General features: G+C 37.7%; 1 protein-coding gene and 1 pseudogene across 4 annotated transcripts; one reads left to right on the top strand and one right to left on the bottom strand.

The window, feature by feature from the left end:
* Positions 1 to 129, top strand: part of LOC122230081 — a 669-nt pseudogene extending 540 nt beyond the window's left edge.
* Positions 130 to 28,194: 28,065 nt separating this feature from the next.
* On the bottom strand, positions 28,195 to 60,289 carry CC2H21orf91 (chromosome C2 C21orf91 homolog). Of its 4 annotated transcripts, none has more exons than XM_042955743.1 (5): positions 60,164 to 60,270; positions 59,126 to 59,259; positions 35,048 to 35,584; positions 33,964 to 34,026; positions 28,195 to 32,784 (listed from the first exon to the last, which is right to left on the bottom strand). In XM_042955743.1, exons 2-5 carry the CDS (start codon positions 59,250 to 59,252, stop codon positions 32,618 to 32,620), a joined length of 894 nt encoding a protein of 297 aa, XP_042811677.1. In that variant the 5' UTR covers positions 59,253 to 59,259; positions 60,164 to 60,270; the 3' UTR covers positions 28,195 to 32,617. The 4 variants fall into 4 exon arrangements, with proteins under 4 accessions (XP_042811677.1, XP_042811679.1, XP_042811678.1 ...); XM_042955745.1 differs by lacking the exon at positions 60,164 to 60,270 and adding an exon at positions 59,899 to 60,157; XM_042955744.1 differs by lacking the exon at positions 60,164 to 60,270 and adding an exon at positions 59,610 to 59,892.
* Positions 60,290 to 72,089: the final 11,800 nt, after the last annotated feature.

Below are 72,089 nucleotides of genomic sequence, written 5' to 3'. Positions count from 1 at the left end.
CCCTGACCTTTGGAAACAGACTGTGTTCACTAACTCTCCTTATCAGGAATTCACTGACCATCTTATAAAGACCCACACCTGAGTCTTGTGCAGAGGACCCAAGCAGATTTAGAAGTATATATCGCTTCTCGGCCTTTTGGCTAAGATCAAGTGTAGATTTAGAAGTATACTGTGTTTTATTAGGTTATTTATAAAAATGTATTTTTGTATTTTATTAATTTTAAAAAAATTTTAATTCCAATTCATTAATATAGAGTGTTATATTAGTTTCAGGTGTACAATAATTCTAGGTTATTTATGTTTTTTAGAAATTCTTCCTAAAGGAAATGTTGTCTATTGAACCTTATTCACTGCTGTCCTTTGGGGGTTAGTGAGAAATAAATGGGTGACAAAGAAAATAAGTTGTTGTGTTGTTGAAATTGAATGTACAGGTTAGAAAAGTTCTGTGGCTTCAAGACTGGCGATGGATTTCATTAATTACAATTAAAAACTTGCAGTGGAAACCATCCAGGAAATAAATCTTTAGAGTAAAGTGCGAACAGCTTTTCAGAAAGGAATTAAGTGATTAAGTGGCCCCAAATGGTCTATCACATAATTGTATAATCATATGGATATTTTCTTTGATGAAAGAAAGACAGATAATTTGAGGACTATAAATAGGGAAGCAGACTGGGACAAATAAGCCAGATATAGGAAGGTCTTTTTTTCTGCAGCCAAAATCTTCCTATTGATGCATTACCGGTTTTAATGGATGGTGGAAATTAAGTTTTCTCAAAAAATGAAGTCTCTAGTGTATGAGTTACATCTTTTACTATTCTATTTTTGCAATCTAAATTTTTGCCTTTCTAAAGGCAACTTTATAGAAAGATACTTTCAAAAGTATCAGGCAAATTATGAATAAAAAGCGGTTGGGACAAGCTGAGAAGAACCAGGATGAACACCCAGCTCCTTGGAACTCCCTATCTGCTAAAATGTGACACCACCCCATTCAAGAATCATTTGATAACATTAATTTGATCTTTAAATGTACTCAGTTGAGTTTTGTTTTTTAACACTACAGAGAAGGCAGGGTTCAGAGTCCAGGAGACTAGGTATGGGTTTAATGGGTTTGATATCCAAAGATTCAGGTCCATTTTAAGAGATTCACAAAGAAAAAGATCCAAGAACATTAGCCAGAGTTCCAGGCCCGCAGAGATCAGTTGAAATCTGGGTTTGTGGGTGTCCAGGGGCTTAGAGACAGGAAGACAAAAGGGGTAGGATGTGTGTAGGCAAGAGCAGGCAATGATATGAATGGGTTTCTAATATTTTACAATACAAGAAATGAGTCCTATAAATATACACAAAAACCTGGCTTTAAAAAAGGTAAAATTAGGTTTATCCAATGATGTTACAGAGAAGTATTCCTGATGATTGGAGGAGACAGGAAACTGAACAAATGGTGTTCACAATACCAACCTGTGGGAGTTCCTTGAGGAATGGACTTGCCTTTGTCACCTCTGGGTCTTTAGGACCTAGAACTTGGAGCTGAATTGTGGCTTAATGTATAGGACTCTTTAAAAGTCTTCTAAAGTGACCTTAGGGGAGCAGAAAGAGATTTGAGTAAATTAAAATGGGCTCTAGGTATAGTGAATTGTAGAGTATCAAAGTATTAGTTGAGATGCTGAATTCAGCCTATAGGCTTATGATATATATAATCTTTTCCTTTGGTTTAATTAGCTCAGATTTTTTTTTAAAAAATTTTTTTTTTAACGTTTATTTATTTTTGAGATGAGAGAGACAGAGCATGAACGGGGGAGGGTCAGAGAGAGGGAGACACAGAATCCGAAACAGGCTCCAGGCTCTGAGCTGTCAGCACAGAGCCCGACGCGGGGCTCGAACTCACAGACCGCGAGATCATGACCTGAGCCAAAGTGGGCCGCTTAACTGACTGAGCCACCCAGGCGCCCCAATTAGCTCAGATTTTTAAAAAGCAATGAATTTTGATTTCCTGGCAGGGAGATGCACCCTCCAGTTTGCCTTGTTTATTCTATGACACAATTGTTTTACCAGGCTCATACCTGAAGCCCTTTGAGTTTGACCCTTTGTCACTACCTGGGAAACAAAGAAAGCACAGTGAGCTGAGTGAGCTGATGTTAGTGAGCTGATGTGATAAACAAAATTTCACAAGTTCAACTAGGATGTTTCCAAACTCACATCACTACCTCAAAACTAGAAGCAGATGGCTACATCCTCTTATTCAATTAGTGTCTTCAGCACCCACTTGCCTATCAATAGAAGCCTAGAACCTCTTTTTTAAGGACCCACCCAATTGGTTGAAGGACTGCAGCCAGGTTGACCATATTTGCAAACAAGAGACTTTGCAAATAGCATCTGATACTGATGATACAGTTGGTTGGCATGGTTTTCTTGGTGGTACTCACAGGCTTAAGTGCTTGTTAACTGCTGAGGCTGGGTTTGCTAGTTGCACACTGTGCTCAAACTAGCACTTCCTCCTCTAACAAACTTCCGGTGCTTCACCTCAGGTCCTCAGTTAGACTGACTCTCCTTTCCAGGTAACAGTCTCCAAGGCCACCCTGGTTCACCCAGTTTTTCCACTTTCAGGGCTCTGTGAGCAGAGTTCGACAATGGATACCTTCTCTCCTAGAAGACTCTGGATTTTTTTTTTAAGTTTATTTATTTATTTTGAGAGAGACAGAGACAGCACGAGTAGGAGAGGGGCGGGGGGGGGGGGGACACAGAGAATCCCAAGCAGGCTCCGCACTGTCAGCACAGAGCCCAATGTGGGGCTTGAACTCATGAAACCATGAGATGTTGACCTAAGCAAACCGAGAGTCAGCCGCTCAATCTACTGAGCCACCCGGGCATCCTGACTCTGGATTCTTTATGTAAAAAGATTCATCCTTCCCCACCCTACCCCACCAAGTGACAGCTTTGCTATCTGCCTTTTCCTCAAACAATAAAATCTTGTTTGGAAAAGAAAAACTACTTTTTCATTCTGTGGAGTCCTTCACTCACCCTATGTGGGTCTGTAGCCCTTGAGGGATTTACTAACTAAGGAAGACCAAAACTTCCTAAAACAGAGATAATTTCCTTTTTCATAACTTTCTCTAATTTATTTTCAAACCACATCAACCTGTTTGTCCCAGGCATAGGCATCCTACTACATTCATATTTTTCATATAAAGCTTTGCATTGATTCAGAAAACAAAAACTCAGGTATAAAAACATTAATGTGGAAAGACGATTAGATTTAGTAATCTGAACAAATTCGGTGAAATACTTACCTGAATTACAAATTATGTGAGTGAGGCTGTGCAAATTCAATTCTTAGAAGGCTCTCTTTAACCAAATATAATAATTAGGTCAATTGCCATAACTTTGTAGATGTTGAGGGCTTTCCAACAGGGTCTCATATATGCTCCCTTCTATTTTATACATAATTTAAAAATCTCAAAGAAATTACCCTAGGAAGACTATAAATGGTAGCTATCAAATCCTAGCCAATTAATTTTTTTTTTCTTCTTTAAATCAGTTTTACCAATGTGATTCCATCTGGCTGAATTGAGAAAGTAATTTATTGCATTTGGTAAAAGGGCAGCCCTTTTACTAAATTATAAATATGTTAACTAAATGGAAATATCATCTAAATTACATGCCTGTTCCCTTCCTGATGAACTGCAAGTCTGAGCTTCCCAGAGAAGCATTCAATAAATAGGCTTTAGACATAAGGCTTCTACTACTGGCCATCAAAATAATTAGGTATAGAAATGTTTTAGAAAAATACATTTATGATTTTAATTTACTTTTTTTTAGCTTTGACTCTAAAAGCAGACTTAATTATGGCCTAATTTACATGTGCTTAATAGAGATCATGTTTAAAAATTTATTAATTTTTTTTAAAAGTTCATTTATTTAGAGAGAGAGAGAGAGAGAGAGACAGAAACAGAGAGGGAGGGACAGAGTGAGAGGGAGAGAGAGAATTTATTAATTTTTTTTAAAAGTTCATTTATTTTGAGAGAGAGAGAGAGAGAGAGAGAGAAACAGAGAGGGAGGGACAGAGTGAGAGGGAGAGAGAGAATCCCAAGCAGGCTTTCCATTATCAGAACCGAGCTCAATGCAGGGCTAGAACCCATGAACCATGAGATCATGACCTGAGACAAAATTAAGAGCTGGATGCTTAACTGACTGAGCCACCCAAGTGCCCCATTAATTGTTATTTTATTTATTTATTTATTTATTTATTTAATTTTAACGTTTATTTGTTATTGAGAGACAGAGAGAGACAGAGCATGAGCAGGGGAAGGGCAGAGAGAGAGGGACACACAGAATTCGAAGCAGGCTCCAGGCTCCGAGCTGCCAGTGCAGAGCCTGATGCGGGCCTCGAACTCACAAACCGTGAGATCATGACCCAAGACAAAGTCGGACTCTTAACCGACTGAGCCATCCAGGTGCCCCAATTGTTATTTTAAAAATAATAACAGATCTGTTGATTAAAAATACCTATGAAATTCTGTACACTGAGAAGGTTGCTTCCCACCCAATCCTCCCTTGGTTTCCCTTTCCTGATTTTCCTTCTCTTGTTTACCCTCCTTCCATAAAGATAACCACATTTATTTCATTAATCCTGAAATTTTCTTTTTTTTTTTTTTATCCTGAAATTTTCATTGCATTTTAATGGGGGAGATTGGGAAGGAGACAAATGAGAATTAACTTTATAATACATAAATAAATACAAATGTTATTCTCTGCCCCTTTTTACATAAATGGCAGGCAGCATACTGTACAAATTGTTCTACATCTTTTTATTCATATTTATTAATATATTTGGCAGATAATTATATAAGAGTACATGAGTGGCTTCCTCTTTCTTTTTATAGCTGCATTATATTATGTTGGATTGTTTTCAGTTTTATGCTGTTACAAAAAATACATCTGTGAGTAACTGTGTACATCTACCACTTTACATATGTGCAAGTATTTCTGTAGAATAAAATGTTAGAATTGGCGTTGTTGATTCCAAGAGTATATTATGAATTTGGTGTTCTTGGAGATGTTGTCCAATTACATCCATGAGGGGTTGTACCAAGTTATAGCCCCACCAATTTATGAGAGTGCCAATTTTTCCACAGTGTATTTTCAACACTGTGTATTATCAAACTTTTAGTTTGTTAAATCCATCCAACAGATAACACGGACAGTTTTAATCTGTATTCCTTATATTACGAGGGATATTACACATCATTTTCATATATTTGAGGCCCACTTATGTTTCCTTTTTGGTGAATTATCTATTTATATCCTTTATCCATTTATATTGCTTTTTTTCTTGTTTGCTGAAACACACTTTATATTTTAGGAATATTAGGTCTTTGTCCACAGTACATTGCAAATATACTTACCAATCTGTCATTTGTCTTAACTTCGCTTATGGGCTTTTTGTTTTTGATTCTCTGGTTTGTTTTATCACACAGAACTTTTGATTATGTGCTTGAATTTATCAATCTTTTTTCTTTTAAGACTTCTGGAGGTTGGAGTCATTGTCAGAAAGATCTTTCCTTGTTTTCTTCTAGTACATTTATAGCTTTATTTTTTTACTTCATTTTTTGATTCGTTAAGAATTTTTTCTGATGTTCACTGTGAAATTTGAGTTCTATGTTAATTTTCCCCCTAGATGCCTACCCACTTGTCCCAACAGCACATATTAAATAGCTTGTCTTTTCCTCTACTGATCTAAATTGCTATCCTTAATCCTATTATGTATTTTTATCTGTTTTTTAGACATTTTATTCTGTGACTTGGTCTGTTTATTCATGGGCCAGATAACAGTATTCTAACTGTTAAAGCTTTGTATTTCAATATCTAGAAGTTCCAGTCCTCCTACATTGCTCTTCATTGTCAGTTTTCCGGCTGTTTTTGCCTATTTTTAAAAATGTACTTTGGCATTATCTTATCTAGTTTTAAAAAAGGTCATTATTTATTGTATTAAAAGAATAAAAAAACTTACAGATAAATGTTATTTATATGATGTTGAGTTTTTCTCATATTAAAAGTATGCCTTTCCTTTTGATCAGTTCTTTTGTGTTCTTCAGAGGGTTTTACATTTTTCTACTTTTAGTTTTTATTTCTTAAGATAATTCCTAGGTGTTCTGCAGTTTTTGTTGGTATTGTAAATGAGATCATCCCTTCAAAGTTATTGACACGTGTAAGGACAAATACAGATTAAAAGTAAGAGGTTTAATTCTTCCCGTTGAAAATAAGGGAAGAGGTTTTCCTCCCCTTCTTTTTCTTAAAGCATTTCCTTTAGAAACTTCTAATTGGAAATGCTTTCTTTTCTCTTTGAACTGTATATAAATTCTTATGAAAACTGGATAGGCCTGTTGTCAGCTTTTCAACTCGGGGAATGCCTTTCTCAAGAACTCAGGAACCATCTCTTTTCCACGTAAACATCCAAGGAAGATAGCACCCTATTTCCAAGTTTCAGCAGAAGGGTAGGAGCCTAACTGGAGCTGACCTGGCTCCCAGTTGTAAAACTACCTCCTATCACAAAAATATGAGAAGTTTGTTTTTCCTTTGTCAGTTAACTAACACAGATTAGCACTTCAGTTGCCAGGTAAATGTAGGATGAACTATGTGAAATAGAACGTTGCTGTCAAGTCTGATGGCTTAGGGACTAGTTATTGTTTATCTTGAGAATGTGTGCATAATGAGTTGTATCTGCCTATGTGGCTGAAGGGTGGAATTTCTCTCTGCCTCTGCAGTCTCCTATCAGGTTCCCTGTAATGTGTATCACATTCCAGTTTAATGCTTATTCAATAATAAAATTGTTTTCTTTTTCTACTGCCTTCGTGGAGAGGATTTCTGGACTGGAAGAAGATTTTGTTTTTCATTCTCTTTCCTCACATGCAGTGGAGTTGTGTCCTTGTCCTTCTCCCTCTTCATATTTGGGCATGTTGGCAGAAGCTGTGGCTATCTTGGATTCTGCAGGTGCACTTGAAGATGGAAGCCTCCCTAAGATGGCTAAGATGTTGAGGAAAGAGGAGAATTTTGGAGCCTGATGATGATGGAGCTTCTGTACCAGCCCCAAATTGTTTAGCTTTAGATTTCTCTCATGTGAGAGAGAAATAAAATTTTCTTGTTTCAGCCACTGTTATTTTGGTTGTTCTGTTAAGTGAGGCTGAATCAGTTATTCTAACTGATCCACTGCCAGAAAGAATAACTTCAGATAAAATAAAGCCAAATCAGCTTTCTTATTTAAGCATCCTTTAACATTTAACTGGTTTTTTTTTGTTGTTGTTGTTGTTGTTTGGTTTTTGGTTTTTTTGCTTACACCCATGTACTGCAAGTCAACTGACTTAGTTATCAAGACATGCATTTTGCAACCAGTTTATTTTTGGTCTTTACCATGAAGCCATTTGGTCAAATTTCAATGTCCTCTGGGTGCTTTTCTGGCTTTAAAAAATGACTAAGACGGACTTTTGATAATACATAACTTTATCTCTTACAGATAAAAATACTAAACTTTGGTCACATTTTGAGCCTCCATCCACCATTAATGCATATGTTGAAATGGGCCTAAAATGTTCTTTAAGGGGAATCTTAACCCTCTTATAGGCTCACTTCTGTGGATAGTAGCTAAATCTTCTGTTTCCACATGGGGCTGGAAGTGCCTTCAGCTTCTGTTAAAGGATGTTAATTCAGTTCTGGTGTTGCTGATGATTAAAACCCATCATTCTGTCCTACAGCAGCACCAGAGAATATCTCCAGGCACTTGTCAGGAAGTATAACATTAAATTCACAGCCACTCAGTATGAAGCAAAAGCCCTCTGAGAAGAGTAATATTTATGGAGGACAGCTTGAAGAATATGCAGTCCTTCCCTTCTTCAGATGATCTGAAATCCATCCTTAACTTAAACAGATCCTCTCAGGGCTGTTTGTCTGGATTCCATTGTTTTGGTCCCTTGTACAATGACTTTTATATGATTATGTTTTGTTGTTATGACTTCTGCGTACATCTGAAGACATAAATAATAGCTACGTGAACTTATTTTAACTACGATAAGGCTATAGTTGACTCAGTTACTCATTTCATGGCGTGGTGGTTTCTTTATGAGGTCACATGCAATAACTTTCTCTGTGGTTTCATTACAAAACTGTATTCATTAAGTGACTGGTTACTTTTTATTGGTTTGTCTTGTGGATCATGTATTATTTTGTGTATTTTTGTGTGGTATATAGGGTACTAAGTCTGATGACATCTTTTTCTGTAACAGGGGCATTAAAATAAACCCTTGACTTAACGTAGCTTCTTGTTTCACATTTCCACAAATTGTCCTCCTTTTTCATGATCCCTATTCCTGTGACTTTTCCTCCTTGGCTCATCTCTTTGGTTTTGTGTCTGTGGATTAAGGATAAAGAAGGCTAGTTGGATTCATTCTGTTTTTCTTAGCAGTATAAAAAACAAACAAACAAACAAAAACACTTTTTATTTTTTTAGAGTGGAGTTTCATTGAGTTTTTTTTTTTTTTAATGTTTGTTTATTTTTTAGAAGAGTGCATGCAGGGGAGGGCAGAGAGGGAGACACAGAATCCAAAGCAGGCTCCAGGCTCTGAGCTGTCAGTACAGAGCCCGATATGGGGCTCAAACCTACAAACCATGAGATCATGACCAGAGCCAAAGTCAGATGCTTAACAGACTGAACCACCCAGGCACCCTGGAGTTTCATTGAGCTTTTAAGAAAAAGAGCTTCAAAGTTGACAGTCTTTTAGAATGACTATTTTAAGAAAAATTGGAATTTTGGCTTTATTTTTCAGGCTAATAATTTAGTTATTTATTTTTTAAACCTGTTTAGAATTCTTATTTTACTTAACTTTTTGAAAGTTGGTAATATAAGGGCACCCGGGTGGCTCAGTTAACTAAGCATCCAATTCTTGATTTCAGCTCAGCTCATGATCTCACGGTTTGTGAGATCGAGCCCACATCAGGCTCTGTGCTGACAATGTGGAGCCTACTTGAGATTCTCTTTCTCCCTCTCTCTCTGCCCCTCCCCCATTCATGCTATCTCTCTCAAAATGAATAAATAAACTTTAAAAATTTATAATAAATGGGGTGCCTGAGTGGCTAAGTCAGTTGAGCATTCAACTCTTGATTTTGGCTCAGGTCATGATCCTAGCTAGGGTCATGGGATTGAGCCCTGTGTAGGGATCTGCACTGGGTGTGGAGCCTGCTTAAGATTCTTTCTCTCTCTCCACCTCTCTTCCTTTGCTCCTCTCCACTGCTCATGCTCTCTCTCTCTCTAAAACAAAATTTTAAAAAATTAAAAAAAAATAAAAATTGATAATACATCCATACAGTTCTAAATGTAAAAGGAACAAAAAGTATAGAATGAAAACTCTTCTAGTCCCCAGTTCCTTTCCCTTAGAAGTTGCCAATACTATGATTCTTTTGTGTTATATTTTTGGGTATTTTTTTTTTTTTTTTTGTATAAGCAAACAAGTATATATAAACTCTTTCTTCTGATTTTTTATGGTAACATACCCATCACATTGTGCTGCCTCCCCTTTTGTCAGAAATGGCATATATTAGAGCTTTCTCCATATCAGTACTAGAGTGCTTCCCTATTCTTTGTTCCAGTTGCCAAGTATTTTAGGGCTATACTTTATTTAACCACTTCTTTCTTCATGGTCCTTTTGGTTGTTTCTAATCTTTTAAAATATTATTAGTATGAACAGTATAACCTTGTACAGAACCAGTTTGCCTATTTGAGTTTATCTGTAAGATAGAGCCCTTAGAAGTATAACTTTCAGCTCACTTTGTACATGTATTTTAGGTTTTGATGGGCATTGCCAACTTGCTGTCCATAGAAGTAGCAGTAATTTACATTCCCTAGCTATTTTTGTATTACTTCTTAAATGAGGATCTCAAAGCATCAAATTACTTTATATCATTTAAGTGCTATATAGAATTAACCATAGATGGTCTTGGCCCTTAGGAACTAGCATTCAATAGAGATGTATTTTTTCCAAGTACATACATATTTTTTAATTGACTGTTCAGCTTTTTGTAATTTACTTGCCCCCATTTCTTTGTCTCGCTTTAGGAAAGTTGGGAAGAGTGAGCATGTGAAACTGGCAGAAACAGCTAGAAAGGTGGTTAACAAATGGTAGTCCTCCCTTGCCCCAGGGCCCATCATGTTGTCTTGGATGTCTCTTGCTCCTGGATTTAAAAAGGCCTGTGGCTGCAGGACAGGAGGGTGGGGAGAGATGAGCTGGAAGTCTGGTATCTAAAAGCGGAAGCTTAAACATAGCCTCGCTCAGGAAACTGTCCAAACTACAAATTACTCTTAACTTAAAAAAAAAAGAAAGAAAGAAAGAAAGAAAGAGCCCCAAACCATTCTCACGAACGATTCTGACGTGAAAGAATAAAAAAGCAATTTTCAAACAATGTCCTGTGCACTGGCTGACTACAGCCATGAAGAAATCTAGTTTCCCAGGGGTGGTCCTGGCAAAACAGGTCTGTCTCCAAATGGTTCTAGACCTGTTTCTGCCCATCTCATTATACCTGTGAAATAAAAGGACAAATATGTTTTTCTCTTCAGTAAAATAGAGTCTCAGAGAGCTTATTACAGCAAATACTCAGAGCCCAGGAAGAGACAAGCCACATGCAATTGGGGAATCAGGAAAAGACTGTTTATTGCACACCGGTGCTGGCCCAGCAGAGTCACCTCCAAAGGCTGAGCCCCGAACCCTGGCATTGGCCTCCTTTTATGGCTGGGATGGTAAGGGTTTGAGAGACAAAAGAAAAAGGGGAGAGGGCGCTTATCAGCGATGCTATCCGGGCAGTTGGTGGACAAGGGAGGCAAGCAAGATTATCAAAGCCAAAAGCATGCAAGGAGAATATCCAGCCTCGGACATCTCACTGGCCCCTTTATCTGGTTTTTGTAGCTTTTCTTCTCAAGCTTACCTGCTTTGCACTGGGATCCCACAATGGAGATGTGGCCAGAGGAGCAAGAATTTGAGAAGGTTGTGCTACCTGCCTCCCTACAGTCCTCACACCTCTGTTCGCAGTCTCATGAGAAGACAGAAGAACTCTGCCTCAAATTCAAGGCCCTCCCTCCAAAAGTAGTTCTCACACTATTCTGACTTATTCTCGGATTTATTCTTTTCATAGAAGCTGCACTCCTAACACACAGAATTATGTGCTCATCTGGTAACATACTCTGTTCTTTTCCATGTCATGCCATTATGCTTCTCCTGTGCCTGGAAGATTCTCTTCCCACTTACTACACATCAAAATTCTAGCTGCACTGTGCATTCATTAAGTGTTCTCTAACTTTGCTCTGACAAGCTCTATGTCATCTCTCCCTTGGCCAAATGCACGCTGCACTTTCTCATACTTCTCATCTGGCATCCTGGGCAGAGCATTCTGTTTATGAATTTGCCTCTTGTCTTCTCTTGCATTGGATTATAAGCCCTTTTATAGCACAAACCATTATCCTTCTATCCATTGCAGTGCCTGACTCACTTGAAGAGCTTAAACACACACACACACACACACACACGTACACACACACACACACACACACACACACACGTGAATGTATTTAGCATATGCATAAAGCAATTATGACTGAAGTGAATGAATGAATGAAGACGTGTAACTTTCTTCTTAATTGAATGGTGGAAAACATTTCTTACAATTGATGCAACCAGAAGATAATGTTTCCTCCATTTCTGATAAGCCAGTGGTTCTCAATGCCATCAGGATCATCTGCATAGATTGTTAAAACTCAGATTGCTGGGCCCCACCCCCAGACTTTGATGCAGTATATCTGAGATTGTATATTTCTAACAAATTCCCAGGTGATGCTGATGCAGCAGGTTCAGGCACCACATTTTGAGACCTACTGTAATAAGCTATTAATTGTGTAAGTATCATAATTATTCCTCAGTCACTTTTGTCCAATTAGCTCTGGTCTGTTTACTCAGGAGGGGATGTTTGATACATTCCAGAGACAGTTTGGACTGTGCCAGTGTGTCAGTAGACAGTGACCGATGAGACCAACCTTCGTGGCTGGCATTGTTTGGAAATTGTTGCTCCCTTGAACCTGTGAGGGAATCTAAAGAAATCCTTTTCCCCTGTTCTTTACCTCCCCGAGGAAGGATGGTAGACTTGAAGGTCAATCACTATTTAAACTCAATACTCTGTTGTGATAATGCCTTTGGATGGTATACACCACTATTTAAACTCAATAGTCTGCTGTGACCATGCCTTGGGATGGTATACAAAGAGCTAAGGCATTGTACTGACATGGAACCTGTGTGGTCCTAATGCCTAGATTTTTAAAAGAGTAAGTTAACAAGAATATAATCTGTGGGACCCAGCACAAAATGAAAATGAGGGGTCTTTCAATAAAGAATGATGATGAATTTCAAGGTGGCAACAGCAGAGGATAAAGGAAGTGTGAGGCCCTTCTCAGTGTAGAGCCTGTGTGACTGCTCAGGTCGCGTTTCCATGAAGTTGGTCCTGATCTTGGCCGTGGAAGGGTTTCCAGCCATTTCTGGAAGAGGAAGCAAATGCCAGGGAAAGAGACAGGGCGAGGCAGAGGAATTGTACGATGCATGTGGAAATGGTGGAGCAGGAGGCTGGAGTTAGAGCTGACTTTCTAGGCCCTTCTTTCCCTCCACTTTGTTACTGTGCTGCTTTTCCCCCCTCAGAATACAGAGCACTGAAGGGATGGCGTGTCCCTCAGGAGATACAGCCCATGATGGGTTAAGAAAGAATGCCAAAGACACCACCAACCCACCACCCCTTGCAGAGTGCGGTGAGGAGCCTGAGAAAAGCCAGGTTGGCTGGGAGCAGTAGGTCAGTCACCCCAGGAGCCTACCTGAACTTAGAGTGGATGCAGTTCTCCCCTTTTAGTGTATCTTTTTCTTCAGGTGCTTCCTTTAAAAAAAATTGTTTTAATGTTTATTTATTTATTTTGAGAGCAAGAGAGCATGAGAAGGGGAGGGGCAGAAAGAGAGGGGGAGGGAGAATCCCAAGCAGGCTCCGCACTGTCAGTGCAGAACCTAATGTGCAGCCCCATCCCACAACCCTGGGATCATGACCTGAGCAAAAATCAAGAGTCAGATGCTTAACCAACTGAGCCACCCAGGTGACCTTTAAATTTTCTTCTAAAATGACATATATTATTTTTCTGTGGAAAATTTTTTCTTGGAAAAAAACTTGTATTTATTAAAAAAAAAATAAAGGAATCCACAGGTTTTCCATTAAGCGTCTACTAGATGGCAAGCTCCTTGGAAGCCAGGATCTGCCCCACACGTCTTGGTGTCCTTGTTCCCAGCACAACACTAGGCCCACAGACAAAGCGAGGTACAATTATGTTGAAAAATTGAACAGAATTGTTTCTGACATTTGCTCTAAAACTTCAAATGTTCTCCATAGTGTCTAGCACAGTGTCATTGTTTAAATATTTTAAAAGAAGATAGCTAGTTTGAGGCACACATTTGGGTTATGAGCTAAAGTTTTGCCAGCTTTATTATGGAATTTTTCTTGTTATAATAAATTCCTTTGCTAGAATATGTGTGCAAAAATTTAAGACCATTGAGAAGATTTAATTTGGCACAAAGTAGCTGTGTCATCTGGATAGCCAATTTATAAGTCTGGGCCTTCTTTTTCACATTCATTATTTGTCATTTAACTGAGCAATCAATTAATTAACATCCATTTATCGAGTCAGGCTTTGCTAATAAGCACAAGGGATCTTAACACACACAAATAGACATAAGTAGTCATTCTTACCTTATCATCTGGTGGTCATGGACATGTAAAGAAATAACAGTATGGTTATGACACGTGCCAAAATGGTAGTGGTAGTAAAAGGGCTCTGTGAACCTAGGAGAGGAGCCCCTGCCCTCTGCCTGCAGAGTTGAGACGAATTTCACAGAAAAGGTGCACCTGAGGAGTGTCTCCAGAAGTGGTGGATGGGCTCCCTGGAAATATCCTCAGACTTCTTCTAAGTATGTCGGCCAAAATGAAGAATCCCTAACGTTCCTTGCAGAGGATTGAAGAGATGGCCTGAGAACGTTTGGGAGCAAGCGCGTATTTCCACCGACCCTATTTGTTTCTTTCAGGCACTCAGCTGTTTGCAATTCCGACACATAACTCTTTTGACCACATGGTTCTGTTTGTTGTGGTGAGAAGACTGTCCTTTAATATTTTTATTAAGGAGCATAATTTCTGTCCTCACCACCCTCATATACTGGTTTCTTCTTTGCTCCTTTTCTTTTTTCAAAGATCCTTGAAAAAGCCCTGTTTTACAGAACGCTCCTGAGAAAGAGCTAATTAGTTTTCTCAGCAAAATTAAAGGTGAATCATCTTTGAAACTCATAGACCTTTATACATTTCTTAATTCTTCAATTTCCAGTAAGAGTCCCCTATCTTCTGATGAAATTTCTTTTGCTAATGGTCATTTGTGATGCAAACAGATTCCTTAGCTCTCTCTACAGAGGGTGAAAGAGAATCTGTTTCTAAAGAAACCATATAATACTTAAGACTTTTATGGTTATATTAATTTGGGGAAACATTTTAATGGGACCCTTTTTAAAAGAAAAAGGGTATAATAAAGTTTCATCCCTCCAATTCTTCACAGTCTGAGGACTTGTTAAAAAGGGAGGTTCCTTAAGGCAGTTTTGACCTTGAACAGCAATTCTGCGTTCTCAAAATTGCTACAATGGAACTTTGGAAGTTTTGTGGGAATGAGGACAGTAACTTCTTAGAACCTGTCGCTTCAGTTTTATTCCCTCAATGTTGTTTTGAGTAATGGGAATGGGGGGCACGGATAGGTGGGGAACATACCACGTATGGGTTCTTTTTGTTTGATTTTATAGTGTAATACACACGAGTGTTTCATAAGGATATTTTGGTGATTGTGTTCATTATCGAAGGAAGCAGGGACTATTGAAGGAAGCATAGAGCTACTGAGTTTTGTGCTTCCCTATTTAGTGCAAAGATGCCTTGCTCTTCATCTCCCAAGTTCTGCTCCAACTTTGGGGGTGGAAGTGGGTTGAAAAAACTCACAGAAATAGGTTTCATGGGAGGCCAACACTCTCAGCCTTCCAGGGAGCTACCATTCTCCCTTCTGCTCCCCATGGTCTTTACGCAACTTAGGCAAAGAATGGTTTTTGTCTATTTTATGGCATTGCTCTGTCTCCTCCTTTCGTCATCACTTCCCCCTGAAAAATCTGAAATCCATGAGCAAAAGATACTGCTACCTATACTCAGCAGTTTCAGGAAAGCTGAAAATGTTGAAATATTTGGGTTTCATTCTCTTCCTCTGCATATTTATCCATGGATTTAAAAGCACAGTCCTAAGAGTTATTGAAACAGGGTTTACTTGGTAACTGTCACAACTGCTAGGGCACCAGTGTTCTCTCAGCTGACCTTCCCCCATGTAGCAACTTTCTTTTAAATACTGCTTCCGCTGCTAAACTAAAGACAAAATAAAGATGAAGTATGATGACAAATCCCTAAGAAATGTTTCACAATTTGCTCATTCAGAGTAAGGTAGAGTCCGTCGTTCACTTAAAAAACAAAAACCATCCTCCTCAGCAGAATTTGCTTTTGTTTTTCTCTCTGTAATTTACTGCCTGGTTAGGGTTTAATAACACAATATACTCTAGTTCACTGCCACCATAAAACTTGCAGGCAGAGAAGCAGCTACAGTTGAATACGTTCCCACTCTGAGTAAAGAAATGAAATCCTGAAGTTTAATCTTGGTGGCAGTGGAGCTGTGAAATGATAAGACAAATCAAGTTTACCAGACATTTTTGCTGAGATCAGGTTGCTAGATACTCAAGCACTGCAAACCTCCTGGGGGCCTATCTCATTCAGCGCACTCCACTGCTCTCACTTGGTTTAAGTTCTGAACATTTATTTGTGTTGATTGTTAGTATGAAAGTGATGTAATATTGCAAGAATTATGACCGAACCGAATAGTGCTTCCCGAGCTTTTCCAAACAGAAGACACTTTGGAGTACCAGAGGGGTGAAAGCTACAGTGATTTCAACATGGTTCTACTTTCCGGTTTTTTAAGAGAAGCATTTTTCACTGTTGGATTAAAGGGAATGCAGGATGTGATGAGGTGTAGATCACTGAATTGTAGGAGATGCCTGTGTATGTGTCTGTTACAAAATGGGAGTTTTTATGACCTAGGGATAGGTTTATGAATAGGAATGTGAATGCTGGCTGAAGAAATAGCATCTTTTATTAGTTGTCTCCTAGTATTTAAGCTAAAAGATCATCTATGATCTGGCCCATTTAATTAATATCACACAACTAATTGGATGTATACTATCTCCTTTCATACTCCTTAGTGTGAGGGTTATTTGCAAGGCAGATCTGCTGATGCTTAAAAACCCAAACAAATGGGAAGAATCACAAAAGGATATAAGATAAGGACACTTTGTACATAGATACTAGAAATTACTAAATGTTGGAGCTAACAGCTGAGCCCAGACCCTGTTAACCAGAATGTCTAGTCTCAAGTCTCAGCTTTACCACTTAGAACCTCATGATGTGGTCAACTTAGTCTTGTGCCTCAATTTCCCATCTGTAAAGTAATAGTACCCACCTCTTAGGTTTGTTAAGAGGACTAATTCATTTACTGTGTGTAAATCATTAGAGCAATTTGTGGCACATGCTGTTCGTTGCTTTGTTATTATTTGCTATGATTATTTACTCCAAGTTCCTGATGTCTAGTTTAGTGCTCTTTTATACGACTGCTGCCCAGAAAAGAACCTAATTTCTAGGTTCAAATGAGCTACATCATGCTGGTAAACACAGAAACTGGAAATATATGTGTATGTGTGTGCATGTGCATGTGTGTCTCAAATATAGCAGTCTATACTTCAAATCATGCTACAGCAGGGACCTTGAAAGAACTGTTTCTGTCTCCTTCCATTGAGGAAGGCCATCTAGAATATCGTAGGTGCCTCCTAAGTGATGTGTCCTTTAAAGGCCATCACTCTCACTGCCCTCCCCCTGAGTGGCCTTTCATACAAATGTTGAGCCTCCTCTTTTAGTGGAAGTTTTAAGGTCACCAGTGATGTTGTTAGCAGTTGACAAACCTCAAAGAAACATCTTGGCCCAAGAGCTTTTTCCAGGCTCTGTTTGCACAAGTCATCTGAGTGGGACTTTGGAATTTGCAACTCATCAGTAGTAATAATAGTCCCAAATAACCAGCTCAAGACCAGGAACATGCCTCCAAAAATTGTACATTTTTAGAAGCGGTACTAGGTTTTCATCACTGACCATAGTCAGCATTGGATTTACTGTTTTAGTTTGCAAGACTCTTGCTCTTTTCTGAAAACAAAAAAAGTGCCTTTACCTTAAGGGCAAAATGTAAATGTGTGACATGTGCTTTTCCCCAGGCAAGTGACTCACTGCAGATGTAATGACAAGCAATCCTTCAGTTTGATAGTAGATCAGTGAACTCGATGTAGAAGTGCAGGAAATGTGCAATGTTAGGAAATTGGATAAGCAAGTTTATCTCTAAAATAAGCCTCAACTTGTTAAAAGTACTACTGCAGCCAAAGTTAATGGCTATCAAAATTTAGAAAGAGTATATTCATAGATCCAATTCATTCCCTCAACATTAGTTTAATGAGCATTTACTACAAGTCTCTCTACTAGGGTCGAGGACACAAAAACAAGGAGATACTGTCCTTGCCTTTGGGGCATTTTGAGTCTTTGGCTGAAACTGGTCCTAAATAAATGCTTTCCAAAATGGATCCGTAAGTCCAGTGTTAAGGGAGCACAGAAATTCGGAGAAATATTTTCAGAAGATTAAACACTTAGAGTGGGTCTCAAAAGGGAAAAATAAATTTCTGGAGAGAATGGGGGAAGGACATTCCAGAAACAGCCAGAGAGCATGTATAGAGGCAGAGAGAAGGGGTTGCATAGGATGTGCTTGGGGACTTGGCTAGAGGGAACATTTCATTGAAAACTGTAGGGAGAAGTAAAGTTAGTAATAGTAATTGGGTCCAAAGGTACAGAGCTTTGGATACCCAGGTGGGTTTAAAACCCAACCTAAGGCAACATACCATCACACTTTTTTAAGTATGAATGTGATGTGGATAAAGGTCTTTGAAAGCTGACTTGGGAGATAGGCTGGTGTATGGATTAGGATGGGGAAAGTCTGGACAGAGTGGGGGTATGTTGCTCAACTCAGGCTCTGTAACAAAAACCATAGACTGGGTGGTTTAAACACCTTATTTCTCACAGTTCTGGAGGCTGAGGAGTTCAAGATCAAGATACTGGGTGATTTAGTTCTTGGGGAGGGCTCTTCCTGGCTTACAAATGTATGCTTTCTCACTGGCTTCATAAGGCTGAGGGGGCTGAAGGAGGAAGGAGGTGTATGTGTTGGGGGAGAGAACATTCTAGTCTCTCTACTTCTTAGGAGGACACTAATCCCATCATGACCTCATGTAAACCTAATTACCTCCCAAAGGCCTCACTACCTAACAGGAACCTAATTTGTAGGTTCAGATGAGCTACAGCATGCTCCCATACTGTCACATTGGGAGTTAAGTCTTCAATACATGAGTTCTGGAGGCACGCAAACATTGAGCACATAACAGAATTAGAAGGCTCCTTAGTGACTAAGGCATTAAATAGCAGGGTTAGAATTAAGGTACCTCAGTTTTCTGATCTGTAGAGTGGGGAAATTAAGTGTACCTACCTCACAAAGAAATTTTGAAAGTTAAATGTCACAATGTGTATAAAGCAAGAGGAACAATGCTTGCTCTTTAGGAAGACTCCATACATGTCAGTATTTTATTATCTACAATGACGAATAATAGTATTCACTAACTTTTTGAATTGCTTTTGTCACATTGGTAACATTTGAAACTCTAAGGATCAGGATTTGTATTTAGAGCCATTATATGATTTCCCCCCCTTCGTTTCAAGTGCTTTGTTATCACAGAATAGTCTTTCTTTTTTTAATTTTTAAAATTAAAAAAAGTTAGTTAACAAATAGTGTAATAATGATTTCAGGAGTAGAGTTTAGTGATTCATCACTTACGTATAAACCCAATGCTCATCCTAACAGGTGCCCTCAATGCTCAGCACCCCACAGAATAGTCTTTTTTTTTTTTTTTTTATAATTTTTTTTAACGTTTATTTATTTTTGAGACAGAGACAGAGCATGAATGGGGGAGGGTCAGAGAGAGAGAGGGAGACACAGAATCTGAGACAGGCTCCAGGCTCTGAGCTGTCAGCACAGAGCCCGACACGGGGCTTGAACTCACGAACCTCGAGATCATGACCTGAGCCGAAGTCGGACGCTTAACCGGCTGAGCCACCCAGGCGCCCCAGAATAGTCTTAATTCATAAAATTTGTTGTTTCTTTTCTAGCTTTCAGTGAATAAGCCCTAAGAATAGCAGCCAAAAATTTTTACCAAATGTTTTCCAATTTAATATTTTTATCAGTTTTACATTTATATCATTAAAAAAAAAAATCAAACTGCAATTTCTTATGGTAAATAGCAGTCCCGTGCCTCTTCCCACCCCACCTTCACCCTCCATCACTTAATCACCTGATTAAGGTGGGGCCTTAAAGTTATTCTTTTCCACTTGTTAAGTCATAATTATTTAGGGGAGGTGTTTTGAGATTATGTAACTCCTCTATCTCTCACGACAAACTCAATTTATTCACTTTTTAAAATCAGTATGGATACCTATTTTCCCATTTTATTCAAATGATTCACTAATTATTTTGATACTTAAACTGTTTCTGATTTAGCCAATGGAGTACTGTTAATGTGGCTTCTGTGTTCTTTTGACATGTCCACATCATGTTTTAAACACTTTTGTACTTTTGGGAACAAAAAGACTCATCTTGTTCTTTTCCTGCCCTAGTCCTAAAGTCAATCATTTCCCCAAGGGGCCTGATTTAGTAAAGAATGGTTTGTAGAAATTAAGGTTTGGGTTCTAGGTGATGCTTATTGCTTTTGTCCAGGGTCAGTCTCCCAGCCCCTTTCAGTGGACAAGCACGTATAAATGCGTTTACACATATGCACCTGTATTCCTCTATCTACTTAGCTATCATTTATCTATCTTAAAAATTATGAGTCGACTCTATTATCTTCAGTTCCAGTCAAGCCCACAGAGTTCATTCTAGTATTCTCCCTTTCCAATTTGTAACTCTTTCAGGAATGAGAAACCAGGCTCCCATTATCCTTAATATATTTATTTGATTAACCTCTGTGTATGTAACCAACTCTCCATCGCCACTCTTTCCCCCTTCTTCCTGCAGCCCACTGAGGCTCTAACACCCCACAGCCAGGCCTTCATCTCTCCTGATGCCCCCATGGATGCCCTCCTTATCTCTCTGGCGGTCTGTCAGACTGCATCAGCTGCCTCCACCCCCCCAGCTCTAACACCTCACACCAGCAGCACCCCCCACCCTCTGGACAGCTGGCTTATTTGTCTCACCTAGTAGTTCCTATGCTGAATTGGTCTAGAAGGAAAGGGGAAGAGGCAACACAAACTTCCTGAATTTTCTTAGGGCATTTTGCTGGTGCTATTTCTGGCATCTCCAGTAATGAGATTTCAGTGAAGTTGACTGCTCAGAACAATTTAGCACAGCCAGACATGTGGTCAAGCTGCAGGCTTCTTTCAGACACGAGTTCTTTCTTTATAGCAGTCTCTCATTCTCTTCCTGTCCATTAGCATGACAGGAAACCAAGCAGTGGGTAATTGGATAGGTCCTCCTTTTACTTCTAATGAGCATTAAGTTAGTGGTAATGACTAAGAAGAGGGTTACTTAACTAACAGTCTCAGATCTTGTTCTAAAGTTTCTTTGTATCTGGCTACACATCTGTATCAAATTCACTTAGGTATGGGATTGGAATTTGGCTTACTGAGTTTTGCTGGTCCACCTACCTTAGCTTTCTTCTCACTGGTTCTAGAGTGTGGTACAGAAATATGTCATTTCTGCAAAAGAATAATATAATATATTATAATATAATATAATATAATATAATATAATATAATATAATATAGAGTGGGACATTTGGGACTTTATACATGCTGTTGTCATTTTCTGTTGTCAAGGAAATCCCACCCACATTGTGCATAGCCCTTTGAACATACAGCTACAATAATATAGGACTTTACACCTCTGTTTTGAAGAACCAGTTAGGAGCAATGGGCATATGTTTTCCTTTTTTTCTAGGTAATTGCAGTGGATATTTAGAAGCTTCCATGTTTCCTAGGAATGAATTTTGCTGAAACTGGCTTTTTGATGTAAGGAAGGCACTTGCTGTCTTCAGGTTCTGATAGGAACTGTTCTTATAGCCTATCCTGGTTGCCCTCCCAGTGAGGACATCTAAGATACTCTCTGGATTCACTAGCAGTTGTCCTGGTTCCAACAAAGCCTTGCTTTAACTTAGCAGGGAAAACTTACCCTGTTTTTTTCTTTTCCCTGTGTTTTTCTCTTCTGGCTGTTTCTGTGGTCCATCAGAGTGTGAAGAAATATCCTACAATTCCATTAGATGGAACATCTTATATGATAGAGATAAAAACTAGAAGCCTGGATAGAGGTGGTATATCACAGGAATGCTGGAAATGGAATGGGGAGATTTGGGATTTGGTCCTTGCCTCTGTGGCTACTAAGAGCTGTAGAATGTTTGGAAGTTTCTTAAGCGATTTAAGCCACTTAAGGGGATGAGACTAGTTAAGCAGTTTCTTATAGGGCTTCGTAGATACCCAGGGCTATAGATCACTCAGAGCTGACCTACAGCTTTGGTGTAGGTGACAGTTTGGGGGACCTGGGGGTGGGGGGCAGTCACTAAGAAGGATGTGAAGGCAGTTTGTTCCAAGAATCTCCACTGTCTTTCATGCAGAGCAGTAACTCTACTTTCATACGTTACAATTTATGTTCTTAGAGGACTTTTTGTTTTGAAAGGCTCTTCTAAAATAAAACAAAATCAAGTCAAATAAAGGCTAAAGGACTCTTGAAGTCCCCTTTAGCACTACATAGTTAGTGGTTTCCTATGATATTTATGTATCTCACATGCTGGTTCACTTTGTTCTCTGAGATGAGACCAGTCTGTGTCAATCTGGGACAGAAATTCCCTCCACACTTTGATGAAAAGCAGGGTAGCCCTGCAGGATGTGAACTTTCTATTTGCTAGTGCTTTGTTCACACAGGTATGAAGATGAAAAGAAATGGAAGAAGCAAAGGAAATGTGGTTTTACATGTCACTAGCTCAATTTCGCCTGCATTTTCTTTTCTGTTAAGGGAAACTCCCCGATCTTTCTTTCGGAAGGGCTTCAGCAGTGCACAAGGGCCCCACATTTTTTCTGGTGCTTTTCTGAGAGGCAGTGTGGCAGCAACTTAGCAGGGGGCCCAGATGCTGGATTTTCTAGTTTCAGAGCTATCTGATGAGGACAGAAAGGAACAAGTTCCCCACAGTGAGATAGCCAGAAACTTATTTACCCAGTTAATTGTGGGGAGCACCCAGGACTAAGCAAATTTGTTTCAAGGATGTTGGATTTGGGGTGATGGTGGTTAAGATTTAGCGGTATCTCTCTGGAGAATTATTTGTGTGGTAGAGGTAGGAGAGAGCAAAGATAATACGAGATGTACAAACAATCAATATTCTAAAACCTTCAATAATTTATCTAAAATTATTGGGTAGTGATTTTACTAGGGTTAATCATCTACATAAGATTGTGGTTTTAATTTTTACCAAATAAGGACTCAAAATTTAAGAAATAAACACAAATAAAAACCTACCGTCTACTATTACTATCACTTTATGAAAGAAAGAACAATTTTCCACTCCCATAATAGGAAAGATATAATCTCAGAATAAAGGTGAGATGTATTGATGGAATTATGTTCTACTACACAGATTACCATACTGCTTTACATTTTCATTTTCCATGCCCAGGTGGAAATGTCCAAGGCAGTTATTAGGGGCTGAGCTGTAGATGACCCAACTTCTGACTGTGTGGCAGAATCATCCCATTGTTACTCCTAAGAGAAATACTTTTCCTTGATAAAAAAAAAATGTGGGACAGTAATAAGGTGTCAAGACTTAGTCTTTTTTTTCTTTCTACAGACAATACATAGAGAACTGTATAGCTGTTTATGAGCCAGGTTGATTCTGCTGTCTTTTCTCTTCTGTCACAGATGATCATACAACTGTCTTGCTGTAAAAGCACCTCACAGTTTCTTCTTAAATGAAACCACACTTCCTTTATATTCTTTTCAGCTCAGTTCTGCTGTTCATGCCGGGGCTAGGGAGATTTTCCATTGCAGGCTTCTTAAAATTCATGATCCTTTTAGGTTATGAGCTGGCAGTTCGCCTGAAGATCACCGAGTTCAATGCCACCCTTTACAGATGAGAACACAGAGCCTAAGAGAGTTAGAGTGGTGCCCAGCAGTGACAGAATAGGGTCAGAACCTAAGTTCTCGAATGTCAGTTTAGCAATGCCTTCCTCATTACAACTTCCTCTTCTGCCTTTACCGCTTTCCATTCAGTTGCCTCTTTTTCCCTAGAAGAGCCCTTCTCCTTCACTTTGCCTTTTCTTGGCTTTGAAGTTGCAGATCTGAAACCGTGTTTAGCTAGGCCTTGGCTTTCCTCCACACTCTGTATCCCTACTAGCTTCTTCTAAACTGCTTTTTATCTAGGGTAGATACTTCCCACTTCTATGCTGAAGCTTGACACCAACCGACCTAGACAACAGAGTCTTAATCCACTCTTCAAACAAAAATAATTGCTTGAAAATGATTGCTTAAGTCAAAGCTACAGAGTTCATTTTTTCTGCTACACACTATTTGCAGTAACTTTTCAAATTTCTCATTTCCCCCCATGTTTGGAATTTTATCTAGTGGGTAGGGTTTTTGTGAATTTTGTTTTTGAGTCACAATGTTATCTGAGTTTCAGATTCTATTTTCAGCAGTGCTTTCAGCTGAGTTTATAATTGCAAAAATATTCCTACTCTGTATGTATTTACAGCAACAAAATCTGAATGCAAATTGAGAAATTCAATCAATGGCGAGTCATAGACCCCAGTTTCCACCTTTTATAAACAGTCTGGCAACCCTGCCTCCGGTAGCCAGGATCTCTCTCACGCCTGAGAAAGCAGCTATTTAGCACTTCACCATTTCTCCTGAGCCTCTGACCCCATCATCTTTTCCTTTTCTCTCAGAGAAAATAGAATTGGCCACATAGGGGCTTTTTCAACTTACTCTCCAATGAATCTCACTCGAACACGTGCATCTGCAGTTTTGTCTTCTCTCCGATGTGAAAGCCTGAGACGATCCCAAACTTCTTCAAAGACAACCTGTTCTAGATATGCTAGCCTGTTCTGCCTCTTCAGTACTCTACTCCTTTGATTATGGCTACTTCTCCATCTGTAGCCTTTCCACTAATCTGTCCTCTTAGTATTGACTCATGATAAAGTACTTCTCAACTTAAAAAGCACAACCACATTCTGACTTCACCTTCATTTATCGTTAAAATTCTTAAAGGTCACACCCCAGTTCCACTATGCTACCGCTTTACCCACACTTCAATTCATCGTGCTCTACTTTTTTCTCCCATAGGTCCATTAAAGCACTTCTTATTGAATTTTTGGTTGCTAAATCCGATGGACACTTTTCAGTCCTTATTGACTTAAACTTGGTGTGTAATCCTTTTCAGTTGACCAATAAAACCTTATTGGCTTTTGTATCCTTTGGACCCAAAGCCTACGGGGCGTGTTAGAATTCCTGGCACATAAAAGTCTCAGTTTGATGACAAAATTTAAATGGAAAATAGGCAGGAGCCAAGTGGTGAAGGCTTTTAATGCTGAGCTCTGAGGATTCGTTTTGATTACACGAGCAATGGTAATCTAGAAAAGACTGCGCAGGGAAGTAGTAGTATTACATCTTTTGGGAAGTAAACCCCGGGGGAGTTGATGGTTTAGAGCAGTGGTTTGCAAAGTGTTCTGTAGACCAGCAGCATCAGCATCACCTGGGAGTTTGTTCGACAAAAATTCATAGGTCCCACCCCTGACCTATTGATTCAGAAGCACTGGAGGTGCAGCCGCGTGATGTTATGTTCCATGAAACTCAGAACCAGCATTTTGGAGAAGAAACAGAGACAGAACGAATGTGAGTTATCAAAGTCCTGAAATAGTCATGAAGGTGTTGTGAAAAGTGGGATACGTGGAGAGGTGTATTCAATCACTGGATGAATGCCTTAGGCATTGTTTTGGTAACTGATTTACCTCTAGAGGGCATGCAATCCTAGTGTTGCCTATGAAGTCTCATTCACTCATTCATTCAATAGATGCTTACTGGGCTAAAGGTCATTTAGTATTTCCAGGGAGAACACAGGCAAAGCCCTGAGCTAAAATTATGACCAACACTCTTTCTATTAGATCACCTCTTCCAAGATCCTGGTAGATACAAACCGTAAGCACTTGCAGTAATCAGTGGAGGGCAGTGAGAAGTTCTCCAAAGTCACCCCAAGTGCGAACAATGAAAATGTTTAATTGGAAAAGACATCCACATTACCAAAAGGTTTACTTTCTCTTCAAAAATTTCCCATCAGATTCAGCTAACCCAGCAGGCAGACCTTGTGGTCCTGAAGGCTTTCAGTTCACTTTTAGAAACGAATTTTGTTAAGATTTCAGAGCAGAAGAACATTGGACATGGACCCAGTGCATGAAGTGAGTAACTGAGTTCTCAGTTGCAAACCAGAGAAAGCAACCACTTCACTTAGGCTGAAAAGGAACTTATTCAATGGGCAGAGATCACGCAAAAGGCTTGGAAACCAGAAGGAACAAAATGTACAAGATTCATGACCAGATTTACACAGAGTAATGGCTACTCAACACCAGATGCCGGGAGCTTACCTGTTGCCCCCACTGGATACTGGATGTTGGTCCTCTTGAGGGACATTGCCGCTCTCAACATGGACCTTCCCTACCCAGTTTCTTTGCTTTGCCAGTCAGAGTGGGGTGTCCCATATGTAAGAGAGGTTGGGATTAAGTTTTTGCTTCTAGAAGTCAAGGTGGTTTGTGCCATTTGAACACTGGAATGGAATTCAAACGGAGCACGAATGAGAGAGAGAGAGAGAGAGAGATCCATTGATATAAACTTATGAGTCATGTGTAATTTAAGATAGTAATGATCTAAGACATGATCTAGATCAGATACCAAAAGTGAAACCTTTTACTAATACTCAGAATCCAATATATAAATGATATAGAAAGGATATTATTCTGATTGCTGCTCTCCCTCTGTTCTGTCCAACACATGCACACCTACTTGCTAGGCTCTAAATTACCTGCAAAGAATTCCAGGCCCTATCATGACATTTAAAGAGGAGGGAGAACAAATTTTATTAGTTTTAAAATTCCCAAGAAGGCTTGGAAACTGGGCAGGAACAAAGGTTGGAAAGCGGCACTAAGCTTACATTCTACCAACTATTCGCTCTAGCTTGGTGAATTCAGGCTTAGAAAAGTTAAGTGATGAATTTCCCTTAACATCACAAAGTAGTTAAAGCTAAAACAAGACAGCAATTTCACTTGTGGTCTCGTGCTCTTTCCAGTACTTTCTCCAAACCAGACTCCATTGATCTTCACTTGCCTCTTCTGGAAAACAAAGTGGTCTGACTTAGACTGTTAGACATTGAAAAGACCTTCAAGGATGATTACTATTCTCTTAGCAACCTGTTAAATGTTTCAGTTCTCAAACATCCCTTGTTTTGTATTCTGCCTCTGATCTTTTTTGTACAACTGTCCTTGTTTCCTAGTTTTAAATTACCACAAAAGCAGGGGCCCCTGGGTGACTCAGTCAGTTGGGTGTCTGACTTTGGCTCGGGTCATGATCTCACACTCTGTGAATTCGAGCCATGCATCGGGCTCTGTCCTGACGGCTCAGAGCCTGGAGCCTGTTTCAGATTCTGTGTCTCCCTCTCTCTCTGCCTCTCCCCTACTCATGCTCTGTCTCTCTCTCTCTCCTTCAAAAATAAATAAACATTAAAATAAAAAAATTTAAAAATAAATAAATTATCGCAAAAGCATATACATTACTTTAAAAATCATCTGTGGGGAAAAATTGTAATTTGTGAATATTTGGATTAATAATGCTAACCACAATTAATGACCTTGAATACTTTAATTTCTATTTTAATATTATTTTAAAAGCCAATTTAAAAATATTCATAACAGCTTTATTCATATTAATCCCATATGGGAAACAATTAAAATGTCCATTACAGGTGAATGGATAAACAATTTACAATACATTCATACAATAATAGAATACTGGTCAGAAGAAAAAAAAAGAGGGCACAAATTAGTCATCTTTTTGTTAATATGGAAGAAATTTCAAAGCATCCGGTTGCATGAAAAAAGCCAAAGGCAAATGAGTACAGTATATCCTGTGTAACATTTATGTAATGTCCTAATATAGCCAAATGCAAATTACAGTGATGGAAGTCAGAACAGTGGAGGGGAAATGGGGAGTTAAGACGACTGGAAAGGGTCACAAAGGTTGATGGTTACACAGTTGTGTACCTTTGCTAAAACTCAAACACCACTCTTAAAACCTGTGTATTTATTGTATGCAAAGTACACTCCAATTTAAAAAGTTGCACAGACACCCAGTAAGCCACAAGAATCTTATTTCCTGTTTCTGGGCTCTTGATACAGAGGGAATATTAACTCTCAAAGAGATTCTCACAAAAAATTAAGATAAATTGCTAGAAGATGATTGTTAAGTATAGACTCCCTAAGCCTGCAAAACAAAACCCTTCATATAGGTCATCCATTTAAGGAAAGAAAAAGAGTGGCTCAGTCGGTTAAGCACCTGACTCTTGATTTTGGCCTAGGTCATGATCTCATGGTTCGATTCATGGGGGATAGAGCCCCGCATTGGGCTCTGCACTGACAGCACGGAGCCTACTTGGGATTTGCTCTCTCTCTTTCTCTCTCTCTCTCTGCCCCTCCCCTGTTTGCACTCTCTGTCTCTCTCAAAATAAATAAGTATTAAAAAAAAATCCACTGAAGCTAACAGATAACAAAATATTTATTTTATTGTTGTAAAATTAAAAATAGACAAGCATATGCAGTTACAGTTCCAAAGCAGAACAATACAAATATATAAATTATTGCAGTTTTAAAAGAAAAAATACCCAGTAATGTCTGAAACCCTCTTAAAACCAACTTGTTTTTTACCAGTAGTTTCATTTTCTTTTCCCAAAGACCCTAGCACAATTTTGTAACATAAATTTCTAACAGCAAAGAGAGATAAGTTCAATGATCTAGTATATGCTACTTTAAAACAAGGTTAACACACACATACGGACTATAAAAGTAGGGATGGCAGCATTTAAACAGAAGTCACTACTGAATACTTTGTAAACTGCCTCTTTTGGAGGCAGCAGACGGAAATAAACATTCTACACAAGTTTGAAAAAAGAAACACACATTTGCTAAAATTCCCTTTGCTGTGTGTGCAGCTGAGGAAAGTTCAACTAACAATTTAGGGGGGTGGGGAATACACATCTTCATGATTTTTTTGTTTTACTTTGGTAAGCTTAAAATTGTGTACTAATTCAGTATTACTAAAATGCATTCGTAGGCTGGACTCTTTTTAAACCAAAAAGAATAGGGAAAAGTAGGTTACAAGCTAGGTGCTAAAAAAAATCTAATGCTAGAGACTTGCTATGATTGGTTCATAGCAAGATGACTAAGTTGCTTAATACGTTAGACTAAATTCTATAATAAGGGCAATTAGGAAGGGATGAAGTGAATGGAAATACTGAGATGTAGGACAGACCCTCGTTATTCCACAGTACTAGAGCCCTCCTCCAAGGTACCTTTCCTTGTGCTGGAGCTCTATTACCTTATTATTCTGGTAAATAAACTCTTTCCCATGCTACCACCACAAAACTTAACATGGCAAGAATAACCTTTGAAGATTTTATCTCTCACTGATTCTCACCACAAATTTCCTCCATAATTATTCCCACCAACCTGAAGTTAATAACAAAATTAAAATTAAAATTAAAAAAATTGTAGAGTACTAAACTTTTTATTAAGTACTTAAAAATACTCAGATATCTTACTTCAGTATAAGCAATATCTGTCAGTAAATCAGAAAAAAAGAAACACTATTAGACCTTTACACTGTCCCATTTGAAAACTTTTATGTCACAATTTTATGGTCACCAACTGAACCTCCTTCTAAGCGATACAAATAATTTATTCTTTAATAGTTCTTACTTAAATTTAGAGCGTATACATTTTAAATTGAATTTTATAACATTAATACAAAACAAAGTAAAAGCAAAACTGGTAAACATTAACACAAACAGATCCTCAAAAATTAATTTAAAAAATCCTAGCAAAAACTGACAAGTCTCAACAGTGTAAATGCCAAGGTAAAAATATCTAAACGAGAAAAGAAAGCACTTTAAACCATTTTCAGTGTTAAACAATGTGGTCAGATGAAAACCCCAGGAAATCTCAAGATGCCTGTCAAGACGCCAATAAAATATATTTTGACTATATTTTTGAAATCACTTCCCAACATGAACTTATTATTTTAAAAATAATTCTCAAGTGTATGTAAAAATGGGCACTTTGTGGTGAAATGCGCATAAATTTGAAAAACTAAGAACATTTCTTTGCTCCAGCATTTAAGAACTACATAATGGAATGAAACACTATTTTGCTGTCTGTATCACCTAAGTGATGTCCTAAGTGCATACCTTTTTTTTCTTAAAAAAAAAAAAGAAAGACTAATTTGGATATTAAATGTTAGGGTCAAAGGGTGATAACCTCAAAATTAAAATAGATTTTTACCTTAATTAAAAGTCTGAACAAATTTGAAAACTTTAATCTCTAATGTGAACAATCTCGTGTGGTCAAAATCACTTTGGACTTCAAGTTGATTTTTAAAACTCCATCCAATTTGTCTAAAATTATGAAATCTAACATGAAAAAAACATTAGTTTTATTTCACTCCCCTTAATAATATAAGCTCTGGAAATGTTAGACTGGCGGTCTTCTCCCTTTTGCCATTTTTGAAACTGATGGTATATATGAGATTTTCTTCTAAACTTCCTCAAAAAGTACTAACAACTGTACAGAAGAATAGCCAAGGATGGTAACAATATTTGTAGTTTTTCATATTCTCTCAGAACTCAACTCTGTCCCTTCTCCTCCTTTTAGCATATACAGTAACTACATCTTCATTCAATCAAGAAAACTAACAAAGGAATCAAAGTTTACCAAATGGTTGGATAAACTACTGTGCAAAGTCCTTCAAGAAAAATTCTTTCACTACAGTATTCATTCAAATAAAGTACTAATATGAGTACCAGCACCGCAGATTGTTTACAGCACCTTTCCTTTGAAGAGCTTAGGTAGAAATATCTAAATGAAATAAATCAGAATCCTCAGTTAAGACCTTACTTAGTACATGCACAATCCCACCCAATTGTTCCAAACTCATTAGTAAAGCTACATATTTGCCAAAAACAAAGCAAACCCTTTTCTTTGGATTAACACTGTTGCATTTAGGACTGCACCATATGGCTCATACTCTGGAAATAGGCTACTACTGATATCAAATGCAACACATCCCAAACTTTTATGACTGTCCCTAAGTGATCTAAATAGAAGCACAAATGTGTGCAAGCACACTGGCTGGAAACATTCTTGATGAATTATGCCAGAAAAAGAGTAAAGTCAAATTAAAAAAATGTGACCTAACAACTAAGCACTTACTAAGATATTTACTGGCATCATCAGGAAATGTCTTTATTTAACTTGTAAATTTATAAAGATTTTGATATTGCACACGTTCAGTTTAAAGCTTATCAAAACTAAGGCAATGTATCCCCACACTCCCTGGATTTCAAATTCATTTTGGATGCCTCGAAAAACTGAGAGAAATTCAAAGTATTTTTCAAAAGCTCCCTCTGAAAAGCAGTTATGTCAGACTTAAAAGAAAACAAAATGAAATCAATTGAGATATCAATTAATACTCTCAGGCAAATTTAACACATTAGTATTACAAAAAATTGTTTTCCACTAGACTGAGGCGTTTCTTTGCTTAGTCAAATACTGTTTTGTGTTCAGACTAAACTCTGACCCAAGCCAGAGCAGGCTGCCAAATTTAAAATAGAAGTCATTCATATCTTTATGCATGAAGCCGCCAAGTTAATGGGCTTTTCTGTAGATTCTTTCAAGCAAAGATTTTACCTCATAAATATATTCTAGCACCAACACAAAACAGAATTTAGAGCCCATTTTAATTCTGTATTGGTTATAGCTTTTACTATATAATACATTGTTATAAAACTTACCTAGCTGTCTGAGACGACATACTAGTTCAGAATTCTTTGGAAACATCACAGGCAACTTACAAGAGTATCCTTTTAAAATGGGCTTGTTTTTTTGAATTAGAGTTTTGTTTTCCTGTGTCAAGCAGTCTTCTCTTTCTCTTTAAGTTCTAAAGTTTAGAAAAACACCTCATAATGCTTTTTTCAGGTCAGTAATACTGACAAGAGAATTTGGACAGTTTAAGGATTCTTGAACCTATATCTGAAGTAGCACACAGAAGAATTTTTAAGTTTTTTTTTAAAAGATAGGACAACAATTTCGCAGCATATTCAATTTGACAGATGTTACACTGGACTTGGAAGTGAGGCGTGACTTACTCTGTCCAAATTCTAACACATCAAAGTCATTAGAATGGAAGTAATAATGAAATATAACAGGCTTTTACTTTTATGGAGACAAGCTGACATATGAAAACTAGATTAGCATTTTCTTTCTGAACAAACTCAGAACTGCTTTTGTTAGAAAAAAATAATGTACTTTTTTTCTTGGATATTTGCTTTAAAAAGTTATTAATTCCTCTTTCCTAAGAGTTATTAGAAGTCAAAACAATTCAACTAGATAGATTTCTACTTCAAAATACATTTATCTTTGGAAAACAATAGTAAAAAGAGTGTATTAAGAGAATAAAATGCAGTGATCTGAAATATGAGTGAACGTATCCACACAGGAAAAGTGTAAATATAATATACAGAGGCATTCAAATACACATTTATAAAGAGAATGGAAAGGTACCTAAAATAGCATTTATATATATAAAACTTTCATATTAAAATATTGCTCATAATAAATAAGAGGTGTATTATGAATTCCATTTCCCTCTTAAAAGTTATCTTTAGTAGTTCAGACTAATCTAAGGAGTTTAATTTTCTATTGTTTTGACAGGTGAATTGCATTAAAATGTTTAATCAAATCACACTGTAACAGTAGTCACATGTGGTAAGTTAGGGAGGGCCATTTAGTAATAATGGGAAGAAAGATTCCCAAAATGAACCAAAATGATTAATCCTAGAAGACTAGAGTGTAACGATCTGCTTTATTTGACAAAGATGTTAAATAGTGCCTTCAGCTTTGCAAATTTAAGGACCATAAAAAAATGGGACCAATAACTTTCTTCAACTTCTTTAAAGTTGTCATGCCTGGCAGACCAGTACATGGTAGGGGCATGAGGGCCAAGGAAGGAAATGTTAAGTTTGGTTTAGTTGTTTATGGGTAGGTGTGACTTTGTTCCTGTTCGCCCCACTTGCAGACACGGTAACTTGGAATAGTTCTTGAGGAGCTGTTCGATGGCAACGTGGCGGACGTGGAGCTCTGAGGCCAAAGAATCTTTTTCTTGCACTTGGTGTGTTAACTCTTCAAAAACTTCTGTAAAGATTTAAAAGGTGGATGAATATATAAATAGGTTCATTTATGACTTATGGGACAGGAAGTGACCATTAATACTCAGGTCTGGAAATACCTCTTAAGAGGTTTTGGATTCAGACTACCTACATTTTTGAATTCTTGTTCCTACACTTTTATAAGTCTCAGGCAAGTGACTAAAACTACACGCTTTAGTTTCCTCTTATGTATAACCTTGGTATCAATAGTAAGCAATTCACAGGGCTACTGTGAGGATTAAATGAGATCATACTATAAAGTACATTCCACAGAATAAGCACTTGATAAACAGAAGTTGCTATTACTATTACTATTGTTACTATTTTATTATTCTCAGCTGATGTGTGATTAAGACCACTGGCCATGGAGTTAAGGAGGGGTTATATAATCCTTAATCTGTTACTAACTGAACGCACGATCTTTGTAAGCAACTTAATGTCTCTGAAGTGTAATTTCCTCACCAAAATGAAAATCAGTTGTTTAAAAAAAAAGGGAACAACAGGGGAATATCAACATTAACTGTTGTTAGTGTTAGCGTTGTATTTGATGATGTTTAAAGAATTACTAGCTGTTGTTGTTGTTGTTGTTTTTTTTTTAGGTGTGATAATGAGGTTGTGATTACCTTTAAAAGAAATTATCTTTTAGAGAAAATCCTGGAGTATTTGTGGACAAAATTTGTCTGGGATCTGTGTCAAATAATCCATGCTGGGCATGGGGTGAAAGGAATGGGTATGAGCAGAGATGAGGGGAAATTAGCTATGCTTTTGATAATAGTTGAAGCTGGTGAAGATGGGTCAAGGGGTTCACTAAACTATTCTCACCACTTTTGTGTTTGACATTGTTTATAATTTAAAAAACTCCACAAAACAGGGCTAATACAACTTTAAAGAACTGTTAGGAAGCACACTCATACAGTGTCTGGCATAATAAAATGCTAGGAAGAGATATGGGTTTAGTTGTCTCCATTTTTACTTAAAAAAGAAAAACTTATTTCCCCTTTATTTCATAGAGAAGTCGTTTTCTTAATCTTTTGCTCTGGAAGTTCCAATGGGTTCTAATCCCCTTTCCGAATTTAAATGCAGATAAAGTTAAGAATGTCCTGTCATGAGGGATTTTCTGTATCAAAATTTTCACATGCATAAAACATTGACACTGAGTCTTTACCCTGTATTTCCTGTCGGAGCTTTGCATTCAGTTGCTTTACCTCACCAAGAGTCATCGAATTCACTGAAACATGAAAATATGTGAATTATTACTACAGTAACCTGGAAAAATAAATTGTCTACATCACTAATACAATATTCTATTTAAAAAAATATTCACTTAACTGCCATTATAGTATTCACCTGTCCTCCAGGATTTATTCATTAACTCCTACAGTGTGGAGGATATTTTCAAATTCTAACCACAGCTCACAGCAAGAAACATATTTTACATCACTTCCAGTACACCTCCACCTGAATCAGAAGTTTTGCCAAAGAATACTTGGTAAACTGCTAGAAGCCACTACTCATCAAGCTGATTATGCTTAAGCACTACATAGTTTATGATCCACAGCTGGGAAAACACTAAAGTACTGTGGAAATAGTCTGAAAAACTGATCTATCTCGTTATATAACCTTAGATAACTCATGTGTAGAATTTAGAAGTTGCATTAAAAATACACCCAATGTCCCTTCTAGTTCTAAAATCACTTGACTTAAAGTCAATTAGAATTATCTCAGTTTCTGTGTGTTTTCGTGGATATAAATGAAAACTGAACGGGTCACTTTTCCCAACTTTAAAATAAGTGCACACATTACCTTTGTCCTTTAGTGAATGTCAGCTTTTTGCTTTTGAAATGCCACCCCCAGTAAATTAATCTTGTAGCGATGAGCAACGTGACAATGTATGTTAGCCAATGGTTGAAGATGTACTTCTAAACTACATGAACTTCAAACTTCCAATTGTTTGTCAATTCCATTTAGTTTAATACATTTAATTTATTAAATTTATTTATTTTAAGTTTATTAAAAAAGATGATGGGACTGAATTCAAATGCTTTAGGACATACTAAGGAGTATTTGAGAGAACTGATGGAGAATTTAAGACACCTCATTTTTGCTAGGGTGAACCTGTCATTTAAATACTCTATAAAATCCATAATTCTAGAACAAAATTCTTGACATATCACATATGTAAAAATGTAAAAAAAAAAAAAAAAGGCCAACAAAACTGCAACTTTTACTTTTCTCCCCATTTTACTTACATTCCTCTCTGCTGTAATGTGGATGCTGGGCCTGGACGTTAGCATCTGGATCAGAGATTATTTCTTCTTTTTTCTGTGCCTGGTTGTGACTATGAGGCCACAATACACTACTGTGGCATAAAGTGGCACCTGAATCTTGCAACACAGCAAGCTCAAAGTCTGTATTTTCCCGCTGCTCCAATATTCTTTGTGAACAGTTTGAGAGGCTGCCTGTGCTTGCATCTATCCACTTTGCAGAATACTTTGGTACTTGAGAGTCAAACTGTGGGAGTAACTTTTTATCTGGCTTATGCCTGCAATTTAACAGGTGATGCTGGGTATTTTTAGAACATTCAGAATCTGAATCCAGATCCTTATTTTGTGCATACTGTACAATCCAGTTTATCTTCTTACTCAAAAGAGTTTTAACTTCTTCGTAAGTACTTTTTGAAAGTTTAGATCGGGGACAATCCTGGTTTGCAATCAAATGGTATTTTTCAAAGCAGTCTTTATGGCCCCTTAATGATCTGGTGTGCAAGAGATTAGATTTTGGTACTCCTATAGAGAAAAACAAACAAACAAACAAAAGACAACATTTTGTTTTTTTAAAAGCTGCAATAAGAGTATATACAGATCTTAGTAAAACATGGCTCTCAGTCATCAGGTTTGTAAATTAGAGGAAAGATGCTAAAGAATATGGGTGTTAATAACATAAAATATGGTCTAATAATTTCTGCTTCAGTTTAACTATATAGTTCAGTAATATTAAATTCTTATGAATAATAAAGCCTTTCCAAGGACTTGATTCATTTTAAACCTTGCTCCAGAGGCAGGTTATTGCATATAATACAAAAAAGTAGTACCAAACTAGCAATTTACATTTACAAAATGTTGGCCTTTATAGTGTAGTGCTTTCTTTGCTAATCCTCCTGAAGTACACACTTGCAAAAATTTCTACTTTAAGGCTCAATAAGAGAAATGCTTGACAATTTTTTTCTAACAAAAACATAAGTTGATCATGTTCTTAAATTATGGTTATGTTTTACTGGGGAAAGGTATACCAGAACCAAAAAAATACACATTAATAAAAGCCTCACAAAGTCAATGAAGTGGGTTTTCTGTCTGTCTATCTATCTATCTTGACTCTTATCTAGTAGGCCTCATGCCCAGCATGGAGCCCAATTCAGGGCTTGAACTCATGACCCTGAGATCAAGACCTGAGCTGAGATCAAGAGTTGGACATTTAGGGTCGCCTGGGTGGCTCATTCAGTTAAGCATCTGACTTGATTTCAGCTCAGGTCATGATCTCATGGTTTGTGAGTTCGAGCCCTGCATTAGGCTCTCTGCTCTCAGCACAGAGCCTGCTTCGGATCCTCTGTCTCCCCGTCTCTACCCCTCCCCGCTTGCTCGCGCACTCTCTCTCTCTCAAATAAATAAGCTTAAAAAAAAAAAAAAAGAAAGAAAGAGTTGCACATTTAACTGACTGAGCCACCCAGGTGCCCCTAGATTTATTTTTTTAAGAAAACGAAAGCATCTAAAATGTTTTCACATTTGTTCAGCTTTCTAAAACTTTATCAAGATAATTTTATCCTCTAGAAGAAATGCATTATACACAATTAATTTTCACATAGCGATAGATATTATCTGCTCCAATAACCAGTATAATTCTTCAACAAATCTTCATGATATACTATAAATAGTAGAAATGTTCTTATCACATTTTTCTATCTCCTAACTTTTTAGTAAGCTTAAGTATGCTATTTCAATTGTTTTTTAAAATACAGATCATAGAACACATTTTCAAAGACATAATACATTTCATAATACAGAATACCTTATTACATTCTTATAAACTCAAGCCATATTATTAAAGTCAAACAGCAGTATGTTTATATTGAAAGTGAATAAGGATGTGGAGCTGAAAATTAATGCCTGCCAGAATTAACCAGTCTAAATCTGCTTAGCTTTGAAAATAGGGTTAAGTGGAGTGCCACTCAGGTGGCAGGTTAAAAAAAAAAACCAAAAAACTTTTAGCTGACTTATCAGAAAAAATTAAACCCTGCACTCATCCTTTGTTTTAAAAATTGAAGTTGTAACAATTTTATTAACTGAACTGCAAACTCTGGCTAGTAGTAAGATAATGAAGTACTTGCACTTTAATGGTATTAAATCAGGTATAAAACTGCGTGTATTAATTTGTTCTAAAATGATGTAACATCAGCCAATAGTGGGACCTGCTGAGTTTGCCAAAACCACTGCTAAATGGGCTATCCGTTGGCTCACAAGTGAGCTATGGGGAGTACACCTCCTGAACAATGATCATGTAAGCATGTGGGAACAGCTGCTCTCACGAAGCAAACTCAAATACCTCAGCGTTGTCTTCCACCGAGTACAAAAACAGACCCGAAATGGAATTTCATACACATTTTATTTATCCCTTTGCTACTTATACTGCAGTTGTGTGTGTGTATGTTTTTGTTTGTTTGTTTTGTTTTTTTTTTTTTAACCAGTTACTGTCTGATTAGGTTAAATTTCCAGCAAAATTAAGATACTTAAGTGCAAACCTTCAAAGCTCTATTTGATAACACGATTGAACACCTTTAAGACTGGGTAAATTAACACGAAAAGGAAGTTCACAAATCTTATTAGAATGAAAATATTAAAAGTTTTGTTATTATATATGTTTAAGGCCATAAACAAGACAAAAAAGTAGCTAGTACAAAAGTATAGCCCAAATAAATAGCTCCACTCTGCTGCTTGATTCTAATACTTACTGCACTGGATAAACAGCAGGTAGGCAGAGAACTTGAACTTGCTTACTTTACTAACTCGGGAAGATTTTTCAAGAGCTGCCTTACTCTGCAACCTCCCTTCAGTCTCACTGCCAAAAGATGGCTAACCAATCTCCAACGGTCAACTGTCTTCGCAGACCACTGCCACAGCTCTAAGCCATGATTTAGTTGAATCTATTAAACATAGCAAATTTTAAATTTCACTGGTCTGTATGAAAAGAAATTCTTTCGCATATAAAAAAAGGGTTTAAATTATGCTGCAGAAGTTAATTTTTGCTGTTAAATCTTGTGGGCTTCTGGTATTTATTTAGAAACGTCAAAAACTGTACTGATAAAAGATACAAAATTGTATGAAACAATGAATTTCCTGATGTGTCCAGAGCTTCAACAGCAGGTTAATAGATGTCTATTTGAAGGATAATGTGGACTTTTAAAGATTTTTCTTTTCCAATGTTCCTTCTTAGTAATTTGTGCAACATAACTTTTCTTCAAAAATATATTTTTTTTAATTTTTAAGTTTATTTTTATTTTGACGGGGGGGGGGGGCAGAGAGAGAGAGAGAGAGAGAGAGAGAGAGAGGTGGAGGGGCAGAGAGAGAAGGTGGGAGAGAATCCCAAGCAGGCTCTGCACTGTCAGCACAGAGCCCTATGTGGGGCTTGAACCCATGAACCATGGGATCATGGCCTGAACCAAAATCGAGAGTTGCTTAACTGACTGAGCCACCCATGTGCCCTAAAATAATTTTTCTTTTAGTTTTTACTTAAATACCCAAATTAATGCTAGGAACCTGGATAAGAACATGATTACATGCATATAAATAATCTTTTGAGATGAAAAGCAAATCAGAGAACAATATTCAATTTACTGTACAAATACACAAATGTAACATAAATTTCTTTCAGATATTCAGGAGTAAAAGTCACCTGTAAATGACATGAGGGGCTCCTGGGTGGCTCAGTTGGTTAAGCGTCTGACTTCACCTCAGGACATGATCTCATGATTCGTTGAGTTCGAGCCCTGCATTGGGCTCTCTGCTGCTAGCACAGAACCTGCTTTGGATCCTCTGTCCCCTCTCTCTCTGCCCCTCCCCTGCTCACGCTCTCTCTCAAAAATGAATAAACATTTTACAAAAGAAAAATAAAACACATGAAAAAAAGTGTCATGGGCAAGAAAGAGTTCTGAGTATAGCGAACACTTATACTTAGATGGCCCATGGGCTTCTCAAACACCTACCTCCTGGACGAAATGCTTCTTCCTCTTCTAAGTGCCCAAACCTTAAACCTGATTCTCTTCCTGAGTCTGGCACCACCAACTGCTCAAGGAAGAAACCTAGGTGTCCTCCTTGACAGCTCCTCCCCTCACCTATCCCAAATGTTTTGCTGTCCATTTTAAAGGGTTCTTTTCCCCATAAAATCTAGCGGCACAACATCCTGAAATCCTGCTTCACCCGATCACCCCTCTCACTGAACTGTCTGGGTCATTACCATCTCCTGTCTGGTTCTTACTCCAACACGTCTGGGTTAGCTGAGAACACCAGATTTCACAAATGCCTCTTCACTGGCCTTTATCTCCAACTATGAGTAAGTTCTGTGGGAAAGGGCACATGCCTGGCACATGGGGAGTACTCAAGAAAAAGCAGTTAAATGAATAAAGGAAAATTTAAATTATATTAAAACCAAACAAAACAAACTTATTAGCGATTGTCATTCAAGGTCTACTACAATGAACTTTTGCCCTTCCTGGGCAAGGGAAGCAGGATATGCAGTTTTGCCAGGCTACTCAGAAGTTAATTGAAGAAAGCCATCTTCAGTGGAATTACTCCTATGTTTAGTTTAATGGGCCACTAGTCTGAAGAACTGATGAGTGGCACTGATACACAGATGGCAATCTTGTGGCATCGTTCAATCTGCCAGGCAAAACCATGAACTTCTACTCAACTGTATTAATTTTAACAGAAATTTACATGTAGAGAATATAAAAGGCTGTTTTACGTGAACTGTACCTCATTAATACCTTTAATTTCTTTAAGCTCACTAAGTTTTAAAGTTCAATTTGAAAATGTTTGTTTTATAAACATGGTTTAAAATATCCCATGCAGTAGCACAGGAAACAAAACATTCAAAAAGTATAATATACTGATTACTTCATATACTTGAACAAATTACCTTTTAATCTAGAAAAGAAGGTGAGTAGCCCACCTAATTTGTTATCAGCAATATACGTGCCATTTGATAAACTCTTGAAGTGATTTTGTTTTCTTCACTTCATCAGTTCGAATTATTATAAAAGAAACAACTATTGCTATTATCAGAGATCCCAGTGAGTTTCCCTACTGACTTTTCAATTTTAATTGCATTTACAAGTGTAAACAGCTCTGAGCACCAATTTGTTTCCTTAGCAGCTTTTGAAAAGGAATGAATCTAAATGCAATTAAATGAGTTGATATTTTTGAAGAGCTGAGTTATAAGGAGTTTCCAAACCAGTTCAACAAAAACTGCGCTACAACTTCCTCACTAATAAAAATGTTGAAGGCCAACGTAATTGACATCCTATTATGAAAACTTCTTTAAATCATACTTCAAAAAGGTCCATGTAATTTTTTTTTTTTTTTTGTCATGAAGTCATTATTATTAGTGAACCAAGACCTTAATTGGCAACCATGACTGCTTTTTTTTAAGTACTAGCTGCTCTGGAGAGAGGCCATTTAGAATTACATAGGCAGTATATTTCTGTATGAACGGGGGTATTTTAAAAAGTTAAGCTGTTCCTATTCAATAGTTTTTTCTTTTTTATCTTTTCCCACTTTCATCTCTGATTTTGTTATACCATTCTCACATACTTTGAAAACCCTCCCACTAACCCATCTGGCATGCTATCCCCATTTCTATTCTTTAAGTCCCTCTTTAAGATCAATTTACTTTTAAGAAAACTTGGTTAAACCCATAGAAGAGCAAAGTCACTCAAATATAGACTTTTCTGTCTACCTGCCACGGTTGCCCTTTTTAAAATAAGGATTATTTCCATGCTTATATTTAATCTGCCTATCGTAGCAACATGTCTTTTCCCCTAATAAGATGAGACTCTTAAGTGGCACTAAAAAATAGGAACGAAACCCAAACGCTTAGCAAGTTGTATTACATGTCCCATTATCCTTGGATTAAAAAAAAATTTTTTTTTAATGTTTATTTTTGGGAGAGAGAGAGAGACAGAGCATGATCATGCAGGGGAGGGGCAGAGAGAGAGGGAGACACAGAATCCAAAGCAGCCTCCTGGCTCTGAGGTGCCAACACAGAGCTCAATGTGGGGCTCAAACTCATCAACTGTGAGATCATGACCTGAGCCGTAGTTGGATGCTTAACCGACTGAGCCACGCAGGCACCCCATCCTTGGATTTCACCTCCAGCCTCTTGAAGACCTTATTTGGAATTTGGTGGTAATGAGGTAAACAAAGCAATCTTATCTTGATGGCTCACCAGTTGGTCCTGTCAAACAGCACTGTTTCTCAGTGGACTACACTGATGCCACATGGCTTTCTACTTTACACATCCCTGAATCCCGTCATCTGACTTACTCCAATCCTGCCTTACTGGACTCCGTCCGTTAGAGTTCATTTTGAATTTGATTACTTAACTTCATTTCCCAGTCAAAGGAATGGCTTCATATAATTTGGTGCTCCTTAGGCAGAGCAAACAGAACACAACCAGTAGTTGGATGTAAAGCTGTGAATACACACGTTAGCACATCAGTAGGAGACTGGACAGCTCTAAGAGAGCAAGCTCTTCAAGTTTTACTTCAAACATAAAACAGAATTAGACAACTGGCAGTGCTGGTATTCAAACTGTGGGTTTGTGTGTTCTTTCTTAATATTTAAATAAGGCAAGGGAATTTTAGTTATAAATTTAAGTTCCAGGCTGTTAACATGCTGTGAAGAAATTTGAAACATTTTGCCTTCAAACATGACCAACATTTGTGCAGCAATTCGTGTGGTATTGCTTCAGAATCTTCTATGCAGGCTCACATTCTGCCCAGTTTAAAGAGTTTTCCAAGAGTTAAGATGTTTTTCTTCTTATGATGATCTTATCTTGGTTGCTAAGAAAGGGAGTACAAGTACCTGCATGTTTATGTGCTGTTCATATTAAGAAGTCATCTTGAGCTTCTTTAAAGTGTTAATTGTAAAAATGGGAGGAGAGCTAAACTTCGTTGTGCTAAGAAAGACTAAAAGAATTAAGATGTTACTTCTTTGGGAGGATCCGATCCCATTTCTGATAAAAGGAATAGAGGAAAAGCTCTGTAAATAGACGTAGCACACCCACATCCATACTGCAGACAAGTTTTGTTTAGCCTACAAGTGTATTAAAAGAAGAAAAAAATTATATCTACTTATAGTTTTCAGTTTCTTGGTTTCTCTTAAAAGCCAAATCTGAAGATCTGGCAGCAACTGGCTAGTAGTGAGAAGCAGCTGCCATCTGAAAATAGGGCAAGTTCTCTTTAATCCAAAACAGTCCTTATCATTTCCTTCCTGAGTGTGCAGGGTACCTATGACCCAGGAGGCTCTGTGGCCAGGCCGCCAACTAGTGACACGTGTGCTATATACCAAGACTGTGCAGTGATACAGATCTGAATTGCTTTGGTGCAAAAACTGCTTGTCGCAATGATGCTTTGACACCTAACTTGACCAGGCTATTTTGCATCTGATGAGCAAGCAGGAGCAGGCAAGCTAGGATTCAACAAGAGTTATTACCACTGTATCTATTGCCCATCACAGCCACTCAGTGGGAGGATGCTCAGATTGTCTATCCTGCCATGGGGCTAAAGGTGGGAAATTAGACCAAAGGCAGGAAGGCAAGGATACATAGTTGGAGCACCCACTTCCTTTCCACACCCATAATAGGCTAGGCTTCTATTTTTATTGGATGCCCAAGTGCTTTAGTGACTACTATGCTAACAGTGTCCTATTCCCTCCCACCTCATGCCTTTAGCTAACTCAGGAGCCACTGAAGAGTATGTCATATTCAAGTACTGAACATACTGTTAAAAAGTAATAGGTAATTGCTTATCTCTGCATTTAGCAGATGGAATTGCTGGCAACCACAGTAAGCCAATATACAGATGGGTTCAGCAACTTGCTTTTCTACATTTTGAGAACCAATGCCCTAACGAAAGATATATCAACAGGTGGTCTTTAGACAGCAGACTGCAGTTTAGAGATGTTTATTCCATTCTCAAGTTACTGTATGTGCTAGGAGAAGGATTAAGCCGTTAAACAGCTTAACCCAGTAAATGAATTATAAGGGCAAATTCCAGTAAGCAATGAGTTCTGAGAGACAATGTTAAAAGATAAACCTCAATCTCTAATAATGAAGGAACTGAGGTCTGGTAATGAAAGGAGATCTATAAACTGCAAATGACTTGTCAAAAAGAAAACGTCTCAGTGAATTTTACTTTTTCATTTTAACAGTTGGAAAACTGGGGAAACACACCTACATAACAACTGTTTATTACTAACGGTAGAAAAAATAAGTCCACATTCAGTTCTATTCCCTAATTTAGCTACCTGTTTTTTTGTTGTTGTTTGAGAGAGAGCATACACATGAGCAGAGGAGAGGGGCGAGAGAGAGAGAGAGAGAGAGAGAGAGAGAGAGAGAGAATCTGAATCCCAACATGGGCTTCTATCTGATGACCCTGGGATCATGACCTGAGTCAAAACCAAAAGTCGGATTCTCAACTGACTGAACCACTCAAGCACTCCTAGCTACCTGTTTTTTAACTAGCAATGTCCAACAGAACATTCTGTGATGATGGACATGGTCTATAACTGTTATCCAATAGTAGCCACTAGCCACATGCAGTTATTAAGCATTTGAATGTAGCTGGCATGACCAAGAACTAAAATTTTAACCTTATCTAATTTTAATTAAGGTTAATAACCATACTGTGGTAAGGCTACCAAATTGGACAGGGCAGTCTGTCTGGAAGTAATTAAGCAAAAGTGTACTTGGAACGAGAACATGGATAGAAGCCGTCCATGTTCTTACTAATGGTTTAATATGGGCTACTAAGCTTACAGCAGCATACAATATAAAAGGCTAAATTTGTTTGTCTAGTACATTAAAATATGTCAAATTTAGACTGTAATTTTTTGGTGGTACAAAAAACATTATACTATAAAAAGTTTTAAGTCAATAATCCAACTGACTCAAGTAAACCTCTACTTGTTTCATTTTCCCCAAAAGAGCTCTGAGTATACTGACATTAAAAAATTGTTTTTGTGCATGAAGCTGTATAAAAGACTCCCAAAAAGTTACTCAAATCAGGGGTGCCTGGGTAGCTCAGTCAGTTAAGCGTCCAACTCTTGATTTCAGCTCAGGTCATGATCTCACGGTTCATGGGATCAAGCCTCACACTGGGCTCTGTGCTGGCAGCATGGAGTTTGCTTGGGATTTTCTTTCTCTCTCTCTCTCTCTCTCTCTCTCTCTCTCTCTCTCTCTCTCCCCACACACACACACACTCTCCCCAGCTTGTGCTCTCTCTCTCAAAATAAATAAACTTAAGAAAAAAGTTACTCTAATTAACTGTAGTATGATTGAGCTGTTTTATATGTGGCACAAAGAGACACTAATTTGCAGAAAAAAACAAAAAATCCCAACATTCCTAAAGATACATAGAGTTAAAATGATACATGTTATTTAAACAAAAGAGACTGTAAAAAAAAGAAATCCACTTTTATAGTAACACCAGATAAACAGGGAAAATCATAATGACAAAGTAAAATTATAGGTTCCAAAGCAAGAAATGTGATAGACATATGAATTCTTTGCCCTTTATCTCCTGAAACCTTGTCTGCCCAGTAAAGGTTATGAATGATTTATTTTCTTACAAATGAGGAAAAAAAAAAAAATGAAAAGCTGTCCTACAGCTATTTTAAAACCTCAGTTTTGCATTTCAACTTTTTGCATAAATTTGAATCATGGTTCCTGAAATTCTAGTTGCCTATTCCTTAAATAGATGCTAAATGGTAGCATCTAATAGGGATATAATATAATAATATAATTCACTAGCTATAGTGAATTTGAAAACATGTATAAGTCACTTACTACTATAGGTAGTAAATGGTAAAAATTCAGGCTGATGGAAAACAATCATTACAATTCACTAACCATTTGATAAGAAAAACTAACATTAAAAAAAATAATTGATAAATCATATTGCATGATGCTAAACAGAAATATTATGACTGTGTTATAATTACATCATAGTAATTCTAGAGTAGAAAGAACTAAACAAAGGAGTTGGTGAACTGACATAAAATAAAATTTTCCCATGATGAAACAAATAGTTTTTTGTTTTTTTTTTTAACTGGAAGATTACATGGTCCTAATTCAGCAGTAATGGAAGCCATTGAAACAAATGATAGGACTACAAATTGGGACAGGACTCTGATCTAAAAGTCTACCTCTGGGAATTTAAACTACAATGAAATGGGAATTTAATCAGACATGCATAAAAAATGTACATATAACAATGTTTTAGTACTGGTAAACTGCAAACAAGCTAAACATTTAGCAATGGGATAGTGGTTAAATGAATTAGGGTACAATGGACTGCAACCTTAAAAAAAGTAGAAAATTTTACCTAGCATGAAAAAGATATTCCTAATATATTAAATGAAAAGGCTGATTATTAAATGCTATATATAGCTTGATTTCATTTTTAAACACAATTTGCTACATATGTGTGCATGCACATACACACACATAGTCTACTACAGAAAACAATTTAGAAGAACACACCAAAAATATCAAGAGATTGTTGGTAGATGAGTGGCATTATGAATCTTAATATTCTTATTATTTCCTATATTTTGATTTTTCTGTAATAGGCATTATTTGCTTTTTCAGTGAAAAACATTTTTAAAAATGTCTAGGAATAAATACATTTTGGTTTGGGAAAGAACACTGCATTCCTTAGTCTAAGACAAATTGTGCTTTTAGTATTGGACTGTATGTTCCATTGAACTAAGTGAAAGAAAAAAGATGGAGATACTGAAAACGGTAAAAGACACACATACCTAAGATTCTTAATTTTTTCAAGACTGTGAGAATTTTCTTAGGCGAACAATGTATCTAGCAAGGAAAAGTATTTTCCTTCAAATGAAAGCAGTTCCTCTTCTCCAAAGAAAAATCATAACCATGTTATCGTTTTATCTGGTAATCCTCGGTGATGACCCAAGGACCCAAAGAGAGTAAGGGAAAAAGACACTGATAAGTGAAGACAGTTCATATTGTTGATTAAAAAAACAAAGAATGTATGGTGAAAGGATTTGCTGAGCAGCTGCTACACAACAGAAATGAAAGCTAGAGCAGAAAAACCTAATGAAACCAAATCATAGAAAGGTAAAATCAGGTAAATTCAAACCTCCTCAATGTACAATAAAACATTAATGTTATTGGAGAAGATGTTCAATATACAAGCAGCATTTCATCTTTTCAGATCCTTCTAATATTTGAATTTAAATACTAACATTTGTTTCATATACTATATTTACCACAAGGCTCCTCTATACTCATCATTTGATGTGACCCTCACACTGCTCCTTGAACACAGGCAATGATGTTGTTTATCATCGCCTTTATTTAATACATGTACTCCAAAAGTTGAGCAGTTGCATACTAGGAGGAAGGAGAAGGAAATGGCATTTAAGACAGAGGAAACTTAGAAAGACATGGAAGTGAGAAAGAAATGGAGGGAATGAACCAGAGTGAGAAAGACAGAGTTGGCACGCAGACTGGCTTGTAGAGTGCCTTTGGAAGAGTAATGAAAGATGAAGGTGGCCAGTTGAACAGACATAACCCAGTCACGACATGTTTTATGTGTTGTGTTAGGAAGCTAATAATCTGAGTAAAATAGCAGGGAGTCAATGGATAGTTAGTTCTATGACAGTGAATGGCATGATCAGATCTTTAAAGTAAAAGACCTTTCTGGTGATACTGAGAAAGAAATGGGGAGGTAGGGTAGCGGTGGGGATAAAAAGATTAAATCTATGAAGCTAATTAAGTAGTCTTGGGGTAATATTGGTAAGGAGGAAAAAGGACCTGGACAAAAGTATAGCAGTGGGAATGAAAAGTAGGAAACAAATGGGAGAGGATCAATAGGACTCAGGGACAGAGTGCAAAGAGAGGGCGGGTGGAAGCTGTCGGGTAACAGACAGGACCTGCTGCTAGGCCATAGGCCAACTTGCCTTTATATATTGGAAAGTCATCCCTGCCAGGGTACACAGCTTGAACAGCAGAGCCTTGATCAGATTCTGGGCTACCTTATCATTGTACCTACACAACTCTACATGGAAAGTCCTGAAGAACCAGGAACCATTCATTCACTAATAGCAGTTTTTCAAAGTTTGGTCCTGAGGTCATTTGCAGAATAGTTAGCTGGGACTCTTGTTAAAATGCAAATTTCAAGATCAACTCTAGACCTATGAAATCAAAATCTCTGCATGTGGATCCCAGAGTTCCATTTGAACCAAAGATGAATGAAATATAAAATGCATGTGTATACGGAAATAGAGATCCATTTAGTTCTGAGAAACTTAAATTCAAGACAGGTACAAAATATTCAAATGGAAGGCACAAAATATTCAAGACAGTTGAATATACAGGTCTGGCACTCAGAAGAAAGATTTGGTTTGGCCTGGCAATGTGTCTGTGGTATAGTACAGAGGTATAGCTAAAGACATGTCAATGAAAGAAGTAGATGAATGCAATAAGAGAAGGACAGAATTCAATGAAACACTAGTATTTTAGGGATTTGTACCTGGCAATGAACCCGAGAAGACAGAAAAGTGGGCAGAAATAAGAGGACACAGCTCTTTTCTCACAGAACCCATGGAGTCAAGTGTTTCAAAAGAAAATGTTAAATGTCAGATTTTGATAATGGCACGAACATGAGACTATTTACTGCATTGACTACAAGGAGGTCACTAGTGAGAGTTAAGGAGGATGGCAAATTGTAAGGGCACTGAAGGATAGGATGGGAGGATTGAGTAGACCCTGAATGAACACAACTCTTCCAAGAACTATGGTTTCAGGGAAAGAAATCATATGGTTTATGATTTTTTCTTTTAAGTATGGGAGACATGAGCATTTCTGCCACTCTAACCATCTTTTTGGTCAATCTGCCAGGATACAGAGATAGTAACTGTAGGTAGGCAAGATGATGAGTAAGCAGAAGTTACAACAAATGGAGGAGAGAGTAAATAAATGAATTAAGAAGAGTGGGTGGTAGAAAAGACAGTCTGTAAAAAGCATGATATTTTTCTACATCTAGTCCTAACTGGATATAGAATTGTGAGATTTTAGTTTCTTTCTCAAGATACTTGCGGCTGGTATTTACCAGACACATTTAGTTAATACACTGGTAACCTAAAACTGAGTTTTCGGGAGAACTTTCTGATACAGTATGTAGGAATTATATTTTATCTATACTGTTATATTTAATCTATATATATTTATTCTACTTCGTAGCAGAAATACAATCAAAATGTTGCTTGACACGGAGTTGAAAACTGATTGTTGATATCCTGAAAATACTCTGAATAAGCCAAAGTAACATAATCAAGATTATAAAGAATATTTTAATAATAATAAACAGAAATATTATCAGGACAAATATATTAACAAACAGTGTTAGTAAGGAAGTAGAAAGAATACAAAAACTTGAAAATATTTTACACTGTACACAATACTTAAAGATCTGTAAGTATTTAAAGATAGAAATACAAAAATATGAAGAGTACTTTATGTTAATTTTGAAACACTCCCCAATACCCCTAAACTTTAACATATGGGTTCTGTTTTCAAATCAGACTGGCAATTTTTGTTCACTACATTCATTGTAGATATTATTCCAACAGTTATCCTAAGTTTTAGATATTAAAAATGTCATTTAAGTATATTTGAATAGCACTTTAGAGATTGGAAGGTGCTTTCATTGTCTATTTAATCTCCATGTTATTTCATAAGAAATGAACATTAAGTGTAAATTTCAAGTAAGGTAATACGTGGAAAAATATACTAGTGATTTAATCTATACTTCACAAAGGCAAATAATCCCATATCCTCTTCCAACATACTATATAATTAATTTATTCTGTTGTCTATTGTCCTCTCATATAAGCTTTATGAGATTTATGTTTGTTTTATTCCATGTCTTATCCTCAGCTATTAGAATAACTTCCAGCACAGAGTGGTTGCTTAGTTAATATTTACTGAATAATTGTGCTTAAAAATTGCTATGGACCCAACCACACAGCTTTAATTATGAGATTTAGATTTTAATGGGTACACACAAATTATTCTGCTTTACTGGTATACAATTGAGACAGGAATGGCAAAAAATTACCAGAAATAGATACACTAGTTTAAAATTATTTGTAAACAAACAGGCAAGTTTCCCTTATTACAAACTATAAATCTAAGGCTGTGTTTAATGGGTTTATTCCCCTTATCAAAATCGTAATGGACCATATGGTGTGCCAAATTGGATTAGCACAATTTAAATCCACTCTAACTAGAACTATAGTTACCACATTTTGATACTTTTTTAGTGTTAGCCTCTTTGATTTTAATCACTTATACATTTTTGATGTATTACTATATTTGAAATTCACAATGTTAACTTCCTATATAATGTGGAGATTAAGGTGCTGTAAAAGCACCTTTCACTTTCTAAAGTACTATGCAAATATAAAGGTATGCGGTCTTTATATTCAGTAATAAACACTGGAAAATTTAAGTTTTTTTTAAGCAGAATATCAGCAGAGGTGCTGTATTTCTGAATATGTTCTAAGTATTTCTAAAATCTTCTATTGATGTAGTTAAGTTCAATGCTCATTACCTTCTAAACTCAGAAACTAGAAAACTCATCTCATAAACTACCTGTTTTTCTCTTTCTGAAAGTGCCCCAGGCACTTATTGAGGCCGATGAGCAAAAGACCATGGTGTGCAATTTCCAGGAATGGTGCTAACATTTTCACTTGTGTTTGCACTGACTGCATCCATTTACTCAGATCCCTATTCCCTCTTGAAAGACTGATAATCAGGGTAAGCCTCCATTACCCAGATGGTTGGGAGGACAGAGAACAGTGTTAGAACCACTGCCTCAATACCAGTCGACACCTGCACGATTCTCTAGCAAATGTCAGTCTACAGCTCAACAAGCTTAGCAGGAGCGGCAAGATAGTCACAGGTGTATTTCCTTCTCTCTGATCATTACCAGCCCAATCCAAGGGTTCTAAATATTGTATTTTCTTGACAGATTGTTGAGATTACAACATATTGAGATTACAGTCCATGTGGAGACTGCATCATCCTACTCTCTTAAGTCATCAGAAATGTATATTTTCAGATATTCCACTCAACATGTATTAATATCATGGGGAGAAATAATTTAAAAAAATTTTATGTCTCCTGAGACCCAGATTTTGTTCCTTGCTTCAATATTCACATTTGTATAATTCATCTCTGACTTTGCCTAACTTAATATCTCCTAAATTTTAATAGTTCATGTAATTTTCTTTGGAAGCAGAAATGATTTAGGCACTTGGTTTTTTGGAATCAGAGACCTTGGGTTTGAACTTGTAAGCTGTGCAACTTTGGACTAGTTACCTAGCCTGTCTGCTCACTTTCCTTATTCATCAAATTGGGATAACAATAAAAACAACACACGTAAAGTGTACAATACTCGACAAACAATACCTATTATTTAAATAAGTCTCTTATCTGAAAGTGTAAGTCCCTTAAGTATTTACTGACAGTTGAACTAGCTTCTTCCTAACTTGAGAGCGTAGTTCACTTCTTCCAGAGAACAGAGAAACCTATCTTTGTCTTCTTTCTTCACAGGACATTATTTTGCATGTGATAGAAAAATTACCCTTTTATTTCTGGGTAGCTGATTTCTCTTTATCAACTTTTCAGTAACAGTTTTAAATTATTTTAAGTCACATAAATCATATCCATTTACTGAGAATAGATAATTTTGACCTACATATTAAAGATTTTCAATCTAGATTTAATTTATTTCCACATCTCATAAAATATTTTTCATCTTTGTCAACACAATGGGATGAAAGAATTATGAAGCTGAACCACAATGCCACATTTTTAACATTCTAACAAATCCTTTTTATTTATAATTATGATGTTCTTATTACTAAGATATTCTGGGTTGTATATTCTGCTTCCTTGTTTTCAACTTTAAATCACTGATTTAATGAATATATTTTTATCACTGATTTAAAGAGGACTCAGGGTCATCAAATGCCTAGGGGTCATCATTATGAGCACACAATATGTTGGGGTGTCCAGAAAAAGAGAAATGCAATGCATAAAATGAATCTAGAAACTCCCATTCTTGACACAGCCCTGTTAAAACTTCTTGCTCTGTATTTGGGGAAAAATACTTGTCTGTTTTTTACCCTGACTGAAAAAGAACCAATTATCACTATTAGTATTATTGGCTACATCTTATTTTTTTGAATATGGTACAAAGTTCTATTAGTTAAGATTCATAAAACTTCTAGTAGACTCCAAAAAGATCTCATGAAATTCTCTAAAAGGGCGGAAAAATAGCAGAAAAGTTTCAGTGTGAGCAAGTTTAAAGGAAAAATAATGTAAAGAGAAACAGTACTCTAAAGTCTCCTTTAGATTGATGCAGTCTTCAGTCAAATATTTATTCATTTCTCTTTGCCAGGCCTGTGCTACTGCTGATTATGTACTAGCAAACAAAACACACTCTAAAATAAATCCATGTCCTTACAGAATTACAAATGGGGGGGGGGGGGGAGAAGCACATTAAACAAACACACAAGCAAAGAACTACAGTAAACAATTATAACAAGTGCCATGAAAAAAAAGGATGCTATGAGGAAAAGAATATTGGGGAGAGTAGTGGTGGTGGGGAGGGGCCAGGGGGAGGAGAATTAAAAGGCAGGGAGGGCTCCTTTGAGAAGTAACTTTCTAAGAATTAAGAAACAGGCAGGCTCTCTCTGTGGAGCTAACCTGCACAGATTTTAGTTAGGCATGTAAGTCTTTACCTTCTCCACCCTTGACTTCCAACTCTGATATTTTTGGTTTCAGGGATAGAAGGGGAATTTACTTATTTATTCACTCACTCACTCTGAAAAGAGATATGGCTAGGGTAGGAATAACAGCTTAAAGCTTTAGACATGTAACTTGAAGTACTTATTGGTTACATAGGTGAAGATGTCTAAAAATTAGTTACATATATTGATGTATAGCTGGGGGTGGGGGTGAAGGGAAGGAGGAGGAGGCAAGGGGTTGTTTTGTTAGTTTTCATCATATAAAAGGTTATGAAAGCCCAGAGTGAGGATGAAAAGCCTAGGACAGAGGAGGCAAACATTAATTTTTTTTTTTTTTTTTAAAAGAAACCTATACAGATTATCAGGACCACTCAAAAACATTAAGAAAACCAGTGAGTGAATGAGTGAATGGCATCATTATAGAGGTGCTGGTCTACAATGTAAGCTGTTAAAATATGACAAAGGAAACAGAAATGTCCATTTCCCACAGTGGTACAACAGCTCTGATATGAGACACCTGATTGGAATCCCTTCTGTGTCGTTTATTGTCTATGTGACTTTAGGCAAGTTCACTTGACCCCAGAGCCTTTATTTCACCACATATATATTGGGAATGTTACCACTTACTTCTTAGTCCTGACGGGAGAGCTCTGTTAGCTCGAATAAATGCTTGGTTATGCTTAAAAATCAGTAGGCAAAGTCAGGCTTTCCAACCTTTCTAGTCATTTCTACAGGTATTTTAACTATACACTGTATCACTAAAGAAGAGAAAATAAATCTTAATCATTTCCTACTTAAAATTCAGATAGGCATATGCCTCCAGCTGAATTGACAGGATCATAATACACTTAAGCAACTTGCCCAAGTTCTCCTGGTTGGTGAATGGGAATTCGAATCCAGTCTGGCTCTGCAGTGTGTGCCCCAGCTGGAGGTGTTGGGCCTCTGGAGCAGTTTTAGGAACCTGTGCTCCCAATCACTGCAGCTTCATCCTCAGCATCAAGAACAAACAAACCTGAGATCCACTGCTTATTTTGCCAAGTACTCTTCTTGGAACAAATGGCAACAATGGGAGTTCAGCCTTCTGAATGAGATTCTGGCACAATAATTTCAAGGTTAAGAAATACCAATAGGAAATTGCTCTTACTGGTAACATTTGAGAACCAGTATGACACAAAAACTTAGATATCTTGCCAAGAAAACCCAACTAGTTATGTGGCAGGGTCAAATGCAAGGCCAGGTCTGAGTCTAGGACCCACGTGCTTAATCAGCAGAAGTGAGCAGTGGCAGATGCACCCAGCTGCGGAAAAGCAATCTTCCCTGTAAAAGTATGAGGGAGGTAGAAACCATGTGAGTCTACCATGAACAGAGTCTGGGAGAGAGGAGGGAAAAGTTTTCCCAAGTTTATAATCTCTAAATTGCTTAACCACACAAATTTCTTCCAGACAAAAATTGGGGGACCTCTTTCAGAACAGTAGCATTAATCCTTACATGTTACATAATGAGATAGGTTAGATACTTCAAAACTCTTACAGCTTTCTGGCAACAAGTCCACATGTGATCTGCCTGCATGCCCATCCTCAGAATACAATCCCTCATTCCGCTAAAATCCCTTCCAGTTCTAACTCTAGGATTGGAAGAATCATCAGAGCATTACTTGTTAGTATTAGCTGTAGCTCAAATAGTTTGTCTCCAACATGGAATAACCTTTAATTACTAGGAAGGCCCCTCTCTGCCTGATTTTACTTCTTGCCTACTCAATATCCTTTGTCCCATCTTTGTGAAACACTGACGTTATTTGGAGCAGCTTCTCTTACGGGCAATGAAATGTGTAAGAAACTATTAGCTGGGACTTCACGAAAAACTCCTTTTTAGATGCAAGACTGCTAACATGCATCTTTTGTCAGATGTCCTGCTGTCCTTTCTTTCTTGTCTGAGAATAAGAAAGCAATGGCTGGAGTTCCAGCAGCCACTTTGGCTCATGAGATGACCTTGAAGATAGTTAGGTATGTGGTAAGGAAAGTGGAATACAAAAACAGAAGTAGCTTGAGTCCTTCTGATCAGGGAGCTATCATACCAAGTCCAGGTCCAACTTCTTTTTATATGGGAGATATAAATATCCATTCCGTTTTATTTCACCATTATTTGCATTTCCTGTTATTTGCGGCCAGATCTCATTCCTGATGGATGTATCTTCCCCATCAAAATTTGTGTACGATCTAGGTTTTAAATTCATCCTAGACTTTAGAATTAGAAAGCTTCACAAAGTTAAAAGGGAGGAAAAGCTGGGAGTAACTAAAAAGAGGCCAACATAATTAGCACAGGGATGATTCTAGAACCTGGCTCCTTATAAATGGGTTGGTAGTTAAGTCACAAGTCTTCATTAGATTCTGTTAGCCTAGATTCAATTATTTTTCTTTTAAAGTATTCTATAATTTAAACTTATCACCAGTTAAAACTACTTTCCACTTTCATCCCTCCCTACTCCTGTCCAAATAATGAGGTTTTACTGTTGCAGCCATTTAAAAAGTATTCAAATTTATTTAAAGTGACATTAAAAGGCAGTTAAAGAATTAACTTTGTGCCTGTATTTCTAAGTATATCAAAGATAGCCAAGTTAAAGTTTAAAAGTCACACTGAGCTTTATATTTACAAGTATTCTCGGGGCACCTGGGTGGCTCTGTTGGTTAAGTGGCCAACTTCGGCTCAGGTCATGATCTCGCAGTCCGCGAGTTTGAGCCCCACATCAGGCTCTGTGCTGACAGCTCAGAGCCTGGAACCTGCTTCGGATTCTGTGTCTCCCCCTCTCTCTGCCCCTCCCCTGCTCACACTCTTTCTTTCTATCCAAAATAAATAAGCATAAAAAAAATTAAAAAATAAAAGTATTCTCTTAGTTAATACCAATGTATCAATTTGCAATTATATGAAACAAGAGGCTAATGCCAGATACAGTTAGCTATAAATACAGTTTCCCTATCACAAGAGGTGGATCTTTTTACTTAAGTGGAAAGATGCTAGTGTGTCAGAAGCAGGACAAAGGAAGAGCTATTGGCAGACTTTGAGTAGTAAATGACCAGTCTTGACAACCAAACTGAATCAGGATTTAATGTTGAGATTCCAACTGCTCACTGACTACTGACTACTAACCATGTGAACAATGTTTTGCTCAAAGACATAAAATCAAGGAAGAACAAGATTAAAAGTAAGCACTGGGTTCACCAGTGAGAAAACACCTATAGAATTTTCTTGCTGGAAAGATTACCAAGGATATGAATTTGGGTCAGCTTCTAGAAAAGTTTCTAGAAGCTCCAACAAATTAGGGGGAGAATGAAGTTGGAGACGAACTAGTAAGCAGTGGTGGTGCTTACTAATCAACCATCAAGTTAGACTGAAAACTTTGCTTGGCATAAGAGGAACTAATCCGGTCTTTTTTTTTTTTTTTTTAATTTTTTAAATGTTTATTTATTTTTGAGAGAGAGAGAGAGAGAGAGAGAGAGAGAATGAGGCAGAGCGTGAGTGAAGGATCTGAAGCAGGATCCAGGCTCCGAGCTGTCAGCACAGAGCCCAATGGGGCTCCAGCTCACAAACCGTGAGATCGTGGCCTGGGCCGAAGTTGGACGCCTAACCGACTGAGCCACCCAGGCGCCCCCAATCCAGTTTTATAAAAAAGTTTATCTCCACAGAAAAGAAAAGAGAGGAAGTCAGTTATTAGAGGAAGGTAAAAATGCTCTAAAAATTATTTGCACAGTCTTTTGGCAGAAAATGAAAACTGTATGAAGTAACAGATTGGAGTCCTGGACTTTTGTCCCGTCTAGCTTCATTTCCAACTTTGTTACATTACAGCTGAGTTTTATTATTGGCTCCTGACTATCCTGGGCTATCTTCTTCCCAGCCTCAATAGCTTAGGGAAAGGTAGGAATATGGTCACTAATTGTAAAGATTTAGTATCATGAACTATGATGCATATTAGAGTATCTGATTGTACATGCATAAAAAAGTTTATAGTGTCTTAGAGCCTAAGATAGGCCATGAGTATTAGGAAGTTTGTGCATCTGTTTTCTAATCCTAGAAGTAGACAAGTTATTTTAATGTGAATTACAGGTACAAAGAAAAATCAATCTTGCAAGCATTTCAAAACACTTAAGTCCTCAAAGTACATTTCTTAGGTCCTTGAAGTATACAAGGAAGTATACAAAATATAGGTACCATTTCCTTTTAATTACTGTAAAGTCACAGAAAAAAGGCAATTTAGAGCCATGCTCAGAATACGAAATCTCTCCAAGGAGATTTGACTGTCTTTTGTTCTTTCTTTCTTCTTTCGTCTTCATTTATAAATATATGCAGGTACACAGCTTTAAACAACAGGCCATTTGATTAGACCAGTTTTGATTTGATGTAATCAATAACCCAAAAGATATAAAATTTCCTGTTTACTACAAATGTGTGGACTCAAAATTAGGTAAACTGTTATTATTCTTCAAACTGGCCTCTTGGAGAATATAGAATGCTTTAGAACAAATTTAGCAATTAGTAAACTAAGAAACCAAGTAAGAGCAACATTACCATACTACAAAGACTTACACCAAACTAATATAGTTAAATGCCATTGTTTTTAAAAGTTCCTCTTATATTCTAATATTTATTGGCTGGTATTGTGCTAACAACTTCATAAGGAAGAGAAAATTTAAAACACTTTAAAAGATTTATTGACATAGACCAGAATATACCTTGTTATTTTTCAGGTATGCGATTACTTTATTATCACTTTTTTTCATTGAGTTTTAAAGATCTGTATACTGATATGAAAACTGAAATTTTGTGGAATTCAGAGTTCTCATTCCCTTTCCTCCTATAATAATCTTATGACATTAAGTTAAAATGGTTATAATAGACTAGCTTGTCACTGTAGTTAAGTATAGAAATGTATATATTTGGAAGAGCAACATCAGATAAATGGAGAAGAAAATTTAATTCTAAAATAATTTTTCTCCGTGAAGTTTGATTCACACCTTAAAATATAAAATCTTCAGTGTATGTAGAGCATAAAATGAAACAGTTCTGATTCAAATTGAGAACTCTTTGTTTTTTAAGTTACACATCACTATTATTTCAACAACATGACTTATGTTATGCTTATATATTAAAATAGATGTTATCAGAGATGAAATATTTACAAAGGTGGTACCTGAAGAATATTTGTATGTTCTCTATATAATGACAGAAAACAACTTGAAAGGCATATTTTTGAAAGGCTAGAAAAGCAATTATGGAAGTTTAGGTTTCTGTGGAAAAATTCTATCACAGCATGAACACCACTAATGATGATTTATTAGGAAGCACTGGTTAGGAAATGTTGGCTGACTGAATAGCAAGGATAGCTAATTAAGATTCAGGAAAATGGGTTTCCGATATTAAAATAACTATTGACAAAAGATCAATGGACTTAAATATATACTGGAAAGAGATCACCAGGCTTCAAGCCCCAGCATGTCAATTGCTGCTGTGTGACTTCAAAGTGCCTTTCTTGAAGGTCTCAATGGTTAGGTCCCATTACCTTTAAAATGGATAACAGAAGCCATCCCAGAGCTATTTTGAGTTCATTCAATACGATAATCCATGTAAGGTGCTTACTACAGTGCCTGGCACCTAACGACAGTTTGCCATCACCACTGCAACCTTGAACAGTTCTATTATTTGACCCTCAGTTTCCTTCAATTAAAATACAGGTTTGGGCTGGATCATTTCTAATGCCTTTGCCCATTCAAAATTAAAATCTACAATGCAGAAGAATATATAGGGCCAACTCTATTTCCAAAGAACATAAATTTATATCTGTCACCTTGGCATAATTAAGGACATGGTAATTTAAATGCTATAGAAGAATCATGTTTTTAAGTCAGTCCTTTCAAATTAGTTATAATTACTACACTTATTAAGGCCCAAGTTATATGTATTCTATTTATTCCCAAGAAATCCATGATCTTCCATCAATTGTCATGCTCAGGAACTACAATTCTTCCAGAAGGTAAAATGGCAAAACTAACATAACCAATACGATCGTAAGGGGAAGATGAATGTCATGTAATTTATTATGATTTTAGTGTCTACTTCTGATTATAATTTTGGCTTGTTACTACAGAATAGCTAAATATATTAATTTGGTGCCTACAACAATATCTGAAAAGTCCTAACAGGAATCTCAAAAGGAAACTGAAAACAGTAACAACAAATACATTAGGATTAACTATAAGAACATTTCACATCTCTAGTTACTTAACAGAAAAAGTAAAGGTAATGAAATTTTTCAAATATACAATCCAGGAAAAAAAAAATTAAATACTGTTTTGAAACTGTCCCAAATCTAAAAGTCTAACAAAATCTCTGTACTGATATGTTACAATTCAAAATTCAAATGACACATAAACTTTTTTATCACAAGAATATTAAGATTCGTTTTAGTTTGAGTCATAAATATTTCTTCTAAAAATCTGAGTTTTATCATAATATCAAGATTAAAGAAACATATCCCACATGTTTCTTGGGGGCAAACTACTCATGTCCATACACATATTAACTGTACACGAATCCAAACAAATAGTACATTTAATAAGAAGACTTTTTTTAGTAGTTGGAGAACTCTTTCATATACTTTCAAAATTACTATTAAGAAATGTAAAAAACCTTTTTAGTTTTTAAAAATTATTAAAGGTGTGTGTGATCACCTTTTAGAAATTATCTAAAAATTTAAAAATGTTTTTCCAGATAAGACATGACTGGGGAAGAGAGTTCTCGCTCACCTCAGTCAGGTACCAGCATGAAAGGCCAAAGGAATTAAATTACATTTTCTCATCCATGTAAATGTTTGGTTATGTTCATTCTTAATACACAACGAACAAAAGCATCCACCTGACAAGTTAATATGGTCTCAAACCAGAAAACACGTTTCCTACTCAATGCTCATACCTTGTTTTTATATTAGCAAAAATGGGGTTAGTACCCTGGGAATTAAAAAAAGGAAAAGATTTATCTTAAATTCACAGCTGTGAGAACTTCGGCCTCCCTTCCATAAATTTTTATCTTTCACAGATCTTCACACATCATACTTGGCACAAGTGCCAATCATTCAAGAAATTTTAGTTTCACCGTATAGTTAGTTCAGCAAAAGTAGTTGTGTAAAGTTCATGCCATTAAAATGAATCTATACTGTATCCTTACCCTCAATATTTAGCTCAAAACAAACGTGGCAGAAGGAGAGTGTTTCTTTGTCTGTTCCCAGTTTACAAACACTGCAAATGTTGTCATCATTCAAATCAATGTTTACAAACTGCTCCTCTTCGTTCATAGTGCCCCTGTTAAGAAACAGAAAGGGTAGGTTATGCAATTTCAAGAACTTGACGGTATGGCGATAACAGGAACTTCTAGGGGAAGGATGCTGTTTATCTAATGTCACAGCCCCATCAAACAAGCATCGCCATGCTTGTACTTGAGTATCACACTTTTATCGTGTAAAGTCACAAAGCTAGTGAAACTTAAAGCCTTGCCATAGGCGTCACTAAGCCTGAGCGCCTTTTTTGATCTCGTACTTCACTTGGTTGAGGAGGTGAGCTGAAGGAAAGCGGTTTGCGGGTGTTCTGCTCTGCCCCATCCCCGGCCCTGGCACTGAATGCTTAGCAGCGCTGCCAGGGGTCTTTCAACCTACTTCACGCTGTTAAATTCAGGAAAAACGATCTCTTCGGGACACTGCTTTGCTAACTTCATTGATGGGTTTCGCTAACTCGATGTAGCGAGGCTTCCTATCAGAGATCCGCGGCAGAAAAACACACGTGCCAGCGCGAACACCCGAAAAGGGCGTCCCGGCAGCGTCCAAAGGACCCGCACCGAAGGCCGGGCAGCGGCTCCACCGCACGGGTCGGACACGGCCGGAGCCGGGGTGTCCAAGCCGAGCTGGTAGGAGTCTTGGGGACCCCTCGCCCTGGACTTCTTCCCACCCAAGAAGGCGTCCAAGTGCCAAGGCAGCCGGACAGCCCGGGACTCAACGCCTCGGGGAGCCAGGCCCCCACTCCACATCCGGCGTTGGGGGGGCGCGCCCGTCCCTCACGAAGCCGCGGACCCGAGTCCGACTCTCCGTCCGTCCAGGCGCCCCGCGATGAGCAGTGCGGAGGGCCGCGGGGCTCGGAGCGCGAAGGCGGCGGAACCGCGGGATCGCGGGGCCGAGGCGCTTGCGGGTCTGGGACCGGGACGCGAGGTCTTTACCGTCGGCTCCGCGCGCCGCAGCAGCCGTTCCGCACGGCTCCGGCTCCTCCACTATTGTTTCCGGCCGCAGCGGAGGCGGCCGCAGCAGAGGAGGCAGCAGCGCGCCCGGCCCCGCCCCCTCCCGCCGGTGCCATCCCGCGGAGGCTGGTAGGGGGACGCGCGGGGGGGGGCGCGGCCGAGGGCAAAGCTGCGCGCTGGCCAGGCGGCTGCGGGCCCTGCCTTTCTCCGCTTGCTCCGACGCCGCGTTCTTGGCTAGGATTTTCTCGTGATTCCGAGTCTCTTGGCCCACACCTCTTACGGTTCTCTGGAACGTGGCTGCTGATACACCCCCCTCCTCGAGGCAAGTAGATACCGGAGTCCGTTACCACCTCCCCCTTCAGCGTAGTGGAAACTACTGCCCTCGGGCGGGGGCCGCAGGGGGCGGGAGCAGAAAAGTGACGAATGGATCGGAGAAGGGAACATAAATGCGTGGGTAGGATTTTGTTTGAAATCACTAGACTGAAAAAGTAGTATCACTGAACGTCGAGTTAGGTTCCAGTTGAAACATTTAATAAGGGAGAAGTTCAGATTTCAGGTTTCATCATTTAGGGATAATGTTAAATACAGAAGCTTACTTTTTAAATGGGGCTTCCCTTCCGTATAATATGGTCTATTCCTTGCACGCCCACGGGATAATCCCAGAGCCCCGCCTCATATTTTTAGGTCCCGCCCGGTTCTCAAACTGTGTGGTACTTGAAATCTTCTGCCTACTTTGCTTGACATTTTAAGCCATTATTTTTTTAAGGTCGTACTTCGTGCTATACTTTCGCTTACATTTTCTGTTGTAATCTTCACAACAGTTTAGGAGAAACCGGAACTATTCTCTCATTTCATAGCTATGAATGACTAACTCAGATTATAGTTGGTTAGAAACAGAACTGGGACTTGGACCCAGGGCTGCCGATGTAAAATCACTGTTATTTTCCACAGCATCATAAGCACCTGCACTGGTTACATTCACAGACAGGAAGCGGGCTGGGTTGTCAGTCTGCATGTAACGGATGATAGGAATGGATTCCATAGATCTGGGAAACTTCTAGACCAAATTGGCACTGGATACAAACCATCGATGCCTCAGTAATGTTATCTGTGTTCTTGCTGCTTAAAGTGTAGTGGATGAACCAACAGCATCAGAATCACCTGGTGTTTTGTTAGAAATGTAGAATCTCAGATCTTACCCAAGATTTCCTGAATCAGAACTGGCATTTTAACAAGACCTTTAGGTGATTCCTATGGACATTAAAGAAACATTTGAAATAGAAGTTTGAGAAGCATTAACTGAAATAGAATAGTCTGTGCCTTTTCTATTTGAATTTTTCAGTCTAGGTAAGTATAACCAAAATGTCTTGCATCATGGATTCTACACATCTTTTCAATAAAGGTGTTTTCTAAAATCACACTTCTTGCAGTGAAAGTGAAACTTCTTTTCATTTCTCAGAATTATCTTACTTCCTGTGGCATTTTACCCTGTTAATTCTCCTTAAAACTCCTGACCCTTCTTGTTGTTGTTTAAGTCAAGAAATCCAGGCCTAATTTACAGAAATAAAATTTTCCTATTTTAAAAACAGCCAGTGAATTTCTACAAATGTACACACTGTGTAACCACCACGCCAATCAATTTATTGAACCTTTCCACAACCCCCAAATTCCCTTATGTCTCTCCCAAGTCAAGCTCCCCCCACCTCTGATTTAATTTATATCCTTAAAGGCAAGTTTTGCCTTTTCTAGAACTTCACATACATGGAGTTAAATGGTATGTATTCTTTTGTGATTGGCTACTTTCATGCAGCATGTTTTTGCAATTTATGATGAGCTTTGTAGTAGTTTCTTTTTACTACTGAGTAATATTGCACAATTTGTTATCCCTGTGAGTTGTTTCTAGTTTTGGAACTATTATTATAAAGCTATTATGAATATTCATTTAAAAGTCTTTTTGTGTTTTCATGTATTCTTTCTTTCAGGTAAATACCTAGGAGTGGAATTGATGAGTAATATGGTAAGTGCATATTTACTTTTTTTTTTTAATGTTGTTTAATGTTTTTATTTATTTTTGAGACAGAGAGAGACAGAGCATGAACAGGGGAGGGGCAGAGAGAGCGGGAGACACAGAATCCAAAGCAGGCTGCAGGCTCTGAGCTGTCAGCACAGAGCCTGACGCAGGGCTCGAACTCACGGACTGTGAGATCATGACCTGAGCTGAAGTCGGACGCTTAATGGACTAGGCCACCCAGGCACCCAGTGCATATTTACTTTTAAAATAAATTGCCCAAGTGCTTTCCCAAGCAGTTATACCATTTTTTTAAAAATGTTTATTTGTTTTGAGAGAGGGAGAGTGAGTAGAGGAGGGGCAGAGAGAGAGAGAGAGAGGAAGAGAGAGAATCCCAAGCAGGCTGCATGCTCACCATGGAGCCAGATGCAGGGCTTGATCCCATGAACCATGAGGTTATGACCTAAGCTGAAGTCAAGAGTTGGACGCTTAGCTGACTGAGCCACCCAGGTGCCCCAGAAGTTATACCATTTTATGCAGTTAGTGCTGTTATGTCTTCTTGATGAATTAATCCTTTTATCACTATACAATTTTTTTATCTCTGGTAATAGTTCTTCTGAAATCTGCTTTCTCTGATGCCACTCCTGCTTTCTTATAATGAGTGTTTGCATGCGTATCTTTTTCTCTTTTTTTATTTTTACCTCTTCTGTCTTTATATTACTACGTGTTTTTTTTTTTTTTGTAGACATAGTTGTGTCTTGCTTTTTAAATTCAGTCTGACAATCTCTGTCTTTTAATTGGTGTGTTCAGTCCATTTATGTTTAATGCAATTATTGATATAGTTGGGTTAAGTCTACTATCTTATTATTTGTTTTCTATTTGTTCTATATGTTCTTTGTTCCTTTTACCTTTTTGCAGGGCTTCTTCGGATTAGTTGAGTCTTTTGTTTTGCTGTTTAGTATTTTGTCTCTTCATTTTATCTCCTCTATTAGCTATATTTTATGTGTGTAGGGATTGATGGATATATTTATGTATTTTGGGGCTGAAAAATATCTGGAGTTTAGTAGATTCATCTTTAACTTATCACAATCTACCTGAAATAATATTATACCATTTTATGTAAAACATAAGAAGCTTATAATAATATATTTCTCTACTCTGATCATTTATTATTGTCATGTATCTTACTTCACATGTGTTATACACTCCAAATACATTTTTTCCTCAACAAGCTATATTTTAAATAAATTTAGTAAGAGCATGAAATAAGTTTTATATTTACCCACATATTTACCAATTTCAGCATTCTTCATTCCTTTGTGTATATCCATATTGCCACTGGTATCATTTTCTTTCCCCTGGAGAAATTTGTCTGACAAATTTTATTTCAGCTATCATTTGTCTGACAATGTCTTTTTCATTAATGTTTATTTGTTTTTGAGCGAGAGAGAGAGCGTGCATGTGTGAGTGTGAGGTGGGAGGAAGGCCAGAGAAAGGGGGGGAGAGAGAATCCCAAGCAGGCTCCTTGCTGTCAGTGCAGAGTCCAGCATGGTGCTTGGTCTCACAAAAGAGTGAGAGAACTGAGCTGAAATCAAGAGTGAGATGCTTACCTGACTGGGCCATCCAGGCACCCCTGTCTGACAGTGTCTTTATGTCACCTTCAGTTTTGAAGCAATCATTCTGTATATACAGAATTCTAGGAAGGTAGATTTTTGTCTTTTAGCCTTTTGAATTTCTTAACTTTTGTTCTTGCGTATAATGTGTCTTCCCACCACCCCCCACCCCCCGCCCCCATCTGCTTTCCAGTCTTCTCTTAATTGTCTTAGCCAGTTTGATTATGATGTGTCTTGGTTGGTCCTGCATGGGGCTTGTTGAGCCTCTTGAATATGGGGTTGATATTTTTCATCAAGTGTAAAAAAGAATGTAATCTTCTCTTAGAGTATGAGATTGCAATTATACATGTTAGATTGATTAATATTATACTAGAGATTACTAAGGCCCTGGTCATTTATTTTTCAACATTTTCTCTCTGTACTTCAGTTTTTACAGTTTCTATCAACAAGTCTTCAAGTTTCCTATTTCTTCTGTAGTGTCTAACTTATGCTTATCCAGTGAAAATTTCATTTCAGATAATATATTTAAAATTCTGTTTTTATATTTTAAAAATATTTTAAATATACTTTAAATATATTAATATTAATATTTTAAATATTTTAAAAATTCTGTTTACTTCTGTTTAACTTACACTTATTTCCTCAGTGTCTTTATGTTTTTCTTTAAAACATTGGAGATATATATATATGTCACATATACATATATGTATACATATATATATATATATATATATATATATATATATATATTAAAGTTTATTGAGAGGGAGAGGGAGAGGCACATGGGGGAGGGGCAGAGAGAGGGAGAGACAGAATCCTAAACAGGCTTGGTGCTGTCAGTGCAGAGCTGGACAAGGAGCTGGAACCCACAAACCATGAGATCATGACCTGAGCTGAGACCAAGGGTCTGCTGCTCAACCAACTGAGCCACCCAGATCCCCCAAAACATTGGATATATTTTTAATAACTATTTTTTTAATTTAAAAAACCTTTATTTATTCATTTTTGAGAGAGAGAGAGAGAGAGAGTCAGAGTGCAGGTGGAGGAGGGACAGAGAGAGAGGGAGACAGAATCTGACACAGGCTTCAGGCTCTGAGTTGTCAACACAGAGCCTGATGTGGGTCTCTAACTCATGAACCATGAGATCATGACCTAAGCCAAAGTTGAACGCTTTACTGACTGAGCCACCCAGGCACCCCCTTTAATGACTATTTTAAAAACTTTATCTGCTAGTTCCATTATCTCTGTGATTTCTGCCTGTTAACATTAATAGATATTTTGGGGCATCTGGCTGGCTCAGTCGGAAGAGCATGTGACTCTTGATCTTGGGATTGAATTTGAGCTGCACATTGAGTGTAGAAATTACTAAAACATAAAATAAAAATATAAAAATATATTAACAGATTTTTTTCCTCTTCCTGGATGTAAGTCATATTTTCCTGCACTTTATCTGATATGCGTTGATTGGATGCTAAACATTGTAAATGGGACTTTGTTGAGCATGGTGGGTAGAATAGCTCCCCAAAGACACTCATACCCTACTCCTTGCTTCCTGCGAATACAGTATGTAACATAGCAAAAGGGATTGTGCAGATATAATTAAGGTTATGGACTTTAGGATGCAGAGATTATCCCAGATTATTGGGTAAACCCGGTCTAATCACATGAGCCCTTAAAAGCAAAGAACTTTCTCCAACTAAAGTCAGACAGATGCTGCAGAAGGAGGAATGAAAGTGACTGGAAGCATGAGATTTAGCCACCATTGCTCTAGGTGCAGAGACTGGGCCCCAGCTGATAGCTAGCAGGAAAATGGGGACTTCAGTCCTAAAACTGAGAGGAACTGAATTCAGCCAACAAATTGAAAGGGTTTTGGAAGTTCATTCTAATACCCTGCTGACACCTTGATTTCACCCTTGTGAGGTTCTAAACAGAGGATTCAACAGAATCATGCTGTACTTAGGCTTTTTACCTACAGAATAATGAGATAATAGATGGGTATAGTTTTAAGCCATTAAATTTATATCAATTTGTTACAGCAGCATTGTGTAATACATTAGATGTTTAGAATTTTAAAGAGTATTGGGTTTTGTTTTGGGAGGCTGTTACTCTAGTAGTGGGTCAGCTTGATCCGTTTGAGGCTTGTTTTTAAACTTTGTTTGTGAGGGTCTGGATTATCCTTTTGTTTTAAGGATTTTCTAGTCCTTTTCTAGAGAATTTGGATTAGGCTTTCTGTTGTCTGTCCTAGGTCTTTAATAAAGTTTCTATACTCTAATTGGATGAAACTCAAATGACCCCTTTCCCATGTGAGTGCCAGTAGTCACTCAGATTGTAGTTCTCCAGTAATTTTTTTTTCCTCTGGTAGTTAATTTTTGCCCATTCTCTTGGAGCTTCACCCTATACACGCACAGCTTAGTATTCAGGCAAAGACTTAAAGAAAGGGTATTATGAAATTCTTTCTGTGTACAGTTCTTCCTTTCTAACTCCTTATTGCAAATTCCAGACATTTCATACTCCCCAAGCTCAATCTTTGTCTCCTCAGCCCAGCTTTGCTTTGGGTCTCCCTGTGTTGATCATGGCCTAAAAGTACCTCCAGCTATAAAACTGGGACAATTGTAGGGCTCACCTCATTTTTTCTTTTTTTACCTATTTGCTTTCCTGTGTTTCAGTGTTTGAAAACAGAAATTTCATATATTTTCCCCTGTTTTCTAACTTTTAACAGTGACTCTGGTACTCTTCACTCTATCCTGGCTGGAATCATTTACTTTGTGAGTGAATTCTTCATTCATCAAACAAGACCCTCTTCACAGGATTTCTTTGCTTCCAGTCTAGTTTTAGCAGTCCATCCTTCACAGTCCATTCTGAAATAAACACAGATGAAATTTTCTTCCCCCAAACGTGTGCTGATTTCTTGACTTTCTCATAACAGTAATATATAAATCTATTTAGCATTTAGACAGTTACCAGTTTACCAACTTATTTGGTAAAACCTAACTTATTTACTTGGATAGTCAAGGATTTTATCTTTAGCTGCAATCCTTTCAACTCTAGTAACTCAGTAGCATGGGCAAAAATGTGTTGTAAACACATTTTGTTATAAACAAAAATGTGTAAAGTAATATACAAAGACAAGTTATATAATTGGTTCTTGACCTAAAACAGATATTACCTTGACTTCAGGCTTAAAGCAGTTAGGAATTCTTTCAGGTACAAGTAACAGAAAACCTGATTAACATTATCTGAATTGAGTGAAGTTCTGTTTCACAGAACAAAATCAGAGGAACAAACTCTGTTTGTTGGCTAGTCGTTGTCAAGACTACCCACTCTGCAACTATTCTGGATTTCCTCTGAAGAGTACAGAATGGCTACCTTACAAACATATTTTCTAACAGGCAAGAAGATAGTGATGGAAGGGGTAGGCGAAGTTGGAGGAGAAGCTGCCTCTTTCTTCTTTTTTTTAAAGTTTATTTATTTTGAGAGAGAGTGTGTGCATGCGTGTGCACAAGTGGTGGAGGGATAGAGAGAGAGAGGGAGAGAGAGAATCCCAAGCAGGCTCCACGTTGTTAGCACAGAGCCCAATGTGGGGCTTGATCCCACAAACTGTGAGACAATGACCTGAGCTGAAATCAAGAGTCAGACGCCCAACTGACTGAGCCACCCAGGCACCACTGGCATTGTGTACATTTTAAAGTAAAGGATTCAGGGGCACCTGGGTTGGTTAAGCAACCGGCTCTTGGGTCTGGCTCAGTTTGTGAGTTTGAGCCCCGCATCGGGCTCTGCACTGACAGTGTGGAGCCTGCTTGGGATTCTCCCTCTGTCCCTCTCTCTCTCCCCCTCCCCTTCTCTCTCTTTCTGTCTCTCTCTCAAAAATAAATGAATAAAAACTTAACAAAAAAAGGGGATTCAGTGTACTTGCAATATCTATCCATCCATATCTCACCCCTGCCATCTTTGCTTTTCTTCGCGTGTTATCTTTCGCTGCTGTTGGAGATGTGCCTCATCCATTTAGCCTGCATGATGGGCATATGATGCCACTGGCTTAGAACTTTTTAATACCATGACTCTGAAGGCACCAGAAACTCAAGGTATGTGCATAATTTATTACATTGTTATTTCCACTTCTTCATACTCTCCCTCTGCCGGGTGACCTTACAATTCACTACCTTGGGCAGAATATACTTTCCCTCTCCAATGAAGTGTTAACAAATGCAACATGAGCAGAGACTGTAAATGTACTTGTGTGGTTTAGCTTGGCTTCTTTACCTTTGCCACCTGTCATGAGAACTTTACCCAAATGATTGCTGGTCCAAGGAGCATGTGAGATGTGGAGCAGGCCTGGGCTTAATCTGCAGCCTAAAGCTAGGTAAACTCAGCTGACCTGCAGCCCCATGATAGATGTTTGTTGCTGTAAGCACTGACTTATGGTTTGTTTTGATATGCAACATATTGCAGTGATAGCTGTTAATACAGTGGGATTCTAAATGGCCAAGTTTAATTCATATGCTCATTCCTGAATCAGTTACAATGGCTAGTACTTTAATTGGCCAGGCTTAGATTACATTCCATCTCTCCCCTCCTCCCCACCTCCCCAAATTACAGGTTGGCTCAGGAATGGGGCTACAGGTATTGAAACTTGATCTTATGGTATATGAGAAGAGTTATTCCAAAGGAAAATGGATGCTGTTATCAGAAGAAGAGAGTTCTTTTGAAAAAATAATAAACAGGCAAAAAGTATTATAATCCACTCTGGTTCTGTTTATACTTCAGTATTCATTGCTAAATTTTAAGCTGATTGTGTACAGGAATTCTGCCTTACTCATCTTGTATTTATTTCAACACTAAAAATATCTTACAAATATCTTGTATCAATTAGGATTAGATTTCACCGCAAGCAATATAAAAACCCCAAAGAACAGTGATTTTAAAAGATAGGACTTTTTTCTTTTCCATTAAAGTCTAGAGGTGGGCAGTCCAGAGCGGGTGTGGTAACTCTGATTCACAAAGTCCTTAGGCATTCATGATCCTTCTAGCTTTCTGCTCAGTCATCTCTACGAGGTGGGTCTCTTGTTTGTGTACAGGACATAGGCTCTTTCATTAGAACCACGTTCCAAACAGCAGGGTGGAGGAAGGTGAAAAGGCAGAGCACAGAATACATGCCAGCTGCTTTTTAGGGCTATGTCTCAGAAGCTGCCACATAACATTTCTGACTACCCCTCTCCCTTGTGGTGTTAAGAGCCTAGCTGAAAGGGAAACTGGGGTGTCAGGTCTTTATTTCAGCGTCCGTGTGCTCAATTAAAACTCAGGGCTTCTAAAGGAGTGAGGATATTGGAGCAGGCAACAAGCAATCTCTGCTGCAGTGCTCAATAAATATTTGTTGTAGAGGAGTGTGAGTGAATGAATCACATATTACAAATTAAAATTGGTTAATAAACACTGAAGACTAAATTTTCATACTTAGATTCTATGCATGCTTAATATATTTGAGGTTAAAATGCCTTTTTAAACTATTCTTCATTTTTAGTAAGCAAGAATGCAAAAGTTGATGATTTGTTTTAGAATTCTTTTTGCATTGTCCTCAAATTGAACAGTGCGGGGGGGCTTATTTCCGCTTTGTCAATCCATTTTCTAAAAGTCTAATCCTTAACAGTATTTGAGATGAAGTCTAGTGTTGCTGTATTGGAATCCTTAACCCTAAAGAAAATGTCTCTCTTAAAATTATGTCTCCTCTTAAGCTTAGACAAGCATCCCTTTGAGAGTTTGGGATACAAATATTTGCATTAAAGGGATTTACCACCTATAGTTTCAGTAATGCTGACATTATGGGTAAACTGTCTGCTGATCCATTGTCCTGCTGTGCAGGCAGAACAAACCAAAACTATTTCCAGTCTGTGGATAAATTCACTGTTGGCATTGCTGGGAGGAGATTGGGAGGTAACTACCAAGCTATTGATTTTTTTTTTTTTTTTTTTTTTTTTTTTTTTACTGTGGGCCAAATCCAGTCTTTAGTAATGTGCACAGTTCCCACTGCTAAATTCAAGGTGATAAAAGGAAAGTTTGGGATTGATGTCTCAAGTTAGAGAAGAGTCCATTTCATAAAATTTTATTAGAGGTTTATCTTTATATTTCATTGTATAAATATCAAATGTCTAGCTGTGGAATACTCAAGCTAGAAATGGAAATGCAGACATATTTCTGAGTTAACTATTCATGTGCCTATTGAGTTAGATATAAAATTTAAAATTTAAGAATTTTAAAGTTTCATAATTTTCTTTATTCCAAAATATTTGTTGATGGGAAATGGTAGCATTCAGGGTGGGTGAGAAAGAATACAACTTTTTGTGTTTCAGGTGTCTATTAAACATGGTACTTTGGGGGCACCTGGGTGGCTTAGTTGGTTAAGCATTGGACTCTGGGTTTTGGCTCAGGTCATGATCTTACAGTTCAAGAGATAGAGAGCCTATGTCAGGCTGCTGGGCATGCAGCCTGCTTAAGATTCTCTATCTCCTCCTTTTTCTGCCCCTCCCAGGCTCGTGCTCTCTCTCTCTCTCAAAAAAACCCCACCAAAACCAAAACACAGTATTTTTTCATAAAAGTTAAAACTAATTAAACATTAATTTTTTTTTTCATTTGATCATTTAACACATTTTTATTAAATGCTCATTGTATGTGAGATATTATGCCAGGTATTAATTATACAGTAGAAAGCAAAATAATCATTCTTGAGAAATTTATGACCTAGTGGAAGAGACAGGCATTAAGTGATTGCTTTTGGAATGGCGTTTTTAATGACATTGAAGTATGCTTGCGTTTTAATTGATGTAGCACTATAAAGGTATCTGAATACTACATTGGCAAATAATATTTTTCTCTTTTTTTTCATTATTCTTCTAAATCTTACGTGTTCTTTAGTAATGATTCATGTACCCATAATCTGTAGAAAATTAGGGGTTCCTCCACAATTTTTTTCCAAAATAACAAAAATGTTTTCAAAACCTTAAAAATTTTAGCTATTTTGAAAGAAAACTACAATAAACATTTATGTCCCTTCCCCCCAATTCATATGTTGAAATCCTAATCACCAATGTGATAGTATAAGGAGGTGAGGTCTTTGGTGAGGTGAGTTAATGCCTCATGAATGGAATTAGTGTCCTTATAAAAGAGATCCCAGAGAGCTCTCTTACCCTTCTGCCACATGTGGACACAGCAAAAGGATGTCTGTCTATGAGCCAGGAAATGGGCTCTCCCCAGACACTGAATGCACCAATACTTTAATCTCAGCTTCCAGCCTCCAGAGCTGTGAGAAATAAATTTGTGTCATTTGTAACCCATCTAGTAGTCTATGGGCCCAAACTAAGACAAAAGCTTTCTAAAGTGAGTTATATTCTTTTTTTTACCATCTTAAAATATATAGAAGATAATTTCTGCATCAGCCAGGGAGTTAAATTTCTATGTTAGTGTATACTAAGTCGTTGTACACATAGAGTTAGAAAATCAGAGACTTCAGGAACGAGTAATAGTCGAGGGTGCTCCAGGTCGGTAGCAGCTCTCTTCCACTCTTGTGAATGCTGCTTCAAGGACCAGGACTCTTCCTTCTTGTGACTCCTTCATCCTATAGGACCTTGTCATCAGGTGCACGGTCTCAAGGCTTGTTCACCACATCCAGGTTGCAGCCAGTGGAAAGGGGAACAGTGCCTCAGAGGTACACCACTCTTACAGGCCCCAGTCCTGACAAGGCAGTCACATATCCCATTTACCCACATATTATCGCTGAGAATTTATTTATGTATGTATGTATTTATTTGTTTATTTATTTATTTGTTTATTTACTTTTGAGAAAAAGAGAGTGCACACATGAGCAGGGAGGGGCAGAGAGAGAGACAGAGAGAGAGAGAGAGAATCCCAACCAATCTCCGCAATGTCAGCACAGAGTCTGATGAGGGCCCAGTCTCAAGAACTGAGATCATGACCTGAGCCGAAATCAAGTCAGATACTCCACTGACTGAGCCACCCGGGTGCCCCTATTGCTGAGAGTTTAGTCACATGATTGCATCAGTCTACAAAGGAGACTAGGAAATAACCTGATTATATACATAATCTCTCTCTCTCTCTCTCTCTATATATATATATATAGATTATATATATAATCTGATTATATGCCCAAGAATAAGGGCTGGATGGATATTGGTAGGCTGCTATAGTGTCTCCCACAGCCTACAACTCTGGCTGCCAGGTTTCTGTGTGTATCCTTCTCACATTCATCCTTTCTCCAAGCAAGACACGTAGAGCAGTA

The sequence above is a fragment of the Panthera leo genome, chromosome C2 (assembly GCF_018350215.1).
Source record: "Panthera leo isolate Ple1 chromosome C2, P.leo_Ple1_pat1.1, whole genome shotgun sequence".
Taxonomy (NCBI): domain Eukaryota; kingdom Metazoa; phylum Chordata; class Mammalia; order Carnivora; family Felidae; genus Panthera; species Panthera leo.
Note: the sequence above shows the minus strand (reverse complement) of the source record. Positions and strands in the feature narration are given on the sequence as shown.

Excerpts from the sequence above, each read along its gene's own strand:
- CC2H21orf91 (XM_042955744.1), bottom strand. The coding sequence starts at position 59,668 with ATGAAGTTAGCAAAGCAGTGTCCCGAAGAGATCGTTTTTCCTGAATTT. Across the intron at positions 59,260-59,609 it reads CCTGAATTTAACAGCGTGAA|GGGCACTATGAACGAAGAGG; the intron begins GTAGGTTGAAAG and ends GTTTCTTAACAG. Across the intron at positions 34,027-35,047 it reads ACATTACAGCAGAGAGGAAT|TGAATTCGATGACTCTTGGT; the intron begins GTAAGTAAAATG and ends TTCATGTTTCAG.